At 38.4% G+C, this 55,643-nt stretch overlaps 5 protein-coding genes across 14 annotated transcripts; 4 read left to right on the forward strand and 1 right to left on the reverse strand.

The window, feature by feature from the left end:
- The first annotated feature begins 7,732 nt into the window (after positions 1-7,732).
- LOC126625834 (alpha-mannosidase At3g26720-like) lies at positions 7,733-24,017 on the forward strand. Of its 5 annotated transcripts, none has more exons than XM_050294934.1 (28): positions 14,926-15,242; positions 17,134-17,217; positions 18,208-18,296; positions 18,393-18,567; positions 18,693-18,824; positions 18,966-19,052; positions 19,138-19,209; positions 19,310-19,423; positions 19,510-19,610; positions 19,700-19,793; positions 19,894-20,061; positions 20,143-20,232; positions 20,363-20,428; positions 20,526-20,582; positions 20,729-20,948; positions 21,055-21,185; positions 21,286-21,351; positions 21,438-21,497; positions 21,571-21,645; positions 21,789-21,836; positions 21,946-22,065; positions 22,168-22,233; positions 22,359-22,471; positions 22,702-22,786; positions 22,887-23,093; positions 23,197-23,244; positions 23,325-23,393; positions 23,495-24,017. In XM_050294934.1, exons 1-28 carry the CDS (start codon positions 15,027-15,029, stop codon positions 23,687-23,689), a joined length of 3,048 nt encoding a protein of 1,015 aa, XP_050150891.1. In that variant the 5' UTR covers positions 14,926-15,026; the 3' UTR covers positions 23,690-24,017. The 5 variants fall into 5 exon arrangements, with proteins under 5 accessions (XP_050150890.1, XP_050150889.1, XP_050150891.1 ...); XM_050294935.1 differs by having other exon boundaries at positions 14,927-15,242; positions 18,693-18,812; XM_050294933.1 differs by lacking the exons at positions 14,926-15,242; positions 17,134-17,217; positions 18,208-18,296; ... (22 more) ...; positions 23,197-23,244; positions 23,325-23,393 and adding exons at positions 7,733-8,043; positions 8,137-8,309; positions 8,409-8,583; ... (21 more) ...; positions 13,154-13,201; positions 13,288-13,356.
- Positions 24,018-24,391: 374 nt separating this feature from the next.
- LOC126625836 (uncharacterized) lies at positions 24,392-29,963 on the forward strand. 4 transcript variants are annotated; one of them, XM_050294939.1, is made up of 14 exons: positions 24,392-24,566; positions 24,660-24,760; positions 24,851-24,917; positions 25,037-25,147; positions 25,330-25,525; positions 25,707-25,792; positions 26,110-26,305; positions 26,417-26,528; positions 27,292-27,419; positions 27,552-27,758; positions 27,884-27,993; positions 28,566-28,695; positions 28,968-29,120; positions 29,537-29,963. In XM_050294939.1, the coding sequence occupies exons 2-14, from the start codon at positions 24,670-24,672 to the stop codon at positions 29,756-29,758; spliced, it is 1,809 nt and encodes a 602-aa protein (XP_050150896.1). In that variant the 5' UTR covers positions 24,392-24,566; positions 24,660-24,669; the 3' UTR covers positions 29,759-29,963. The 4 variants fall into 4 exon arrangements, with proteins under 4 accessions (XP_050150896.1, XP_050150895.1, XP_050150898.1 ...); XM_050294938.1 differs by having other exon boundaries at positions 24,670-24,760; XM_050294941.1 differs by having other exon boundaries at positions 24,680-24,760.
- Positions 29,964-30,120: 157 nt separating this feature from the next.
- On the forward strand, positions 30,121-36,671 carry LOC126625835 (ADP-ribosylation factor GTPase-activating protein AGD3-like). The gene is made up of 20 exons (XM_050294937.1): positions 30,121-31,333; positions 31,875-31,951; positions 32,291-32,391; positions 32,468-32,538; positions 32,675-32,737; positions 32,908-32,952; positions 33,105-33,170; positions 33,290-33,337; positions 33,432-33,527; positions 33,604-33,645; positions 33,768-33,983; positions 34,073-34,204; positions 34,283-34,507; positions 34,613-34,699; positions 34,784-35,119; positions 35,197-35,342; positions 35,424-35,517; positions 35,617-35,782; positions 35,861-36,110; positions 36,219-36,671. The coding sequence occupies exons 1-20, from the start codon at positions 31,289-31,291 to the stop codon at positions 36,331-36,333; spliced, it is 2,421 nt and encodes an 806-aa protein (XP_050150894.1). The 5' UTR covers positions 30,121-31,288; the 3' UTR covers positions 36,334-36,671.
- A 457-nt stretch (positions 36,672-37,128) lies between these two features.
- LOC126626621 (pentatricopeptide repeat-containing protein At5g61990, mitochondrial-like) lies at positions 37,129-41,120 on the reverse strand. 2 transcript variants are annotated; one of them, XM_050295995.1, is made up of 2 exons: positions 37,698-41,120; positions 37,129-37,571 (listed from the first exon to the last, which is right to left on the reverse strand). In XM_050295995.1, the coding sequence occupies exon 1, from the start codon at positions 41,001-41,003 to the stop codon at positions 37,923-37,925; it is 3,081 nt and encodes a 1,026-aa protein (XP_050151952.1). In that variant the 5' UTR covers positions 41,004-41,120; the 3' UTR covers positions 37,129-37,571; positions 37,698-37,922. The 2 variants fall into 2 exon arrangements, with proteins under 2 accessions (XP_050151952.1, XP_050151953.1); XM_050295996.1 differs by having other exon boundaries at positions 37,689-41,120.
- A 103-nt stretch (positions 41,121-41,223) lies between these two features.
- Positions 41,224-43,728, forward strand: LOC126626623 (uncharacterized). 2 transcript variants are annotated; one of them, XM_050295997.1, is made up of 4 exons: positions 41,224-41,383; positions 41,592-41,878; positions 42,427-42,615; positions 43,495-43,728. In XM_050295997.1, exons 2-4 carry the CDS (start codon positions 41,615-41,617, stop codon positions 43,576-43,578), a joined length of 537 nt encoding a protein of 178 aa, XP_050151954.1. In that variant the 5' UTR covers positions 41,224-41,383; positions 41,592-41,614; the 3' UTR covers positions 43,579-43,728. The 2 variants fall into 2 exon arrangements, with proteins under 2 accessions (XP_050151954.1, XP_050151955.1); XM_050295998.1 differs by having other exon boundaries at positions 41,239-41,383; positions 41,564-41,878.
- Positions 43,729-55,643: the final 11,915 nt, after the last annotated feature.

Genomic DNA, 55,643 nt, shown 5'->3' on the forward strand with positions numbered 1-55,643 from the left:
ATAAACATGTTTCCTTCGTTTTTCTTCATCTTCACTTATTTTGTTCATACCTTAACCTTTAGACTTTATAAACCAATGGCAAGTGTGCTACTTTTCTATAAGCAGATAGGTCTACGTAGCTTATGCAGTCGTAAATGTTGGTGTAGAACTTTGCAAAGTTGTTAGTCATAGGGTTGGTAGCCAGATGCCTTACTTACAGAAGTAGACAAGTCCGCGTAACCAATAGGTTGTTAACCTTGGCTTTCTCCAATTCCGTAGGTTGCGTAGCAAGTATCACAACACTTTAGGACTTGGTGTAGGTTGTTTTGTGCTTAGCAGAGGTGAAGCTTATCGACTACGTAGCATGTCGGCAATGGATAATGATTCGTATATGCACACTAGCTTGTTTAACCTTTCACAAGAATGTGCAATTGCATAAGTTTAGCGTGGTTTTACTGCTCGAAGAGTAAGCCGTAAGCAGTCTTCCGGAAACCGTAGGCTACCTTAGTGCACTCAGTAGCAACTTTAGGGTTCCAGGGCAGCCATCTGTAGGGCGTACTGCATAATGTGCCCCCTCCGTCTCTAGAGCCTAGTTCCCCGCAGATTAGGCCAAGAGACCCAAAATCCTTTTGTTAGCTAAGCCTTGAAAAAGACCATTGTGGCTACTTTTAGGAATCGCGACACAAGCCATCGTGCATCTAGTTATACTAGAGTAGCCAAGCTCATCCACGTCTGGATATTCGGAGTGTAAAGTTTATCCTCTCGTCTTGGAGAGCTGACCCATGTGAGTGTTAGGGAATTGGTTTACCCTCTCGCACTGGAGAGCATGGTTGGTCCCTCGAGGGGTGTAATTCCTGCAATGAGTCCCTAAGAAGGGCGTAATCTTCTTTTGAAGTGTATGAGTGATCAGTTGTTGTAAGCATGCAGCCGATCTAAGTTGTGATTACTTCTGAATTCCTCATTGAAAAACGAGTGAAACAAACGAGAACTTAGTTGTAAGGTGGGAACTGCATAACAACCAGATAGTCATCGGCTTGTAAGGTAGTGCCCATCGAGCTGCTTGAGTCTTTGGGCTTTGATGTAGCTGGAGGTCACACATGGTACTTCATCAGATTGTAGGCGTTCCACTGCTTTTCGATCTTTTTGTCATTTCATGGTGGCGAGGGTGTAATTACTCTTCTGCCTACTCTGTTGATCTTGTACGGACCTTTTTAGATGGGATCCATCTTTTTGGAGCCTTCTCCGCGGGCAGTGATGAAGGCTTTTCTTAGGACAAGATCTCCGGGCTAAAACTGCAGGATCTTAGCCATTTTGTTGTAGCTGGAGATGAGTTGCTGCTGGTAGTCGGCTATAATGCGGGTGCTGGTCTGCTCACGCTTCTCCTCTGCCAGATCTAAGCTTGTGACCATCTCCTTATTGTTCTGCTCAATGCTTGGTAGTAGAGCGGTGATACTTGGCTTGATGACATTAGGATGAATGATTGCTTCCGAACCAAATGCCAAAGAGAAAGGAGTCTCACCGGTTGCCCGTCTTTTGGTGGTGCGATATGCCCATAAACATCTGGGGAGTTCGTCTAGCCATTTTTCCTTCTTGTTGGTAAGGGATTTCTTGAGGTAGTCGAGGATCATTTTATTGGATGCTTCGACCTGTCCATTGCTTTGAGGATATTTCGGCATGGACATGTGCTGCTTAATGCCATATTCTTGGAAGAACTTCTCCAAATCTCTGCCCATGAATTACGGGCCATTGTGGGTGACGATGGACTGAGGAGTGCCAAATCAGAAAATGATGTTCCTCCATATGAAGCGCTCTATGTCCATCTGAATCGTGATCATTATGGGCTCTGCTTTTACCCATTTGGTGAAATAGTTGGTTGCCAGGATCATTATACCTCTGCCCCCAGTAGCAGGCGGCATAGTTCTTACCAGGTTAATTACCCACTGCATGAACAGCCAATGACTCGTCTGCAGGTGTAGCTCGCTGGCAGGCAGTGCTGGTACCAGCTTGTAGCGTTAGCAGCGGTCGCACTTTATACTAACTCCTTAGCATTTTGGTGCATGGTAGACCAATAGTAGCCTGTATTAAAAGCCTTTTGTGCCAAAGATTGACCTTTAGAGTGATTTCCACAAATGCTTTCGTGGATTAAGCTTAGAACCTTCAAGTCATCAAGAGGCACTAAGGAACGGAGATGTGGTTCGGTGCAGGATCTTCGAATGAGAATGTCGTTCCACATGTAGTAGCGTGCCCCTTTGATTTGGAGTTTTCTAGACTCCAATCTTTCGGTGAAGAGTGTGCCGTTGACCAGGTAGTCTATAATAGAATTTTTTCAGTTGGGAGTTACACTAACCTGTGACACTGTAGCTGCCGGCTCCGTCTCTATGCTTGGCTTGTCTAGATATTCCACCGGAATAAAGCGTTTGAATTGGTGGTCGAGAGCGGAGTCCTAAGCTCGCTAACACATCTGCATGGACGTTGTCTGCCCGGGGAACTTGAGTGAGAGTGTAAGTCTGAAATGCCTCAAGCTGCTTGCGTACTTTTTCTAGGTATTGTGTTATCCTTGGATGTTTTGTTGTGTACTCCTTAGTAGCCTGGCTAGTGATTAGCTGGGAATCAGAATGAATTGCGAGCTTCTTCTCTGCCAAGTCTTTTGCCATTCGGAGGCTTGCTAGTAGGGCCTCGTACTCTGTTTCGTTATTAGATGCTTTAAAGCTTAGAGTGATCGCCTGCTCAAGCATTGAGCCGTCTGGGGTGACAAGAATCACGGCTGCTCGCGAGCCTTTGTAGTTGGATGTGCCGTCGACATGCAAATGCCAAAAATCTCCATTGAGGGAGCAGGTGCAGCTAAAGTGTGCTCGGCTGCCTTCGGGGCGTCGTTGGGCCGCTCTGTTGGGTTGTCAAGGCTAGGCGTGAAGGCACGGTAGGGAGCCGTGGAGCTGAGGCCATGTTACATGTAGCAGGAGATGCTCAACTGCTGGTATTGGGCCACTCTAGAGCTGAATAATGGAGAGCTAGAGTCGTGTGACACGCAGCAGGAGGTAATGCTCAACTGCCAGTACATGTTGCTCTTATGTAGAATCTTCTGGGGCGACGAGAACAAAACTTGCTTTTGAGTGTTCATTCCAGTGTTCATCTGCCTTTGGAGTGTCTTTTAGGACAAGTTGTTGAATTCGTTAGAAAACTTTGCATCCGCCAAGGTCTACGCCTTTATCGTCGCGCGTCTGGATTCGACGGAATAATGCGTCATGATGATGACTGTGTGCGTTTGAAGGTAAAACTTAAGCGTTTGAGTTACAACAACTATCGCCAAAGTTAGCTTTTGAATTTCTAATAGCATCGATGCGAGCTTTTAAACTGTAGTATACAGGTAGTTGGGCCCCCAGCTCTTCTCGTATGATAGTAGAGCTTATTGTTGGTTCAGATATTGTCAAACATGCGAATGAGTCCTCCGCTGCTTCCGATTTGGATAGTAGGGAAGTGATGTCGAGTACTTCTTCAAGTCCTTGAATATGCATTGGCGAGCCTCGTCCCAAAGTGCATGCTTCTTCAAGTCTTTCATGATCAATTTTTCGAATAGCGGGTAGTCTGCTGGAAGTCATTTTTGGAAGGCTGCTCTAGTTATCGAGTCGTTGCATCCGACTATCCTTGCCTTCTCTGCTTTGAACCTCCTCACATAGTCGCGAAACGACTCTTTTGGGTTCTTCTTAACGTCGAACAAATGGCCGGACTTCTTTTTGATCAAGCGACATGATGAATATTCTTTGGTGAAAACTAAAGAAAGTTGGTCGAAATTCCGGATGGATTGTGGCGGCAGGGTGTAGAACCAATCTTGCGCCTCGTCTTGTAGAGTGGTGGCGAATATCTTGCATATGAGATCATCGTTGTTTCGATAGAGGATCATTGCGCTTTGGTAGTGTTTTAAGTGTTTCTTCGGGTCTTCATCCCCTTTAAAAGATGTGAAATGTGGCATGCTAAACTCGCGTGGAGGCTTTGCTTGCTCGATCTCGTCCATGAAGGGTGACTTGCTTATGTTGGTCATGTTCCGTTGTAGTGCCTCGTCAGTAACCTCGTTGCGTTGGAAATTACGTAATCGCTTGGTCAAGAGTCTCTCTACTTCTTCCTGAATTTGTCTTTGTTGAGGTAATGGAGCTCTCGGCTGCCCCCAACCACGACTTACTGGCCTAAGCTGCTCTTTCATGTGTTTGGCTTGGCTCACTTATGCCGTGGATGCGGTGCATGTAGCGTGTTCCTAGCAGGCGAGCGAGTTTTTCACAGGCTGCCGGTTAAACTTAAGCCGAATTGAGTAACTGCTTTTCTCCGTCCGTCATGTTACCTACTCCGATGTGAGGTGGATGATACTCCTTGCGAGCTTAGCCGTGATTGAACACTTTGCTTGGAAAATTGCTCATGTTGACTATCGGAGTGTGACCCCAACCATGAATGTATGCTCGTCTGTGGGCCTAGTCGTGAGTACACGCTCATCCGTGCTCTAAGACGGAAGTATACGCTATCTCAGGGGCCCAATCGAGAGTGTACACTGACTGAACGCTCGATTCGTGGTTGGGCCTGGTCGAGTGGCTGCTTGCTGGAACGCTGTTGGAGAGGTTCTTTGTCTGCCCTTGTCCTACTTCGGGACACCTCGTCTGGGGCATATTGCATCTCGGTGCACTGCAAGAGCTGGTTCACCAAGGTCGTCTGCTGTGCGAAGGCGCTCATCAACTCTATGATTTGTCGAGACAAGTGTTGTTCTCTATTTGGGTTGGAATAACTTGGAAAGAATGCGTCTTCTTGAGCAATGGAAATGTCGTAGACTTCGGGCGTGAGATTTTAGTTGGGAAATGTCGAATCCGAAGAAAAATATGGTGAAAATGCTTCTGGTTTGATTGTCAGTCTGGAAATTTGGAGCCAGGATAGTTGAACTAATCTTGGATCGATTTAGGCTACTTGGAAAGCCACATGAGCAGACTGGGCCGCAGAGGCAAGTTGGGCCACAAGAGTGGGCTGCTTGGCTGGAGCAGGCTGGGCCACGAGAGTGGGTTGCTCGGCAGGAGAAGGCTGCTCAGAGTGTGATGCACATGGGTGCGAGGCTTGGGCTTGGTTTGGCAACGCATTAAGTTCACATTAAGTTCACGTTGGGCTTGGAGTGACATGGCCTGGGCCGTGGCCTTGGTGCCGTGAGCCTTGGATGGCATGGCTTGGGCCGTGGTGAATGCACCATGGACCTCGCCACGGGTGGCTATCGAGGTAGCCACTGTGGTGGTTCCTGTGGTGGAAACTCGTGGTGGAGGTGCAGCTCCACTTATTGTCGCATTTAGCCTCGTGGATCGATGTGGTCCCATTCCTTGGATATTGGAATTTTCACTCATGGAATTTTCTAAATTTCTAGCCATTGTATTATTCTTTTACGTTTTATCAAAGAATCTTTGCAAATAAAAAATTTTAATAATAAGAACGTACGAAAAAATACAAGTAGACTAGAAAATAGAGAAAAACCTTTTTTATGCGAGAGTCTTCTACAAGTGTGGATTTCTTCTCTCAATGAAAGCACCAATTTGTGGATGCAAATTTATTCCTCCTTGATCTTTGACAAAATTGCACCTACAAAACAACTAACATCTTTGGTTAAGGCCAAAAGCCTCACGCGCCCACGATGAATAGGGGGGCTTTGGCCGAAGAACCTCCAATGCCAAAGTTAGAATTTAGAAAGAAAAGTGTTTAGAGAGTTTTTGGGAGTTTTGCAAGAGTGTTGGAACTAGCTTTTTAGAGAAAATGGAGTCTTATTTATAGAGCATGACCGGCCCTCTTTGGAAGAAAGAGTGGCCGGCCCTTGGGTATTTTTGGGGGTGTAATGGATGATTTAATTGGTGATTAATGGATTAATTAGGAATTAATCCATTAATTAGCAATTAACCTCCATTAAATGGAATGTTATGTAGGTTATAAAATAATTACCTAAGATGAGGATGGATGATAATATCTTTGAATTTGTTACCTATTTTGGACACTTTTGACTTGATTGATGGATGATTGTCCGTTGCCCGTGCGTAAGAATCCTGGTATGCCTCAAGGGTATTTTTGTCCTCTTTTACCCAAAAATCTACGTGTCGCCTTGTGATTATTTTTGGCTCCACAACCACCTCTTCTACGACCGCGTTATGGCTTACGGAGAGAAATCTGTTACGCCAAATGAAAGTATCGTTCATTTGAACAATCTGAAAAGTCCATAACATCCATATTCGGGATATGACAGTATCAAATAATTTTTTAACCCCTGAATTATCAATTCTCCAATCACTTTTCTTACTTAAATGATGCTTCCTTTTTTTCACTCTCCCGCATCTAAAATAATACCAAAGCCGTCATTCGTCACATTTTCCTTCAAAAGAATCTTACATGCATCCAATGAAAATTTTCATCCGCGCCTCCTAGGCTTGTATTGGTGGAAAGTGAAAATTAAGAGGAGAGAGAAAAAAAAAAGAGAAGAAATCACAACACTCACTTGTTATTGGTATAAATACGTGAGAAATTTTCTCCTTGCATATTCACTCCATCATAGTATACTCGTATTTGACCATAATGCTTAGGGGTCTTCTTCTTGTGTGTGTGTTTTGATAGATGGTGACATGGTATGACTGGATTTAAGATTTTCTCGTTTAACTTTTTTCTATTATCGTGTTTGATTGACTTGAGATATTAACTCAATTTCTTCTGTTTAGGAGAATAAGTTTAATTATAGATGTCATTCTCATATTCCCTCCATGATCCTCATGTTAGTATTTATAAATGGATAGATAAACACTATCTTCCTTCGTGAGAATGTTAAATAAAAATGGATTACCATGTCCTCCGTCTTAGCTCTGGTTGTAATAAGGGAGGGATGAGTCTAAAATTATTATTATTTCAAAACGATTTGCACTAAAAGATCATTTCAACAGGGGTGCTCTCTAAAATAAACCGATGTAATCTTCATAAAATACAAAAAAGCAAAAAAATCAGATGTAATCTTCATAAAAAATATAAAATAACAAAAAAATCAGATGTAATCATCCAAATAGTTGAGTTCATTAGAAAAGTCAAAATTGTTACACAAACAAGCCCTTAGCCTTAAGAAACAGCCAGCACTCATAGGGCCACACTGATGACACCAATCCAATGGTCCAATCTCAATTCCCAAAACCCAAATTTATCTTGTCAATGGTCCCGGCGCCTGCACCGAAAACTAATTTTCAATATCTACACGCCACATTGTATTATTAGATCACGGGTCAGTTAATAACGACAGTAGATCTTATTTCATGCAAGTTAATTTTTGAATTGAATAATACTAAGGAGACCAAATTTTTTAAACTAAATTATAACTAACTTGATTCGTTGGTCCTAGTAGAGAAGAATTTACTGTTACTGAGAAATACTACTTCACATGCAGCAGCACCATACCAAAGGCTAACTGCCAGCAGCCAAAGACCAAAACTTGGTATATATTTTAGGGAACTTTAACGAAAAGTTCCTGATACTGTTTATTTTAATGAAAAACTATATTTTTACACTAAAAAGTCAATTATGGTTATTTTGTCTTTATCGTTAAAATTCAAAGTTTTCAAACATTTTTCTTTAGTTTTCCTTATATTTTAGCATTGTTGACAACGAAAACCAAACTACAAGACAAAAATCCATCCGATTTTGTTGATTTGCAACGTCTTCTTCCTTAATATTGTCGCCCCATCACAATATATATACATATATATAATATATTTATATATGAACACTTTTCTGGGGTCTCAGTGCATTCCGTCACCGACACCGACACCGACATCGTTAATTTGCCACGACATGGCGGCCGTTGAAGCTCGCTGCCGTGTCCCACGGCTTCTGTTGTTAGTAGTAGTAGTAGTACTAGTTGTGTTTGAGTTTATTCTGTATGCGGAGTCCAAGTACGTGCAGTACAATACGACGTCGGGGCTTGTCGCCGGGAAGCTGAACGTGCATTTGGTCCCTCACAGCCACGACGACGTGGGATGGTTGAAGACCATCGATCAGTACTACGTTGGCTCCAATAATTCCATTCAGGTATGATTAAATTATTATGTTCCTTCAAATTAATTTACGTTCAAATTAATTTATTATGATAAAAATAACAATAATGTTTATGAATATTTGCAGGGAGCTTGCGTTCAGAACGTGCTGGATTCTCTGGTTCCGGCATTGTTGGCCGATAAGAACCGCAAGTTCATATATGTTGAGCAGGCTTTTTTCCAACGTTGGTGGAGAGAGCAGAGCGAGGGGACTCAGAACATAGTGAAACAGCTAGTCAACGACGGTCAACTTGAACTCATGTACAAAATCTTGCAATGCCTTTCACGTTGTTTCGAATCATTTCGTTGGTGTTTCGCTACGTTGGGTTGTGAATTTGTTGATTAGGGTTTGTTTTGCAGAAATGGGGGGATGTGCATGCACGATGAGGCTGCTACTCATTACATTGACATGATTGATCAGACGACTCTCGGGCATCGGTTTATCAAACAAGAGTTCAATGTGACTCCGAGGATTGGATGGCAGATCGACCCGTTTGGACATTCTGCAGTGCAGGCTTACCTGTTGGGAGCTGAGGTCTGCGTTTCTCGAAACTTTTTGTTTTCGAAATTGCCAATTTATTTAGGGTTTTTCTATTCGTATCGTGCATCAGTGAGTTGTATTTGTGAAACCACCGATTGAACATCAGCAATATTGCTTGCATAGGTTGGATTCGACTCTCTTTTCTTTGCAAGAATCGACTACCAAGACAGAGCTAAACGGATGGTTGACAAAAGCCTCGAGGTTGTCTGGCGGGGTTCTAAGAGTCTCGGTTCATCTGCACAGGTGTGTGTAACACAAAGTTTATGTTCTTCTGATGTTGGACTAATCAAAATTATCAGTGTTGAATTTGGCCTTTCAGCTCCGAAACCGTGTTTTTGTTTTTTCTTAATTGCTTGAATTTGAAGATTGGAATTGTGTTATTAATCAATCCTTCGGGTGTGTAGATTTTCACAGGCGTATTTCCTAAGAATTATGAACCTCCTTCTGATAATTTCTACTTTGAAGTTGATGACCCTTCACCTATTGTACAAGTGAGTCCACTGTCAAATGAAGCTGGCACGATGTTCTATATGTGTGTGTGTATCGACTACGTTCCCTGTAGTTTTATAAATATTCAATCATTTCTGCTTTCGTTGTTTGAAGGATGATACGTTTCTGTTCGACTACAATGTGCTGGATCGCGTTAATGACTTTGTATCAGCTGCAATGTCACAAGTAAGATGATCAAATTTTCATCAGTTTAGGCTAATTACTTTTAAGTGTGAGAGTCTCTCGGCGCTTATATGAATTACTTGCTTCTCTTTTTCAGGCAAACATCACGCGTACGAATCATATCATGTGGACTATGGGAACGGACTTCAAGTATCAATACGCTAATACATGGTTCCGACAGATGGATAAGTTCATCCATTATGTGAATCAAGTTGGTCCATAGCTGAAAATATTGGTGTCATTTTGCATCTTCTGCCCCTTTTATGATTTCTGCGTTAATTGAAGTACTCATATGAATCCTTGTAGGATGGGCGTGTCAATGCGCTATATTCAACCCCGTCTATATACACTGATGCCAAGTATGCAGCAAATGAATCCTGGCCAATCAAGACCGATGACTTCTTTCCGTGAGTTCAAATTTAAGAAATTCAAATTCTCTTGCAGGTGCCGATTCCTTCTCCTGTCTCTTGACCTCTAAGGCTCTAACCATGCTTATTTATCAGATACGCTGACGTTGTGAATGCTTACTGGACTGGATATTTCACGAGCAGGCCAGCCATCAAAGGATATGTTAGAACACTGGGCGGCTACTATATGGTAAACTCTTACGATCATTTTAATTCTCGGTAAAGTATTACGTTTTATGCTCTTAGTAAATGTGAAGCCTGTTGAGGTAACTGTGCTTTAATTACAAACAGGCAGCAAGACAATTGGAGTTTTTCAAGGGGTTGAACAAGTCGGGGCCTAACACAGATTCGTTGGCTGATGCTTTAGCGATTGTTCAACATCATGATGCAGTTAGTGGCACAGAGAAGCAGCACGTGGCGTATGATTATGCAAAACGGCTCTCAATAGGTTACAAGGAGGTAAACTTGATCTCTCCTGATGCTCTCAGTAGTTAATTTCTTTAGTTTCGCTTCATGAAATGATTTCTGTTCAATTGTCTCATGCAGGCGGAGCAGGTTGTTGCGGAATCACTTGCGTGCTTGACAGAGTCAAAATCAGAAGCTGGTTGCAAGAGTTCATCAACTAAGTTTCAACAGGCAAATTATAACTACCCCTTATCGTACACTTTTGGGGCGCTTCGCTTAAAAACTAGACTAATAAGCTAACACTATTTCTATCCTTCTTTCAGTGTCCACTTCTAAATATTAGCTATTGTCCCCCATCAGAAGCTGATCTATCAAATGGGAAAACCCTGGTGAGAACAATTGGGCGACGACCTTTACTTCCATGTTTGTGTTTTGATTAAGAAGTAAGAATTATTTCGTGACACATTCTCTTTCGTAGGTTATTGTTGTCTACAACTCTCTAGGATGGAAGAGAGAGGACATCGTAAAGATTCCTGTAAGTAATTATTTCCGGTTCTATGTTCTAATCCTCACCTTTGATTTTTTATGGAAATCATTACTTCAAGTCCTGAACTGTTTTTGCCTTGGATTAAATTTAGCAATATGTTTTAGCTTCGCATACAATCTACTCAATGTAATCTTGTTTTGAATACTTGTTTTGTTTATTCGAGTGAACGATCTCATCTTACCGAACTGGTACAGGTTTTCAGTGCGAACGTCACTGTAAGGGATTATACAGGAAAAGAAGTCGAATCACAAATCTTACCGCTGCTTAATGCGTCAGTGGGTCTAAGAAACAATTATGTTAAGGCATATCTGGGTGTATCACCAAGTGTCACACCAAGTTACTGGCTTGCATTTTCAGCAACTGTACCACCTCTTGGTTTTAGCACTTACACCGTGTCAAGTGCCACACGAACAGGTTAGCGATGATAATTTTTACGCATACAATACTCATTCAACATACCGTACTACTTATGCATAGTGGCTCAAATTTTGTTTCTCATTCTTCCTTACTATTGCTGCAGCTACAACTTCAGAGAGACAAACTGCTTACAAGTCAGAAACGAGTCAGAATGATACCATAGAAGTCGGGCCAGGAAAATTGAAACTTGTTTATTCCGGAAATGATGGAAAACTTACTCAATACATCAACACCGGAAGCTTGGTAAGCAAATTTGCCAACTTGCTTCTGTGTTTCGATTCTTGAGGCTATTTCTCAATGCGTCTGATTTAACGTCTAGTTTACAACTGAAGGTCAACAAGTCGATACAACAAGCTTTTAGTTATTACCCTGGAGATGATGGACATCATGGAAGTGCGGATAAACAGGTAAAACAAAGATATATCGAAGTCTTCAGTTGTTGCTGTTGTTGTTACTTCCCTAACCTTGATATACATTTTAATTTCTGAAGGCCTCGGGAGCTTATATCTTCCGCCCTAATGGTACAGTCCCCATTAACTCCGAAGGGCAGGTACATACATAATATCTTCGATGAGTGTTTCAACTTTTATCAAATGCAATCTCAATAAGAAATAGCGAGTTACCGTTAGAAATTGCAGGTTTCTTTTACTGTGCTGAGGGGACCGTTGTTAGATGAAGTACATCAGAGGATCAACTCTTGGATATATCAGGTCTGTGGAAATGATATATGGGTTTTCTTTTTCATGGTGTGAAGATTCCGCTAACGATATTACCAATTGTTTATTTGCTGCAAATTTAAACAGGTCACTAGATTGTACAAGGAAAAGGAGCATGCTGAGATTGAATTTACGGTGAGTTACTGCATTGTGTTGCGTATTTCCATTGCACGTTTCATGTGGATATCAAAGAATTACCATGTGGAGAACTTTCTTTGACAACAGATTCTCATTTTGCAGGTTGGGCCTATACCAATCGATGATGGAATTGGCAAAGAAATCGTGACTAAGATTACAACTGGAATGGAAACCAACAAAAAGTTCTACACAGATTCTAACGCGCGCGATTTTATTGAAAGAGTATGTCGTATACTTGTTTCATTTGTAGTGCAAAAATATCCTCTACATAACATGTATGAAGCATCTGCAACTCGAAAGAAACAAGTGAATGTAAGGTGCAGCTATACATTGTCTTAGCAAAAATTACTATTTTGCAGATTCGAGACTATAGAAAGGATTGGAACTTGGAAGTGAATCAACCCGTCGCAGGAAATTATTATCCGGTATGTAGGATAAAGCAGGACAAAGAAAAAGTGGCCAAGAATTTCCCAAATTAATCATTCAAACTGTTGTAAAATATGAAGTGCTTAGGTTCTTTAATCACATGACAAAGTCTGGTTTTCTGTCATTTTAGATTAATCTCGGACTCTACACGAAAGACAACAACACAGAGTTTTCAGTATTAGTAGATAGATCTGTGGGTGGATCCAGCATTGTGGATGGGCAATTGGAACTCATGGTTCATAGGTTTGTTCTCTCCGCTACTTCGAATTTTCATGTTTAACTACGCCTAATTACGTCGATTTATATTTGAGTAAATTTCATGGTTATTGATGTTGCAACCATCTGTCTATTAGGAGGTTGACCCATGATGATGACAGAGGCGTTGGAGAAGCTCTAAACGAGACTGTGTGCATTCAAGATGGTTGCAAAGGATTAACAGTAAGATCATAAGAACCAGCCTTATGGTTCTTCGTGTTCACAAATTCCAGATTTTTTTGCATCTAATGTGATTGATTTGAATACTGACAGATCATCGGAAAGTACTACCTCAGACTCGATCCATTGGGAGAGGGTGCTAAATGGCGCCGATCTTTTGGTCAGGAGATATATTCTCCATTTCTTTTAGCCTTCACAGAACAAGATGAAGATAGCTGGAAAAGCTCTCATGTCACAACCTTTTCGGGAATGGATCCTTCCTACACTTTAACTGATAATGTCGCGATAATAACCCTCCAGGTTCGTATCTCTCCTCGATAACACGGAAGCAGCATCCTATGAAAGATGAAAAATTCCTCTATCAGATTAACATTGTTAATCCTATTTTCCAAACTCTGTAGGAGCTGGAAGATGGAAAACTTCTGTTCCGCCTTGCACATTTATACGAGGTTTTTTATTCTTCCTTATTCTTACTTAACGTTTTCAGCAACGAATTCTAATAAGATTGATATTTTTATGGTTTATCAAATGCTAGATTGACGAGGACAAGGATCTTTCGGTTATGGCAAGTGTAGAGCTCAAAAAAGTGTTTGCAGATAAGAAGGTACGTAACATAAACATCTGCCCATGAAGATAAAAACTGATCCGAAAAACAAACCATCTAAATACTTCTGGTAACACATGTTTCATTCCAATGAAACTCAGATTAGAAAAGTAACGGAAATGAGTTTATCTGCAAACCAAGAAAGAGCGGAAATGGAGAAGAAGCGACTAGTGTGGAAAGCAGAAGGCTCCTCCGAAGGAGAAGCCAAAGTGTTGAGGGGAGGACCTGTTGATCCAACAAAGCTGGTGGTTGAACTTGCTCCAATGGAAATCCGAACGCTTATCATCGACTTCTAGTCCAAATATCCGACGGCTGAAATGTAAGAATGTGCGACGTAGAGTCTTAGAGACATTGCTTTCGCTCGATACTAAGCTCGAACACCCAAGGGTGCTCGGATAACTTGGATTCAGAAGGCACTGAATCAACATGAGGAAGCAATGTAGGATGAAGTTCAGAGTCCTTTATGATTGTTATACATTATTGCTTGTGTTATAAGATAATGTCATGTGGATCACTAGCCTGGCTCTAATTCTCAGAAGTTTTTATGACGACTGATTCATAATATAAAAACGTTTTCAAACAACCACAAACGCTTATAGCAAATGAAAACGCACAACTGTGCTAGGATTGATTTTAGGGAACTTTAACGAAAAGCACCTGGTACTGTTCACTTTAACGAAAAACCATATTTTTACACTAAAAAGTCAATCCTGTTACTATTCACTTTACTCCTTATTTTGTCCTTATCATTAAAACTCAAAGTTTTCAAGCCATTTTCATTAGTTTTCCTTTGATTTTATAGCATTTTTTGGTGTAGGATCACATCACATGTATGTACTTTATTCATAAAGCACTTAAAATTCTTTGAAATATTACTTAAAAAGGATATATTAAAATCCTATGAAATCCAAGCAAAGTGAACCCCTTCCGGGTCTTGGTCGGAAAGATGCGGATGCAACGCTAATAGCCTGATATTAGCTTCTATGGAATAAGCTTTAAAGAAGAGAGCTATCATACACCCCCCCTTAGAAAGTGCTAAATATTTCGTTAAATCACAATCATTGTGCTACTAAAATAAACATCTATTAGGATTCGTTTGGTGGGCTGGATGAAATTTGGTCTCAAGGGGATAGGATTAGATTGGCATTGATTTGTAAAACATAACTTGTAACCCATGTATAAAGATATGACCTATTTTATTGTGGACTCATAACCCATCATATTCAGTTAATTATCATCTCACATTTAACACAACAAACAACAAATCAGACTCAAGTTCATTTTAATTGATCACAACCTATCTCATCCAACCCGTCAAACCCCCAGTGCTACGCTAGCATATAACTGGTTACACATCAAACAACACGTTACATCTGCTCCGGTCAAAGTGATGTAGTTTGCAGATTTTACCCAATAAAAAGGAGAAAAGAAAAATGGGTTCTGCCGACTACCTCCATAACACATCCTTAATCACAGACAGGCCCAATGCCAACCACAAAATACCAAGACAAGTTTATTTTCCACAACGACCAAGACTTTGGTATTACGACGTCTTAAATAAGTTCATGAGCTTTCTCATCACCTTAATATATTTTCTTTCTTTTGTTTTTCAAGACTTGAAACGTCAGGTGCAAGCGTGAATGCTATTAAACAACTGAGCTCCGAGTCCGATGGCGGTTGAATCTAATTGCTTGCGGCTTCTTTTGGTTATGGTACTGCTAGTTCAAGTGTTTCTGCGTGGGGAGTCCAAGTACATGGTTTACAATACGACGTCGCGCCTTGTTCCCGGGAAGCTCAACGTTCATTTAGTCCCTCACACCCACGACGACGTCGGATGGAAGAAGACCGTTGATCAGTACTATACTGGCTCCAACAATTCCCTTCAGGTGGGGTTCCCATCCCTTTCTTTAATTTGATCATTTTACTTTTAATTAATAATTCGATAATGCTCGTATTTCTCATGGGAAACCTACTTATGACATGACCTCCCACTTATGATTAACGTGTTTTTACTCTACGAAAATCATAATCATGGCCATTCATTCTCTTTCTCATCATCTGAAGATTATATATGTAAAAAATTATTTGATCTGGATATCATTTAACGTTCCATAAGTGTCAAACCAATCAACCGTTTTGACCACAATGGAAATGCTCTTATGATGAAACGTCCATTTTTTGGTGCATAAGAATGGCTAAAAGATCTCTACACTGAATGATTTTTTTTCATATATGATCTTTAAATGATAATAAAGTAAACGAATGGTTCCGATTATGATGTTCGTAGGATGAGGACGGGTAGGGGACAAGTAGGTTCCCGTGAGGGTACACAAGCATTATTCATATTAATTTACTTGTGCTTTTCAGTTAATTGTATTGCTTTCATTATAGGAAATTATATTAAGAAAAAATCCCGTATGAACATTTTTTCTTGGGTAAATATCAGTTTACTACCCTCATATTTCATGGTTTTCAACATTTAGTACATCAAGTTTTTTTCGTCTCAGAGTCATATCTAAAGTGTAAATTTTGGGACAGTCTCATACATCTATTAGTCAAACTGTTAAGTCTTCCGTTAACTGATGATGTGACACCCACGTGGACAATGACTGGGCACCACGTGTCAATAAGGGTCCCAAGTGGATATTAAAAAAAATTAAAAATTACAAAATTACATAAAAAAAAGGCTGTTCTTCCTTAACCTCGACTATCCCTCCCTTCTCGGCCTCCACCCATATGTGCAAATCCAACCCCTTCCCTCCCTTAACCCATGACCTCAAACCCTAACCTTCTCCCTCCCTCAACCCCCGACCCTCTCCCTCCCTTCTCTCCTCCGCACACTTTTGAATTCAATTTTATTTTTTTCTCACCTTTGGGCTTAATTTATGTTTGGCTACAAAGAAAATGGCGTTGAGCATGACGCACCAGATCAGCGCGCTTTCCAGGACTCCGATTAGGACGACCAAAGGCAGCTCATCATCCGTAGAATTGGTCATCGTGTCGCCAATGTGGAAGTCTTTGGCGGCGGGTCTAACTTGCAAAATTCAAAAGCTGGAAGGGTTTGACGGGCTGTCGCTGCCGTTGAGTCCGTGCAGATCGCTGGTTCTGAGGTCTAGCCAGCCGGATTTGTCCATGGCATGCAGGGCGTTCGCGACTGAGGCAAAATCGCCGGTGCTAGAGCACCAAGTGAGGGGTACGCACGATAAGGGGATGGGAGTGCCGGTTTACGTGATGATGCCGTTGGACGGTGTGACAATGCACAACTTGGTGAATCGGAAGAAGGCGATGAACGCGAGTCTGCAGGCGCTGAAGAACGCTGGGGTGGAGGGTGTGATGATGGACGTGTAGTGGGGGTTGGGAGGGAGAATGAGGGAGGGAGTGAGGGGTTGATCGCCCATAAATATTTTTTTATTTTTTATTTTTTAATATTCATGTGGGCCTTATATTGACATGTGGTGCCCAATCATTGTCCACGCGGGCGCCACATCATCAGTTAACGAAAGACTTAACAGTTTGACTAATGGATGTATAAGACTGTCCCAAAATTTACACTTTAGGTATGACTCTGGGACGAAAAAAACTTGATGTACCAAATGTTGAAAACCACGAAACTTGAGGGTAGTAAACTGAGATTTACCCTTTTTTCTTCATTCACTTTTAAATTTTTAATTTATCTTCCGGTTCTTAATTTGAAATTTGGATGCTTAATTGCTAATGAACACTCGATCTTTTATGATATAATAATCTACTAATAATAATTAAAACTACTGCTTTCAGGTAGCTTGTGTTCGGATGGTGCTGGATTCGTTGGTTCCCGCTTTGTTGGCCGATAAGAACCGCAAATTCATATATGTTGAACAGGCAATCAATATCGTTAATATTAGTTGAAAATATGTGACGTATGATTCAAAATTGTGTGAAAATAACGGGTTTTAAACGTAAAAAGTATATATGTACATGTATAATACGTGTATTGTATGTTAGAAAATACGTACGCACAGATACACAATATTTACTTACCAAGGTCTTGAGAGGTGGCAACAAGCACCATTTGAAAGTGGGTGAAGAAGAATTGATGAATTGGAGCGGTGTGGTATCCAAAATTGTTATCATCATTATATAGAGGTGGGATTGGTAGTGATGAGGATATAAGGTGAATCAAACTAAATATGTCTTAATGGGTATCCATTAACAACTCAATGCGTTGATTTGCCATCTCTACCGCATACAATAGTAGAGCACACAGGTTCTTCTGTAGGGTATCCGGCCATTTGGATTAGAGGTGGTGCGAGAGGGAGGTGGGACCAAAATTTGGGGTATGGTTATGGGTCCCACTGTCAAGGGTTGGGTTTAGTGGAAAAGGATCCTCGCCGGATCCTCTTTGTGGGGATTTAGGGGATCAAGCAATAACTGTCGTTCATCGTATATCGTGTGGTCAGTTTTCGTTAGATACTATTTATATCTAATTTAAAATGATCTCTAACCGCACGATATCCAATAAACGGCTGTGATTGCTTGATTCCCGGATCCCCACAAAAAGGATCCGGCGAGGATCCTTTTCCGGGTTTAGTGGCTATTTTATGTGCTAATTTTATATGTCTAAATAATAGTATGTGTTTTTATATAACAAGCCAAATGGGTTCGAACTCAAGTGGGGAGAGAGGGGATGTTACTTAAAACCAATCTAATCTAATGTTTAGGAGGGGGATTTAAGCTCAAGTGTCTACGGAGAGCATATCCGCTCTAGCCAATTTAATTACATTAGCGTCTGATTGTTGATGTGTTTTTTTTTTTAAGAAAAACGAAAATGGAATCAGAAATGTAAATGGATTAGTTGATTAACTAATGCAGGTTTTTTTCCAACGTTGGTGGAGAGACCAAACGGAGGCGACCCAAAACACGGTCAAGCAACTAGTTAGCTCCGGTCAACTGGAACTCATGTACAAAATCTGCAATGCCTTGCAGTCCAAGTTTCAATTTTTATCGTTTTATTTAAAATGTCTTGCTGTTGTTTACGATCTGGGTTTGTTTTGCAGAAATGGGGGGATGTGCATGCATGATGAGGCTGCTGCTCATTACATCGATATGATTGATCAGACGACTCTCGGGCATCGGTTCATCAAACAAGAGTTCAATGTGACTCCCAGAATTGGCTGGCAGATCGATCCATTCGGACATTCTGCAGTGCAGGCCTACCTGTTGGGAGCTGAGGTCCGCGTTTCTTGAAACTCCTAGGGCCCGTTTTATAACCATTTCGTTACTCTATTCGTAACATGCATTTAGTGAATGATATTTGTGAAACCATTTGTTGAACATCAGTTATACTGTTGGCATAGGTTGGATTTGACTCTCTTTTCTTTGCTCGAATTGACTACCAAGACAGAGCTAAACGGAAGAATGAGAAAAGCCTCGAGGTTGTCTGGCGAGGTTCTAAGAGTCTCGGATCATCTGCACAGGTGCGTGTGCATGTGTGCGCCACAAAGTTGTGTTGTTAGTTCTGGATGGATTGGTGTTTCAGCTTTGAAACCATGTTTTTTTCTTTCTTTCAGTTGAACTTTTTGAAGATTGGAAATGTACCATTAATCAACCTCTTTTCTTTGTGTTTGTAGATTTTCGCCGGTGCATTCCCTGAGAATTATGGACCTCCGACAAATGATTTTTACTTTGAAGTTGATGACTTATCCCCTATTGTTCAGGTGAGTCCACAGTCTAATGCCTATGTAGTCCGTAGTAACGTAATGACACATTTATCTATTTTCTTTTGGCTTTCCTTGTTTGAAGGATGATACTGATCTGTCTGACTACAATGTGCTCGAGCGTGTAAATGATTTCGTATCTGCTGCAATCTCACAAGTAAGATGTATCCTATTAGATTGTCTGCCAGCCTAAGTTTTACTTTCAGAAAAGAGTTGAGATCTGTCGGGGCTTATGCAAACCACTCGTTGGTTTTCAGGCAAACATAACTCGTACGAATCATATCATGTGGACAATGGGATCCGATTTCAAATATCAGTACGCGCATTCATGGTTTCTGCAGATGGATAAGTTCATTCATTACGTGAATCAAGTTAGTCCATGGCTGTAAAGTGTAACATTGTTGTCGTTTCACATTTTCTGCCCTCTTAATGGAAGACTTCGCATTAATGTTCGTAGGATGGGCGTGTGAATGCGCTGTACTCAACTCCGTCAATATACACTGATGCCAAACATGCAACAAATGAACCCTGGCCAATCAAGACTGGAGACTTCTTTCCGTGAGTTCAAACTTTTGAAATTCATCGTCATTTACAGGTACCCTGGTCCTTTTCCAGCTTGTTAACTTATAACAACGCGTATCCATCAGATACGCTGACAAAGAAAATATTTACTGGACCGGATATTTTACAAGCAGGCCAGCCATCAAAGGCTATGTTAGAATGATGAGCGGCTACTATTTGGTATATTCTTCTGAACATTTTAGCCTGCGTTGGTAATAATTATATTTTGAGTAAGATTTCAAAGAGTATAAGGTAGTTGTGTTCTTCTATCTATGATCAGGCAGCGAGGCAACTCGAATTTTTTAAGGGAATGAGTAAATCAGGGTCTAAGACAGATTCTCTGGCTGACGCCTTAGCAATCGCTCAACATCACGATGCAGTTAGTGGCACGGAGAGGCAGCATGTGGCGGATGATTATGCAAAACGACTTTCAATAGGCTACAATGAGGTAGATAAAACTTATACCATTCCTGATATTCTCAGTAGTTTCTTTACTTTTGCATAACGAAATGGTTTCGATTTCTCGCAGGCTGAGAAGGTTATTGCAGAATCGCTTTCTTGCATGACAGAACCCAAATCAAGAGCTGGTTGCGAGAATCTGTTAACTAAGTTTCAACAGGCAAATTAAACTACCGTTTGTCCTACATTTTTCGGCTGTTTCACTTTACCACTGGATTAACAACAGATTCTTATTTCCTATCACTTTACAATTTTTGTTCATATTCTTCCAGTTATATTTTTTTTTTCAGTGTCCACTTCTGAACATTAGCTATTGCCCCCCGTCAGAGGCTGATCTGTCAACTGGGAAATCCCTGGTGAGGATAGTTTAACGATGACATTTACCATCTGCCATGCTTATGTTTCAATCAAGAAGTACGAATTCTTTCGTGATTATGCATTTCTCTTTTGTAGGTTATTGTTGTCTATAATTCTCTGGGATGGAAAAGAAAGGATGTCATAAAGATTCCTGTGAGTAGTTATTTCCTCTTCCATGTTGAAATCCTTACTGTGTTTTAAGATTTTTAATATTTCTCACGCGTACGTGTGCATATCTCTACGTAAGTAAGTATATGTTCTTCCTGTTTTTTTTCTTTCTGGATACTCGTTTTCTACAGGTTATCAATGCGAACGTCGCTGTGAGAGATTCTACAGGAAAAGAAATTGAGTCACAGCTCATACCTCTGCTTAATGCGTCCGCGACCATAAGAAATTACCATGTCAAGGCATATCTTGGTAAATCGCTGGGAGAAACTCCATATTATTGGCTTGCATTTTCGGCAACTGTACCCCCTCTTGGTTTTAGCACTTACTTCATCTCAAGTGCCACACGAAAAGGTTGACTATGTGAACTTTTTACCGTATGATACTGAAGAAACATATCAGAACCAGATTTAACTTTTAATGACGGCTCAGATATTGTGTTTCCACCTTACAAATGCAGCTACTACTTCAGAAGTGTACAGGTCAGAAGCAGGTCGAAATGATACAATAGAAGTCGGGCGAGGCAACTTGAGACTTATTTATTCTGGGAATGAAGGACAACTTACTAAATATATGAACAGCAGAAGCTTGGTATGTAACTTCTGCACTCAAACAGTACTTGTTTTCTGCAAAAATATTCGCTAAATTGATTTTCTCCGTGCTTATAATTTGATATGTACTAAAAATATAGGTCAAAAAGCGGATAAAACAATCATTTAGCTACTACACTGGAGATAATGGATATGTCGATTTACAGGTAATGAAGTAATACACATTTTAAATGTAATTAAACGTGATTATATGTGACGAAGATTGAAAAGGGAATGCTTCTATTTTCTGAAGGCCGAGGGAGCGTATGTCTTCCGCCCTAATGGTTCATATCCCATTAAATCAGGAGGGAAGGTAGGTAAATGAACGTCATTTTACCATATGCAATCACAGTAAGAAATAGCAAATTCACCATTAGGAATTGCAGGTTGATCATTTTACTGTTTTGAGAGGACCATTGCTCGATGAAGTACATCATAGGATAAACTCTTGGATTTACCAGGTGGTTAGAGAATCTTAATAAAAATATGGGATCATATGTTTATATGTGTGTGTGTGTGTGTGTGTGTATAAGTTTTCTTTCGTGGTGTGAAGATTTTGTGATCGATACTAACAACAGTTTATTTGTTGCATATGCTTAAACAGGTCACTAGAGTGTACAAGGAAAAAGAGCATGCTGAGATTGAATTTATTGTGAGTTAACTGCACTGTACTGTGTGTTTCCACTGGATAAGACAATTGAAGATCCAAGAACTAAAAGTTTCGAGAATTTTCCTTTTACAACAATGTTCTGATTTTTCAGATTGGCCCTATACCAATCGATAACGGTGTTGGCAAAGACATTGTAAGCAAGATTACAACCGGCATGAAAACGAACAAACGATTCTACACAGACTCTAATGGGCGCGATTTTATCGAAAGAGTATGTTGTGTGTTTGATCTCATTTGTCTTTCCGGTTTTTGACCAGCCTTGTTCAATGTCTGCAACTTGCTAGAAATTTTAACAGAAATTATTGTTTCGCAGATTCGAGACTATAGAAAAGACTGGGATCTTGAAGTGAATCAACCTGTTGCAGGAAATTATTATCCAGTATGTGTAATTACTACATCGATCAATGTGTCTCGTTGTCTCATGTTCGAATTTTCTGGAAAATTACCTTTTACGACAAGTATGTATCTTCAGCCAAGACATGACAAAGTTCTCTGTCATTACAGATTAATCTCGGAATCTACACGAAAGATAACAACACAGAGCTGTCAGTATTAGTAGATAGATCTGTGGGTGGATCCAGCATTGTGGATGGACAATTGGAACTCATGCTCCATAGGTTTTCTTCCCTTTACTCTGGATCTACATTTCTTTTTTCGATCTATCTTCGTTGTTTAGTTAATAACGCGGTTAGTGAGAACGCTATAATCTATCTTGAATGTATATGCGTCGCCATTAGCCTCCCACTATTTGTTTTGGAAACGAATCAATTTCCTAACTCTTATTCTGAAATGCTGGAATACCAACGAATTCGTTAATATCTTCTTGATTACACTCCACTTTTATTAGGAGGTTGCTCAGTGACGATGACAAAGGTATATTTGAAGCCCTAAACGAAACTGTGTGCATTCGAGATGATTGTGAAGGACTCATTGTATGATCCTAAAAACTCACCCTAGCTAGCTAGGGTTCTTAGTGTTCATAAAGACCATAACTCCCCCATATGATATGCTAACTTTTAAATACATTGACAGATCATCGGAAAGTACTACCTCAGACTCGATCCATTGGGAGAGGGCGCTAAATGGCGTCGATCATTTGGTCAGGAGATATACTCTCCATTTCTTTTGGCCTTCACAGAACAAGATGAAGATAGCTGGACAAGCTCTCATGTCACAACCTTTTCGGGAATGGATCCTTCCTACACTTTACCTGATAATGTCGCGATAATAACCCTCCAGGTTCGTATCTCTCCTCGAGAACATGGAAGCAGCATCCTACTGGAAAATAAAAAAATTCCTCTCATCAGATTAACATTGTTAATCCTGTTTTAAAACTCTGTAGGAGCTGGAAGATGAAAAACTTCTGTTCCGCCTTGCACATTTATACGAGGTTTTAGTTTCTTCCTTACTCCACATTTTCAGCAACAAGTTCTAATAAGACTGATGTTTATATGGTGTATCGAATGCTAGATTGATGAGGACAAGGATCTTTCGGTTATGGCAAGTGTAGAGCTCAAAAAAGTGTTTGCAGATAAGAAGGTACGTAACATAAACATCGGTCCACGAAGATAAACACTGATCCGAAAAACTAACCATCTAAATACTTCTGGTAACACATTTTTCGTTCCAATGAAACTCAGATTAGAAAAGTAACGGAAATGAGTTTATCTGCAAACCAAGAAAGAGCGGAAATGGAGAAGAAGAGACTAGTGTGGAAAGCAGAAGGCTCCTCCGACGAAGAAGCCAAAGTGTTAAGGGGAGGACCTGTTGATCCAACAAAGCTGGTGGTTGATCTTGCTCCAACGGAAATTCGAACGCTTATCATCGACTTGTAGCCCAGATATTCGACCGCTGAAAAGTAAGAATGTGCGATGTTGAGGAGTTCGTTTGTCAAGGGCGCTCTGAATTGACATGTCTCGTTGGACATGGAGAAGATGAGGAACCAAATGAATAAGTAATATGGGAGAATCGGCTCGTACATCGATCCATTTGTAGATTACTTATTTATTTTTGGGTTTTTGTTCTAATTTTTTTTTTCACGACACTGAATTATCGTCTTTATATTCTTTAAAATGTAGTATTTGGTGCGAGACCTCTTATCATTGAGCTTTAAACGCTCTAAAAATAATGATATAAAACTTAAAACTAAAGAATTTTGAGCAATACTTGTAGAATTGGGAAATTTTGACTCGTACTTAAAAAAATGACTTAAATGAAACATGTTCACTATTATCGTAGCATTTTTGTCCAATGCAATGCATTATTAAATCGAGACGTCATGTGATGATAAATCATATCCACGACTATTAACACAATTTGGCACATAAGCATAAATTGCTCATTCAAAACACAAAATTAAAAACATTTGCACACGTATCAAACTCATAGACAATAATATTTGCTAAGTTACGTGCATTTACCTAATACATTCACCATCTAAAATTCTTCCATACTACATAAGTACATAGCATTAAATACTACAAATATTGGATGGTCTGGATTGATTTGAATTATTGTTTATATTGTGGTATCGTGAATTCAAGCCGCATTGTCCATTCACGTGAAGGGCACGTGCTGTAGCAGCGCCAAGGAGACCATCCACAAAAGTAGTACGAGCCACAGAGAGAGATACCGAGAGCACTGCGACTGCGAGGCCGCCGCCGCCGGAGCAATCCATCGAATTACATTACCCGAGACATCACCTTATCCCAGGTAGGTATTTTCCGGCAACCAAACGCCTCCGTTTCTCTGTGAAATGCTTCTACTTATCAATTGATTTATCTGTGTTTTTTTTCTCAATGAGAGAATTTTTCAGATGAGGAAAGAGAGCCAGGCGTCCGCCATGGAAATCGAGGATCCAAAGCCCAACAGTTCCGATCAGATCTCCCCTAAATTCTCCATTAACGGTTCGTTCTCCAATCCCTTCGTTTCTGAAATCATTATCTCCGTCGTCGGTTTTTTTCGTCTGGATTTTGATTTAATTTCGATTTTCACAGTGCTGCTGCTCTTGAAATCTGCTCAGATGCAGCACGGATTGCGCCACGGAGATTACACTCGTTATCGGTACATATTCATTGTCATTTGGTTTAATTTTGTGTTTTATTGTTGTTCATGGTGTGTGTTTGTGTGCATTGTGAGTAGAAATTGATATGTTTTGTTGCTGGAATTGAATTTTTTCGCAGGCGGTATTGCACTGCAAGGTTGAGGAGGTTGTATAAGTCGTTGAAGTTCACTCATGGCCGCGGTAAATACAACCGCCGGGCCATTACTGAATCTACTGTCACCGAAGTGAGGTGGGTCTTATTTTCTCATGAATTTTGTTTTTGGAATTGAATTATATGTTGGTCATCTATTTTTATTGCTGGACTAGCGAAAATGTACGAATTTTGGAGTATGTAGGAACTAGGAACAATATTTTTTAGTTCATTGAGTTATTTTCATGCTTTAACATTTTAATTTTCTGGATTTGTGATAGGTATCTTCATGTGGTTCTTTATACGGCGGAGAGAGCGTGGAGCCATGCCATGGAAAAGAGACAGGTTCTGGATGGTCCAAATGCTCGTCAGCGAATCTATCTAATTGGTAGGCTGAGGAAGGCAGTAAAATGGGCCACACTTTTTGCACAGTTGTGTGCAATCAAGGGAGATTCCAGAACTTCTTTAGAAGCCGAGGTGCTTAATTTTTTCTTGTTTCAGTTGCATGTGCATATCCTGTCCCAAATTCATAATATTTTTGGGTCATAATATCATATGGTATGATTAACATGTGATTTTCATTGATTTAATAGAGCTTTTGTTTCAAGTGGCATGGCTTATTTTCTTCTCACCTTGCAACTTTTAATTTAATATGTAGGCTTATGCCTCCTTTATGAAGGGGAGCTTGTTGTTTGAGCAAGATCAAAATTGGGACACCGCATTGATGAATTTCAAAAGTGCCAGGTTCAATCTTGTCTCAAATTATATACATTAATTAATGCTGCTTTTATGTTAGAAATGCATGGGTAATTTGATGCCTTCATTTTGTGTTTGCCCCAAAAGTCTAAATTATCAATGTTCAAAAGCACTAACCGATTAAAATACATGCTGCAAAACGGAATATAATTTCTCTAGTTGCTTTTTGCTACAAGTTAAGCTTTCCATTAATACAATTCTAATGGAACAGATACAGCATTTGAATTAGACGGTTATGCATGTAGGAGTCAAGTATTTTTGGTTCGATGAATAGTGTACGTATAACTTTGTGTTAATATGTTTAGGGCTGTTTATGAGGAACTTGCTAAATATGGAGACCTGGAGAATCAAGTTTTGTGCCGTGAGCGTGTTGAGGAATTAGAACCTAGTATTCGATACTGCCTACACAAGGTTGGAGAGTCAAATCTACAAGCCTCCGAACTTCTACAGATTGGTGAGATGGAAGGACCTGCGCTGGACCTCTTCAAGGCTAAATTGGAGGTAGGGTTGGTTACATTTAAAGTAAACCATACATTTGATGCTTTTCCTCCCTTTATCCCTCAGAGGCTTCTTTTTATTTTACTGATGACTTGAAGAAACTTGGAAATATAGGCTGTTATGGCCGAGGCAAGATCTCAACAGGCTGCCTCCATGACAGAGTTTCATTGGCTTGGTCATAGATTTCCAATATCAAATCCAAAAACTCGAGTTTCCATTTTAAAAGGTCAGTAATTTGTTTAGTTTGTTTACTATTTTAAGTCATGGCACCAATATAAAGAATTTTGTTTTTCTTGTCCTCATAAAAAAATAAAAAATAAAAAATCCTACTGGTTTTAGGTTTTTGTTAATTGGTAGAGGACATTGCATAGCAGATCATATCTCTTGTTGTTCATGCTCCGTGTGTGTGAGAGTGTAAATGTATGTGCCAGTAAGGTCTCATGAGAGTGATTTGTTTGTATGATGAGAACCTTTAGCTGAAGATGGAGATTTGTTTTTCACTGAAAAAATGATGGTATGTCTAAAAGGATCTGAGAATTACAAAACTGAACTACTCTTTGGAATTTGAAAATGTGCACCATTCATTAGGACTGTGTGGGGTGGGCTCTTTGTAATCTTCAGAATGGGAAAAAAACTAGACAAGGTTTTTGATGCATATTTCTGGGAACTGTTACGAGAGAGATATCCTTTTAATTTTGACTTAGAAAAGTTATAGGTAGGGAAAGTCCTAGCCAGAACCAGATACTTGTCATATGTCATTGCAATTGAGAGATATGCAGCCTTTATCCTCCTTAGATTTCACAAATTACAGATTCTATGAATTTTTTGTGCAAATTTGGTGTGATTCATCATGTCATGTTTCTTTCTTTATTTTTGCACATTTATAATTCCAATAAAGTGCTATCTTTTGTTTTATTTGTCTCTTTCTTTTTGCATACTTTAATTCCACTAACTGCTATTCTTTGTTTTGATGTGACAAAATTGTTCAGCTCAAGAATTGGAGAAAGATTTGCTTGGTTCATCAACTAATTCACTCCCACCAGAGAAAAAACTAGGCATTTTTGACAAAATTTTTACTGCATACCATGAGGCAAGGGGTTCCATTCGCAGTGACTTGGTATGGAAGTTTCTCAATATAAGATGTTTTCATTTCCTTTTCTGATGCCCCCAGGGATTCGTCTTTTTGTAATGTGCTTCATCATTATTTTGTATTTTTTTTCATGCTGCTGTTCTGATGCACTGTATATAGGCCAGTGCAGGTAATTCTGAAAATGTGAAGGATGACCTGAATGGCCTTGATAAAGCTGTTAGTGCTGTATTGGGAGAGCGAACCATTGAGCGCAACCAAATGTTGGTTACCATTGCGAAGAGTAAACTTACCAAAAGACGTGATGACAAAAACGAGAAAGCTACTAAGCCTGAAGAGCTTGTTCGGTTGTATGATCTACTATTACAGGTTAGTTGCCTCTGTTTTGAATTGTTTCCTACTTGCCTTTCATCATGTGTAAATGCTTTACTTTTACTATATGCTGATATCTCAGGTTATAAATAGAATACCATGTGTGTTGTGATATTTGGCAGAATACATCTGATCTATCAGATTTAGTCAGCTCAGGAAGAGACAAAAAACCAGAAGAAGTGGCTTTTGCTGACGAATGTGAACTAAAAAGTTTAGCCTTCCGGGCAGAGAGGTTTTTTTTCAGCAGAGCTATCTTTTTAATTTATTTATATATATATATATATATATATATATATATATATGTATATATATATATGTATATATTGTTTTATGAACTCTGGCATACTTCTCTTCATCAACGCTATGTTCTTGGGATTGCTTCTGTGCTTGTTTTTTCAGATGACGCCTATGCCTCATTAAATCTTGAATTCAGGACATCCCTATCTTCTACAAAATCAGTGGCCCTAAAATACCAAGTTTACATGTATCATGATAACTTTTCTTGCCATTGTAGGAACTCTTACGTAAAAGTTAATATCACAAAGTGGTTTTCTTGTACTTAGGTTGACTTTTAAATTTTCTGCAGTTACCAAATTACGTGTTTTTTGTCTTCTTCACCCCTTTAGAAAAAACTAAGGCACATGATATCGAGGATTCACTATATCTTGTTTACGGTTTCATGCTTGTTATATTGCTCTGCTTGAACAAACAACCAAGGTTCTACTCTTATCAATAGATTTGGTATATAGGTGTCAAGGGATATTGTCTATTCTATAAATTTATCAGTATTCCAACTTTTCGCAGGTGTTTCTTTCTGGGCAAATCATACAGCTTGGCCGGTAAGAGGGTAGAAGCTTATGTGTTGTACTGCCATGCTCGCTCCCTTGCAGAGAATGCCCTAGCGAAATTCCAATCTGTGAATAACGGTGATGAGGTGCGTATTAGTGTAGGCTTTTTATTTTTTGAAATATGTTTGCATAAACATTGACCTCTGTACTTTAAATTAATACTCTTTTGTCAGATGCATCTTGGGTTACATTACATTAGGTTTCTGTTTAGTATATCGCCTTTGGTTCCCATGCAACTGGGGAGTCCAATCTTTTTTATTTAAAACTTTCAATTAGTTGACCTCTTGTCATACCAAATACCAATTTTCATGAATGAGCTCTAAGATGAATACAAGTTTGATCGGTTCTATATTTATAGCAGGCGATCATCAAGGAGTTGAAGACATTGTGTGATGAGTGCAGATCCAACAGTTGCATCGAACATGCCACGGGGATCATGGAAGAGCTTAAGGCTCCTGAAAACCTTTCAAAGAAGATATCTAGTATCAACTTAAGTGGCATTGACAAGAAGGTACCACTTAAATCATTTCCTCTTCTTTAAAAAAAAACCAGAATTGTGCAAAAATTTCTGGTAATCATATCAGTGTGTTTCTGGTTAGTGTGTAATGTGTTGGGCAAGATAGTGAGGCCAAAAGTGAAGAGGTCTACTTAATCTGGACCATTTAAGGCCGTCTCTGGGTTGTCTAGGCTTGCCCAGACATTGGACCATCCAGATTCAAGAACTGGCCCTTTCCTTATGTACTACTTAGGCTTCTATAGATGTTCAAGCTGTTATGTATTATCTAGGTTGTGAGAAACCGGGACTCCTAACCCGTGATGCTAACCTTCTTTTGGATGAGTTTCTCTGAAATTTTGTGTACTAATCTCTGTGATTCTGCTCTTAATATTATCACTTTATGTGATACGCTGATTTGGATATTTTTTCAGGTGGAATTCCTCCTTGAGAAACTCAACGTCTACGAGTCTGCAGTTGGCGATGCAAACGTGAAAAGTGCTCCGCGTATTGAAGCCTTCCCTCCTCCCTTTCAATCAATTCCTCGCAACCCCATTGTGCTCGACCTTGCCTACAATCACATCGACTTCCCGTCACTTCAACATCGGCTGAGGAAAGACAAAAGCGGCGGCTTCCTTAAAAGGTTTTGGGGATGAGTTCTCTGAGTTTTTCTATTCGATAGGTTCATTACATACTCGGAAGAATCTGAGGATTTCTGTTAATTGTACTGTCCTCGGCGGCGGCCTTGGAGACACAAGTTTTGAAATTAGCCAGCAGGGAATATGGATATGCAGCTTCTACTTTTGTTGTCGAATGATGGAAAAATTATATAATCACAACATGAAATTTTTAGAGGGGAAAGTGATGGTTATTATTCCTAGGCGTTTTAGCTAAAATGGTCCCTGAGATTGGCATAAATCCTCACTTGGGTGCGTAAGATTTAAAATCGAGAGAAGTAGTTCATGAGTTTGTTCAGCGTCAGTTATTTTGTTCCTTCTGTGAAATTGAAGGTATTTCTATCATTTTATTTTTATTTAATAGAGATTTTTCACGGAATGACCAAAATGATTGATGGTGGGCAAACTCAGGGACCGTTTATATCGATTTCAAATCTCAATGACCAAAATGAAGAGTTATGTCAATTTCAGAGAAAAAGTCTTGTGTTTTTTTATGGGTTTTAGTTGAAAATGCGATTGTGGCCTTCTCTGTGGGTCTGCCCAAACCCGCCGTGTGCGGGGCGGGGGTCGGATTTGTCGGGGAAATATCCATCTCTAGAGAAACTTGGTTATCAGATATCACAGCATGACTACTTAATACCGGCAAGTGGCAAAAGAGACTGGTGTCACCGACAATGAGGTTTCTATCAATGTCATCAATTGCTGGAAAAAAGTAGTTGGCTTTGGCCAACGTAACATTATTATTACCTTCATTATATTAACAACTTGGATTTTAAGTACAATTAGGTACCCTGAATTTCATGCATGACAAATCTTGCGGGGTGTGAGAGGCCGGTCCACCGGTTGTATTTCGTTGATCGACCGGCCATTCATATCTCGAATTATCCTACTAAATTTATATTGATTGTAAAATAAGTGTTTTTAATCATTTTGGGATAAGATCCTATAACTTATGCCTCTTTTAACATTGAGAGATTTACCCTAGAATCCGAGTAGAAAATAGCATTTATTCCTGCAGCCGATGTTCTATGTTAGACTTCCCTCCTCTAATACTGCATTGTATAGGTTCAAACAAATATGTTGTATCTTGTTTAATATCCTAGTGTATAGCGTGTTGAGTTTTCACCTGTGCATTCTGAGTTTGAACCTCCCTAACCTAAACTATTGTAATAGTTTCGAATAATAGTAATAAATTTTATAAAAAAAAAAAGAAAAAAAAAGAGAGAAAGAGAGAGAGTAAAAAGGAAAAAGGCGGGTGAGATTTGGTGACATGTAATTTAAGTTTTAGTAACGGCCATGAAAAATCGCAGACACCTTCGTCCTCCAACTGCACAAACCTCCCTTCACTTTCGATCCCTCCCTCTCAAACAAAAACCAAAAACAGCAACACAAGAAGAAGGTTTTTTTTTTTTTTTCTGACTAATAAAGAAGGAAGCTTTTGGCACCCCCCTCCTCCTCTCTCTCTGTGCAGAAATTCAAGACGAAGGCCATCTCTGTATCCTTCCAAACATGCATTTCGCAAAGCTCGATGATTCGCCTATGTTCCGCCAACAGGTTTCTTTTTTCTTTTTTTTCTTTTTTTTTTTGGTCAAACGATAAATTTTGTTAGATTAGATATTAAATTAGCACCGATAAGTTTCTTCATTTTCTATATTTTTATATTTATTGTAATTACTTTTGTGTGTTAAATTATGCCAAAAAAAACTCGAATCAAATTGTTTGTTTTGGTAGCTGATTTTATCGTTATAATTTACAAATTTCACCTCCTTTTTTTTCTTCTGAATTTATGGATTATGGTTAACAATGGTGTGACATTTTTTTGCTTGTATCAGAGTTTGCCAGTTTGGTTGATGTTCTTCATAAATAAACGCATATAGTGAAACATTTTCTGCATAATATAGATAGCTAACGCAGCAACCTTGATGTTCTAATCATATTCGAAACCCTGTCGTTAAAATTCCTTGCACCGAAAAAGAAATTACGTGGGATGAAGAAAGTTATGCATTTGTTGTTTATTCGATATTCGTTACTCTGCACAATCTGGACTCTTGAAGTTTTGATGTTTGCTTACTGATGTTTGCTACTTTGGAAACAGATACAAGGCTTGGAGGAAAGTGCAGAGTCACTGAGGGGAAGATGTTATAAGTTCTACAAAGGATGCCGAAAGTACACGTATGATGAGAAGTCTCTCTATCTCCTAATGCTTTCGAGCTGAATAATGAGACCACTTCCTCGTTGAACAGTTTTCTTTCGCAGTCGTGTCTTTGTTGTGACGTCGAAACATCAAATCTTAGGAATTTTAGTATCCATGAATGCACAGAGGAAAACTATACCCTCTTCATATGAAGAAGTTAAACCAAAACTTCCCCCACAATCTCCCCCCGTTCAAACCACGGAGTTTTTTACTTCTTAAGAAAAGTAGATGGAATTGCGGAGGTTGTTTTTGTAGTTGTATAATTATTAGCAACTGTTATATGAATCTTATAATTTGTATCCAATTTAATTTTTCAGAGAAGGACTTGGAGAAGCGTATGATGGTGAAATCGCTTTTATAACTGCCCTCGAAAGTTTTGGGGGAGGCCACAATGATCCTATTTTTTCAGCTTTAGGAGGTTTGTCTGTGTATGGTTGTGTTTATGTCTGCCCGTTTTCTGTCAGTACTTATAAATTCCACATTAATTTTCTCAGGCCAGGTTATGTCCAGATTCACAATTGCATTAAGAGAAATCGCGACGTACAAGGAAGTTTTGCGTTCACAGGTAGTAATTTGTTCTGGTTTCCTCAACAAAATCATAATCTGAACAATATATGTCGATAGCGATCATATTTTTTCAACCTTAACCTTCTCGATGCTTATATATGATTGATGTGTTGAAATCTCATGTTTGTTCTCAGATAGAGCACATGGTAAATGATAGGCTGGTGAACATTGTCCATGTTGACCTCCATGAAGTCAAGGTACAAGGCGAACGGTTAAGTAGGCTTGTTTACATATGCACTATATTTACAGCAGTTGCTTCTACATGGCATTGCTTTCGATATAATGAACTGTGATGTGTTGTACTGCCTTTCATCCCTCTAATTGTCTAACAAATTCCCTTTTTCGCTAAAGTATCTTATTGATGCAGGAATCCCGAAAGCGTTTTGACAAGACTTCACTTGTATATGATCAGGTGGTCTTCTGTTCTGAAAATTTCATACATACGTGTTACTTGTTGAAGTTTGTAGAACACAATATTTTTCTTCAATCAAAATATGGTTTCTTGTGCAGCAAGCATATGTGTTTTTGTCAGACTTACAAGGGTAATGTGTATTCTATGCACAGGCACGCGAGAAGTTTCTGTCATTGAGGAAGAGCACGAGGATGGATATAGCTGCTAGTATAGAGGAGGTATATCCGCAATGGTTTACCTCCGAATTCCAGTATTATTTAGTCTGTTGTATAGGTTGAATTAAGATAGTTTTCCATGGGTGACCATTTAAATCTAATTTGGTAGAGAGACATTCCAGGAACTGCAGAATGCAAGATCCTCGTTTGAGCAAGCCCGCTTCAGCCTGGTAAGATAAGTTTCACAACGACATTTTGTGTTGAAGAAAGATACAATGCAGAAAGCAGATAGGCTTTCAACATATAGTCCACTTATGTATCCAGGTTGCTGTTCTTTCTGATATCGAGGCCAAAAAGAGGTTTGAGTTTCTGGAAGCTGTTAGCGGGGTGATGGACGCTCATCTTCGTTACTTCAAACAGGTATAGGACACAACCCTAGCGTAATTTGCAATCCAACATATACACTGCTTATGATATTGTCCCCCTCCGTTTGCAGAGTTATGAGTTACTGCATGCAATGGAACCCTACATTCATCAGGTTTGCAATTACAAACTTTCTTCATCACTTGGTATTTTTCGTGAAGAGGCTCGGTCCCGTCACATGGCAAAGTTCTCTGTTAATTGTTGATTGTAAGAGTTTTTGCTGTTTTTTCGGTGTAGGTTTTGGCTTACGCGCAACAGACACGAGAAAGTTGCAACCAGGAACAGATGTGTCTCAACGAAAGGATACAAGAGTACAAAAAGCAGATTGATAGGGAAAGTACACAGTCCTTGAGCGGTATCCATGGTTCTAGCAAAGGAGATGGTCCGCAACCTTTCTCTAGGAAATCACATAAAGTGATCGAGGAAGTGATGCAATCTGCTGCAAAGGGGAAGGTACTTGCAGTTGCAGATATTTTTTGGATATCTTTTAGTTTCGATATACTTTCAAGTTGCATCCCTATAGATATGAATATCCTCTTCAGGTACAAACCATTCGGCAAGGATATCTATCAAAGCGTTCCTCCAATTTGAGAGGTGACTGGAAAAGAAGGTATTTCATTCTTGATAGTCGAGGGATGCTGTACTACTATCGCAAACCATGGAGTTGGCCATCTGTAAGTCATTTGGATACGTTATGTAAACCTTGTTTTGTGCCTCCCACTGCTTACTTGATGTTAATCATACCGTTTCAGTATGGTAGTCCATCTTCTCCACAGAAGAATAATTCCTCTGAAAATGGCTCCGGGCTTTTGAGTCGATGGCTTTCATCTCATTACCATGGCGGTGTACATGATGAGAAATCCGTTGCTAGCCACACTGTGAACTTGCTGACATCAACGATAAAGGTTGATGCAGACCAGACGGACTTAAGGTTCTGCTTCAGAATTATATCACCTGCTAAAATCTACACTTTACAGGTATTTCTTTTCCAAAAATTTCTCAGAGGGGTAATGCAAGATGCATAGTGAATTTAACACGTTAAACATATGACGGTAGGTTCTCAAATTTTTTCGGTGATGCAGGCAGAGAATGCACTTGACCAAATGGATTGGATTGAGAAAATAACTGGAGTAATAGCTTCATTGTTGAGTTTCCAGACACCTGAGAGGGTAATTTTACAGAATGTGCATTCTTTCGGACATGCAATCTTTGAATCTATAGTTGTTGAAATGGTTATAACAATTGTTTTGCAGCGTCTCTCAACTAGCCCTACAGGAAGCGACGATCAATTCTCTGGAAACGAGGGCAACTTATTAGAAAGCGCTCCTGATGCTGAGCAGACAGCTATCCAGGAACTCTCACCTAAGATCACAGCTTACAATTATCTACGAATCTCTAAAAGTATGCAGCCGCACAAGCTCAAAGAGAAAAGTGAGAAACCAATTGACATACTGAGAAGAGTGTGCGGTAATGACAAATGTGCTGATTGTGGTGCACCTGAACCAGATTGGGCATCTTTGAACCTTGGAATTCTTATTTGCATTGAATGCTCTGGTGTTCATCGTAATCTTGGTGTACATGTATCAAAGGCAAGTTATCTAGGTTAAGATGTTTTCTGTGAAATGGTTATGGATGTCTCGGTTTGTTTAATACTGCTTTGATGCAGGTTCGATCACTAACACTTGATGTGAAAGTATGGGAACCTTCTGTCTTAACCTTGTTTCAATCACTGGGAAATGCTTTTGCAAACTCGATTTGGGAGGAGATGTTGTATTCAAGAAGTAGTTTGCAGGCTGATAACATGCCTATAGGGTAATTAAGGATTCCTTAAATCTATATGATTAAAACTAATATTTTTAGTGTGCTAATAACTCGTCAGTTCGTGCAATGTAGTTTCTCCAAGGCTGATAGGAATGAGCCGTTTCTTATGATAAAGCCATGTAATGACGATCTTAATTCGACAAAGGAGAGGTATATTCAAGCAAAGGTATTCTTCTAAATAGTCTGCTCACTCCTTTTTGTTTCAACTGCATAATTTCAATATGATGTGTTGTTCGGAACCTCTGAGATTTCCTTCTAAATGCAGTATGCAGAAAAACTTTTTGTTCGTCGTACAAAAAACAATCACAAACTTCATGTCATGGGGCAACAGTTGTGCAAAAGCGTCCGTGCTAATGACAAGAAAGCAGTTTACCGCTATATCATTGGTTATGAAGCAGATGTTAATTCCAGATCTGTGCAAGCATTAGATGGTATGCTCTTATAATCTACAAAATGCAATGTGATTGGTTGAACAGAAAATAATTGATACCAATTTGGTCGCTTTGCAGATATTTCTGGAGACAAGCCCTCCTCGAGTAACTTAAATTCCGTCACTCAAACTGAAATTCAGCCTGCAGAAGACACTGCTGAAGGCTGTTCCCTGCTTCACCTAGCCTGCCAAAGTGCCGATATTGGCATGGTAGAGCTCCTTTTACAGTACGGTGCCAACGTAAAAGCTACTGATTCAAAAGGTCAAACACCACTACATTATTCCGTTATAAGAGGGAATATTGCTATTGCAAAGTTGCTTCTAACAAGGTAAGCCTTTGTGCATTTGGGACTGCTTCTGTACGAAGCACTTCTGCTCGTAACTGGTTCTTCTAGAAGTGCTTTTATTAAATGATCCGCTTGTTTAATTCATTGCAGGGGAGCTGATCCAAAAGCCACTGACAGAGAAGGTAAAACACCAAGTGAGCTTGTATCAGACTCAGCCTCCAAGGACAATGGGATGCTGGCTCTTTTAACAAACTCCGGCAGATGATGTTTTAAAACCGAAACTTTTTCACATACTTAACACGAGAACTGATCGAAAACGTGAGAACGTTTTACCTCTTCGAAATGTAGGATCAGTCTAGTTTTGTGGGTTGAGGCAAATAGAGGCAGTTTGATTTGGTTTGTATCTGTTTATGTACTATTTTGTTCTCTATAATTTGGTTGTGTATAGAAAAGGAATGCTAGGAGGTTTTGGCAAAGTTGTTTTGTTGTTGTACTTGTATGTAGATGATCAGTTTAGTTTAGGCAATTTCATTTGCTTTTGTATCAATGAGGTAACTGTTTGTTTCTTGTTTTTTTTTTTAAGAATTGCCGATTTTTTGGGAAGTGATTTCTGCGCGACCTTTTCTTTCTTATGTATTTTTGTTTATTTCTAGTTTTTGGATTTTAAAAAAAAATAAAAGAGAATCAAGAATCAATAATAAACCTATGCAAAAAGAGAAAAATGAGTGCATGAAAATAAATTTTTAATTTAATATTGGAAGGAATTAAGCATTTTAGCTATCTTTTTTTTGTTGCAAAATCAATTTACCTATCTTAATTTTAACTAATTACCGTCCATGAGTAGTGATGGCCTTTTTGTATGAATAGATAAGAAAGGAAAACATGGTTTATAAATCAAATGATCTGCTACGATAAACATCAAGCATAAAAGCAATTTAGAAAGAGTGTTGAATTCAATCTGTCCAGAAACACCAGCAGCTTCAGACAGCTCTATCATCTGCAAATTTGCATAACGGTAATTAAGATTTAATACGCCAACAGCTGAGATGCATCATGAGTATTGAGTAAGACGCAATTTAGTCGTTCATCAAATCTGACTGTTGAGATACAAGAAAGTAGAATGTTCAAAACAGATCCTCTTTACATTGACTCGAAATGATTTTCTTTCGTATCTAATCTGCATTCATTCTGTACAATACAAGGGCACTTGCTACGTAATATCAGACGTTATTAAGGGGAGGAACAATGAAGTTCTAAACAAATGAGCACGAAGAAGCAGAAATCTTCCAGCATGAAAATATCAGCCAACTAAGTTGCTTCTTTCACAAGCAAAATTGCAAGGTCTGTTACCTGTACAACCACCTCATGACATTGTTACCTGATCTTGCTTTTATCACCCATCTTCGTATCATCTGAATTAACCCACAACACTGACCTTCGAGTGTACTGACTACTTTGTATCCTCCCATTGCTGTCCCTTCCCCATCCTCTTTACATCAACATCTGTTTCAAACCAAAAAAGAAAGTTGCACCAAGTATTCACGAGGTTAAAATTAAATCAACCGAAACATTCCAAACCATTATGCAGTAAACTATTAAGTTGCACAGGTAAAAGGTTACCTGTCTAACCATTGAATCCACAACTTTGCTTTATCCCTTAGGGAGAACACAATCACTGGTCCAGAATGAGGAAGCTGCGCATTGGCAAAAGCAGACCTTTTCCACCACCACAACTTGCTAAGTCCACCCTCGAGCCAGCATTTGAATTTGGTTCATGAAGCAATGAATAGGAAGAGAACCAGAAATTCTGTCACAATCAACTAGACTTGTGCCTGATCGCCACCTTTTCTTGCTTCAGCATATTCCAGAGCTAGCCTCACTTTGGTCCTCATGAATTAAGTCATCTAAACTGGTGGACTGTGAAACCCATCCAAACCTAAGCATGCTCTCAAAAATCCTTGCTGCTTTCTCCCCATTCCCTAATTTGTAAAATCCGTGAACTAATGTGCTGCATGTAGCAAGACTGAGCACAAATCCTTGTTCTCCCATTTCATCAAGTGCCTTCATTGTCTCAGAAAATTCTTCCCCTTGGAATAGTGTACCTGTCAGTGCATCAACCACTACACTGTTCGAGATTGCACCATTGACCAAAGTTTCATCCACCAACCTTAAACATTTTACCAAATCACCTTCTTTGCAATAAGCATCAACCATCATACAATATGTAACTTCATTAGGCTTGAGTCCCCTCGTCACCATGTCCTCAAAGAGAGCAAACATCTTAAATCTGCTTCCCGTGCTATTGTATCCGTGTAAAAGTGAAGCATACATTAAAACATCTGGCGTCATATTCCTTTTCTGCATTTCCAGAAAGAGCTGTTCTGATTCTCTCATCAATCCCTCTTTGCAGAGGGAAACAATCAGAATCGTGTACGTGACTTGATCTGGTGTCACATACTTATCCACCATATCTTCCAACAACTGTTTAGCTTCCATCACCCTCCCCAATTTGCAGAAGCCATCAATCAATGCATTGAAAGGAGAAGTGGCAGCAATGCCCTTCCCCACCATACCCCGAAATAAAGACAGGGCCTTCTCCAGGTCACCTGCCTTGCAGCACCCATCAATGAGGATGCAGTAGATGAAGCTATCTGTAGGGATCCCACGTAGAAGCATCTCATCTAATAACTGAAATGCCTCGGTTATATTTCCGGATTTGCTATATCCGTCCATCATTGTAGCATAAGTCACAGCATTAGGAGACAAACCCTTTCTGGAGATTCCATCAAACAGTTCTCTGGCACTATCAGTGTCACCTGACTTACACAATCCATTAATCAAGGCGTTATAAGTAACAATGTTTGGATCAACGCCTCTCTGGCACATCTGTTCAAGAAGATCGAAAGCCTTATCCACATTTCCCTGCTTACAAAGGCCAGATACGAGAGAGCTGTAAGTAAAAACATCTGGAACCAGATCCTTGCCAAGGAGCTCGGAGAAAATCCCCATTGCTTCTTGAATTTTTCCATTCTTTGAGAGACCATGAATAATGACACTATAAGTTTTGATATCTGGGAGCACCCCTCGTCCAAGCATACACCTAAATGTAGAATATACTTCCGTTAAGTTACCCTCTTTGCAGTGCCCTTCAATCAGGGCTGTATAGATAACATCATTAGGAGCTATACCGCAACTCAACATCTCCTGGAAATACGTATTCGCAAGTTGCATTTTCCCCTCCTTACAGTACCCATGAATAAAAGCCCCGTAAGTATACACATTAGGCTTTAATCCTCTCTCAACCATTTCCACGAAGTAAGTCCTGGCTTCGTCCATTTTCCTGGCTTTACAGAGGCCAATTATAAGAGAATTGTAGCAAAAGGCATCAGGCATGACCCCCTTTTCCGTCATTCCTTTTAGTACTTTGATTGCCTCTCCAAATTTTCCCTCCTGGACGTGACCTCTAATTACAGTTGTGTAGACAACAGCACCTGGCTTCAAACCTCTGCTAGTCATTTCCTTCAAAAGTTGATTAGCCCCTTGCATATCTCCACACCGGCTTAGGCCATTGATTATAGCTCCATAAGTGTACACATTGGGTGCAAAGTTCCTCTTCTTCATCTCGTTAAGTAACTCACAAGCCTTGACCATATTTTGCTCTCGACAATACCCGTCAATTAAGAACTTGTATGTCTGGGCATTAGGTCTAGTGCCCATAACATTCATCTCATTCAAGAGAGCTTCTGCCTTCTCCATCTTACCAATTTTAGACATCCCAGAAAAAATTGCATTACATGTGGAATCGCACAACTTAAAGCCACGATCAATTGTCTCATCTTTGATCCTCAGAGCCTCTTCCAAGTAACCTTCTTTCATCAACCCATCAATCAAGGCAGCGTAGCAGGTGTTGTCAGGACTCAAACCTTCATCATACATGTATTTCAACATCAATTTTGCTTCTGTTGATCTCTTCTGTCTGCATAACCCTTCAACAAGTGCCGAATAAGTATACCTATCCGGGACCAATCCCTTCTCAACCATAGACTTCTTTACCGCTAAGGCTTCATCGACATCCCCAGCTCTACACAAACCACCAATCACCACATTATAGGTACTTAAATCTGGATTACCACCCTTCTCCTCCATCTCAAATAGAAACCTCTTTCCCTGCCCGGCATTCCCTGCCCTACAATGGGCATGGATCACATTGTAATAAGTGTAAAAATCGGGTTTCATTTTCGCCCCTAACATCCCATCATACACCTTCCAAAACAACTCCATTTTATTACACTTCAACAAATCATTCAACAGAAAATTGCAGCAATCCAATCTTGGCAAAATCCCAACTTTCCTAAGTCCCAGAAAAACATCAGCAGCCTCATTCAACCGCCCCGCCGCCATAAAAGCTCTAATCAGAATCTCAAAAACAATCTTATCAGATCCATCACACTCACCATCTCTAAAACAACTAACAACAGAATCCAAAACTTCAAAAACCGGTTTTCGGGTCTTAACCATTCTATCTAACACAGCATTAGCCTGCTCTAACATCTTGGAATTGCACAGAACAACAGCAAGAATCGAAAAGGAATGCAAATTTTGGGGAAGACCCAGATGGGTATCGGTCCATAGGAAGAAACTGAGGAGGCGCTTTGGGTCACCAACCTGGTGGTTCTGCTGCAGAACGGCTCGGACCACATGTGGGTTCAGCTTCCTGGGGAGGTGCGAGGAGTTGAGAACCAAGTGCCAATCGCTGTGGTTTCTGAGGATGGTGGAGATTTCTCTCACTGTCTCGTCATCGTCCTGTTTGAACGTCTCTGATTGCTGCGAGGTGGTGGTGCAGTATTTGATATGAATCGCAAGTCTTACTTTTGCAATACCAATTCGATTGCTCAGATGAAATGCAAAGAGATTTCCATGAGAAAATAACCCCATTTTTTCCTGATAACCCAACTTGTGAGCCACTCAGCTATGGCAATGGAGGCATGAGAGCAACACAAAGTCATCTGACCAGGGTGAAATGAGTAAGGGAGAGAAAGAAGAGAGATTGTGATTGGGCTGGACTATTTTGTAAAGTTTTGAACTTTGAAGCCCAATTCGAAAACCCAAATGAACCCAAATGGCCATGTACTTTCTTCAGCTCCAAATTCTCATCTGCGGTTGGTCGCAGCTGGGTTCCCTCCTTCTTCTTCTTTCTCCTCAAAGCTTCTTGAACTCGTAACCTCCATTAATGCACTGCAAACAACATACCCTCCTTTGAATTCTGCAGAAAAATCCATGGATGCTCTGTAATTTTCCTATCTAATCAGCATCAGGTACATTCTTGCTCAATCTGTTTTTTCAAAGTGTTTGATGGGTTATGCAATTTTGGATCGTATATTTAATGGCTAATTTTCTTTCATTTATTTTGTTCAATGGACTTTTGTCTCCTTTTCGATTCATGAAGTGGGTATTATACAATTTGTTCAATAAGAAATGTGAAATTTACTTTGAAGCTTTGGTCTTTGAACTATTGCTGCATAGGAAAGTGATAGAAGCCAGCGGGTATGAACTGGGTGAGGCAGAGAGTGCTGTGGTCAGTTGGGAGGCAGGGGCAGAGGCGTTTGCTGCATACTTACGACGCGCCGAGCGAAAGCTTGAAGATGAAGATTGCAGAGTTGGGGAAAATGAGGAGGAGGAGAAGCTCAAAGAAAGATAAACATTCGGTGTTCGTCGAGGTTCCGGAGTCCATGACCTACCTCGACACAGCCACAATGCCCCAGATTCTCACTGCAGTTGGCATTGCCCTCTTCGCCAAGCTCCTCATGATGGTAAGAAAAATTAACCACATTTTTCTATCAATGTTTCCACAACCCCATTTGTTTATTTGCTTTCTGTTTCCTAAATTTTGTTGCTTTATTGTAATCTCCGAATAGAAATCGCATCTCGTGGAAATTTTGATTTTGATGATATTCATAGCTGTCTTTTTTACACTGCATTGTTCTGCCATTGTTAGTGCTGCTTGTTTATTCCAAGAAAAGAATGGTTTCCTACTTGTTTGCACGTTATAAATGCTTGAGAATTTTAGTTTCTCGTACCAATAAAAAGGATTAGATCAAGGCTGAAAATCAGATAAAAAAATTAGATCTTGGAAGTTATAATCTTGTCTTCTTACCTGTCACTGGGCATGTTTGATTCAAAGGAAGATGAAATACGTAAATGAATTATACCTTGTTGAAGTGTAGAGCTTTTTTGTAAAGGTTTTATTTTCCGGACAATAGAGGGAATGGCTTACCTTGTTTGATGTAGGTAATGTTTTGGATTTCGTTGGTTTTAAGTCTATATAGTGACTTATGTAACGGCCTCTCATCGCTGGCAGTACGATGACTCAAGGTCCCAAGAATTGATTGAACGCAAAATAAAGAATGCTCCTGCTGAGCAAGGCACTGTTAGGATGCTTTCCCGAGAGGAATGGGAAGAAATTCGTGAAGTAAGACCGAGGACTCCATTTGAATCCAAACTTGCTCGTCCAAATGCACGCTTAAGAACTGGAGAACCATTACGCATGGTGAGGCATAAGTTATTTTTTACTCTTAACCAGTGCTACATATTTGTAACATTGTTTTTGCAGTCTTGGTCTTGCTGATCGTTGGATAATAGGCTAGGATCAGTCTTGTTTTCCTACATCAAATTGCAGTGTCGTTTTGGTATATATGCAATGAAAAATGGTATAGCATCTCAAGTTTTATAACTAATGGCACCAGCTGATGTTCTCCCCCAAGCTGCCATTTACAGAATTTGAGTCTAGTTTTAGCGGGTCTGCTTATGCACATGAATGTTAGGTTACTGCTGGTTTTTCTACTGCACATTAATGTTAGATTGCCGCTGGTTTTTCTAATGTACATGAACGTTACGTTACTACTGGTTTTCCTAACATACGTGAGTGCTTTAGCAACCACGTATTTTTATTTTTCGTTTTCAATTGGCCATTTAGCACTTGGATATTTGCGTACCTAGACTTGCACTGGTGACAAATTTGCTGACATTTTCACAAGTTCTGAACCATATATTTGCCTCTTGATCTGAGGAGTTTAAGTTGTATCATGTTTCTCACCCTTAATAGCTTCCAACCGGCGTAAAATTTTCTGTTGCGACCTTGCTATGCTTAACTGCTTTAGAAAGTATCATCTCTGTGATATTTTACTTCGGTGCTTTTTGTTTCATAATTTGGTTCATTGCCGACGGGAAGGGTCTTACACTGCACTAGAATGTAGAAAACCATAGATCTTAAATATTTTGATTTTAATGGATTTCTCTGAAAGAGCATAAGTAGGAAATGTACATTCCATTGTCCCGAATGAAAACGGTTTGATGCTTTGTACATCTGCTACCCTTTATGTTTTACTTCCGAGCAGGAAATAAATGTTTGTTCATACGTTTCTCGCAGGAGGATGTGAAGGATTGGACGATAGATGTGCTGACAGATGCATTTGCTCGGGTTGAAGAAAGCGTTAGACACACTTCCAAGTGACTTGTTCCCCATCTTTTGACCAGAGCCGGCCCTGAGATTTCAGGGGCCTGTACAAAAATGAATTGGAGGCCCTAAAAAGTATTAAGAATTTTATTTTTTTATTTTTTTGTTCAAAATAATAACTTTAGTTTTCAATTGAGCTTCTATAAATTCTAATAGCACAAACAAATTTAACAAATCAACAAGTGGAAAGGTGGCGCATTGTTTTTCCTTAACTATTTAGAGGGTCAGGGTTTGAATTTTCATGTTATTGTGTGGAATTTTTATATTATTTTGTTGAAGCTTATGCATTTAATAAAAATATAAACTGAAAAAATGATGAAGATGAGTTTCAAACCCATCCCCTAAGCCAATGTAAAGAAGCAACAATTCCACTTGCACTAAAATTGAAGTTTGTAAGATTCTACACATACTACTATATATACGTAAATGCATGCAAAATTGAAAAATAGGGGGTTCTTCCGATTTGGGGCCCTGTGCAGTAGCACCACTTGCACCCTCTCAGCGCCGGCCCTGCTTTCGACTATGTAACATAGTGAATATCGAATTTTTTTAATCAAGAGTCATACACATAGCCTACATTGGACCAATTCTACGTACTTACGAGCCTCCAGAAGATAGCATCTATGAGTTGCTTCTGAAAGGATATCTTGCAGTCATGTGGATTCGATTTCTGGTATAATTTTGTGATGCTTTAATGCAGAAAATATACTTCAAAGAACCACCACAAAGCAATGGTTGCAAAGGCAGGTGGTAAAGGATGCAGTCTGCTTGCACGTTCCATGTGATGGTAGCCAGAGCTTGCAGAGGCAAGTGTACGATTTTGTTCAATTTGTTGGGCCTACTTGCTCTGTTATGTTTGCTTTCTAAAGGCAAACTCTGATATCTTGGGCCGCAGCTGATCAAATATTATCTCATTTTCCTATCTTCATAGGAAAAAGCAAAACCTTTGGTACCACCTGAGATGTGACTGTGTTAGTATTTCAAGTCAATCACGCAATATCATGATTTTTAACTTACTCAAGCAATGCGTGATTAACTTGTGGTACAGCCACAGTTTTGTATGGAAGTCTTATATTTGATTAAGAGTGGCGACCCCTGCACACGATGTCTTATATTTGATTCACCACCCTTCTCTTCTGATATTAAGTGATTAAGAGCACTTATCTTACGCATGGGTTTTTTTTTTTTTTGGTGAAACAACTAATTCTATTAAAGACAAAACACACTAATACAAAGTGAGGCAAGTTCGAAGACAATCCACAACACTGAAGTAAAAGTGCAACCCATTACAAAAGTAAAGTAAAAAAACAAGCTCCAAAAGCGAGTCCAAAACAATGCCCTAATTGAAACCCTAGATTTGGAAACGAGAGTCAGCCTCCTCCACCAAAGTACCAACACCACCATCGCTAAGCCGCCGCCATTGGTAAGAAAACCCAATGAAGCGAAAGGATGAACAGAAAATGGGGTTGCGCAAGCCACTTGCGCTAAAAGCCTCCCATAATCCTACCAAGTAGTGTGAATTGCACTTTAGCAGCCACAGAAATCCAAAGCACTCCTTCAACCGAAGTCCATGGAGGAAGAACTCAAGGAGCCGAATAGCCGAACCTAGTGCAAATATTCGACTCTCCCTTCCTTAGTATTGTTTTATCAAAAAGTAAAACGTTCAACCCTCGGTTGCCAATTACGCCAAATTTTTATCATTACAAATGATATTACTATTCTAAACTACCAAAGAGAAGAAAAAGATTATCAAAACAATCCACGACTTGCTCGGTGAGTACCAATTATGCCAATTGAGTCGTAAAGAATCGGAAAGCCAAGAATGTCAGTCTGCAACATCTTTCACTGGGTTTTTGTGTTTGCCACTACCCTTTCAAATAGAACTCAATTTTTGCCCTTTCAAAAAGTGCAAGTCGATATGTGTGTTCCAACTCGTTACAGGAAAAAAGAGATTTTATTCAATTTTTAGCATTTGGAGTGCACTTTTTAGTACAAGAACTAGAACTTGCTCCTCAAAGGCCACTCGTTTCTCAATTGAGATTGTGGGGGCAGTGATGCAATTTACACTATGCTATTCCTGACCACATATATTCCACCCTCACTAAAAGGTTTATTCATCTATTGAAAATATGGCCCATGCTAGAGCCTAGAGGTGGTTAAAATTTTAAAATTTAGTTTTTCAATGCGGTAACGTGAGAATCACTAAATTTGCTAATCAAATGTCGTATACATGTCAGCACATTATGGTTTGTGGCCTAGTTTTTGGATAAATCGAATCGGAATAAAGGAGTTTCAAATCCAATCAAAAGAATTTCGAACGAGCATTGCCTTCCAATATTATTTAAAAATAAATAAAAATAAAAAATTGGAATTTCAACATCCATTATAATTTCAAAAAATTCAGAATTTATTGGAATCTTTCGAAGCAACATATTTCATTATGAGTAATGTTACACTTACCACATTTGTATCACTACTCTACTAGAGGTAGGGTCACCAATACACGCAAGTCCCACTTTTATTAGAGCATTATTATGAATATGTGTGAAAAATATAATAAGAGTAGCATTTTTGTTTCATAATTCTTTTATTACTTACTCAAAATTTTGAGTATGTCCTACAATTTGAAAGATCAAAATTGAAAACTGAGTGAAACCCCGAAGAAACTACACAGGAGCTACAAAGTCGCATTTTGCAAGAAGAAATATAATTAGTGGAGTGTTACTTTTGAAAAAAAAATTATTTCAAATTTGGAATTTCAACATTCATGCTATGGTATGTACTGACTACTAGTTTGTCATTCTAAATAGTTCAAACTTGAATAACACAATATATTTTGAAACTTTCAAGATTTTAAGATATATTCCTATTCCAATTCCAATTCTAATTTTAAGATACAACTAGAGGAGAGACTTTCTAGTGTGTCCAGAACACCGGGCGAAACAATATGTGTCATTATACAATTGGAAGGACTCTTGAAAAGAAAAAAAAAACAATTCATCCAATTGCATAATAATATGTGGTGTTTCGCCCTGTGTTTTAGGCATATAGAAAAATTTCTCCAACTAGAGGTGTCCAAAATTGCAAAGTTATGACTTCAAGTACGGTGACATTATGTTTACTAAATTTTATAATCAAAATACGTACTGGTAACCTGTACACATGTCAGTATCTTATATGTTAGAAATATACGCACATACACACATGCCCTTTATGCAAGGGGATCTCTATTTTTTTCAAAAAATGGGGATTAGGTGTGAGGCTCACTCCACATCGAACTTCAACGATTCGAACCGTCTATTTTGTAAGTCTTGATTCATAGATCATCCTTGCAAAAATTCAATTTAATTCGAAACCATTTGCTTATTTAATTATTAAGATAAATTTTCATTGTTTCTTATATAACAAAGTATTTGTTAATTTCTTTGAATCCAAATAGATATCTTAAACATTTCCGATTTGGCTAATATTTTGCATGGATGATTTATGAGGTGCAACTTGAAAAATAGACGGTTCGGATCGTTAAAGTTTATGTAGTGTGGACCCCACAACTAATTTCCATATTTATAAAAAAAATGGGGATCCCTTCCTTAAAGATTTCCTATATATATAGAGGTATTTGTTGATTTCCCCCTGAACTTGTATGGAGTTGCCAATTTCCCTCTTGAACTTTAATTTTAGCTAATTACCCCCCTTAACTTTTATGATTAGCCAACTCCCCCCTTGGTGTTAGAATTTAAAATTTTTCATTCAATTTTTCATCCATCCATTTTTTTCCTTTTTTTGCCCTCATAGTTGTTTCAGTGATCCAAATATATGGAAAATTAGATGAATTTTTTTAAAATCTAACGCCAAGAGAGAAATTATCTATTTATAAAAGTTCAAGGGATAATCGGCTAAAATTAAATTTCAATGGGGAAATTGGCTAATTATAAAAGTTCAAGGGGGTAATCCGCTAAAATTAAAGTTTAATGAGAAAAATGACAACTTCATACAAGTTTAGGAGACAAATCAACAAATATGCCATATATAAAACCTAGAATCCGCCCAAAGTTGAATCAATGAAATGTTTTCACATTACATTGCCAACCAAATTTGGTAAATAAATTGGTGAGCTTGACCGTACTAATGTCATTTCGCCTGCCGATAGTGGCGGTGGGAAGAGTGGGTTAAGGGGGGAGGTGAAGGCGGCACCAACCTCCATTTTTAATGTGTTACTGATTCTGACATGCACATAAACTCCTTAAAGAAGGTCGGGTTTAAGTTAAAGCCACAACACATGAGTATCATGCACGCTTAAGGTATATAGACCAGTAATTCCGTTTAGGTTAGTAACCCGCTCACATTAAGATTTGGTCGGGACATGTCAATGACAAACTACTAGTCAATACCAATTTCGTCTTTAATTTAAGGATGACTTTGGATGCAGTCCCTATTCATCAACGTTTTTTTATTGAAACTTTGTTGATTTTCGGTTTTTTACTGAAGTTCCTGAAATTAATGCAATAATGCATTTCTATGTATGTTATTATAATTTTTAAATTAAAATTTGATATTTGTAGTTATTTATATTAATGAGATTTTAAATAAAATCCATAATTTTTTGAAATTATTAAAAATATATATACTTAAATAAAGCCCATGATTTGTCATTACTTATATTAATGATATTTTACATACAGAAAATTGGTAATTTTTATACGCTACATTTTACATACAAAAAAGTTGGTAAATTTTATATAAAAAATGTGATACATTTTATATGACACACCCCGATCCAGAGGATCAAGGCGTGCTGGCCGTCACGAGAGCGTGACGTAACCAAAAGTGCAACGCGGAAGCAAGATATAACAAAACATGAAGGAATTTAAACCAATCTCTAGCAGAACAACCTACTAGAATAAAAGGATGAGTTATAAGGTAACCACATAAATTCAGAGCATAGGTTTAAGTGTAGTCAAGTAGGACCAAAATAAAATACATCACCCGCAGGTGAGTCCTACATGCAGAACGTCTGTCAGAATGCCAAAAAAAAAGACCTCGAGAGCCACCAACCGCTAACTAGAACCTGGAGGGGCGCAAAACAAAGATAAGTGGGTCAGTAAAATCAAAGATTTTCCAAAACATTTCATTTAAAACATTTCTAACCCCTCACCGTAAAACCTGTATACTTTCCCAGAAAAATAGTATATACGCATATCATCAAAACTCAGCTCATATCCATCAACATAACATCTCAGAAATAATATGCCACGCCATGCCAAATATAACCAGAAATGCATCAATATCAATCAGGTGATATAATAAATCAACCGAAGACCCTACAATGGTCCTGTACGGCTGATTCTAAAGCTCAACATCCCACTCAGCCGGAGTCTCCACAGTGACCTATACGGCCCTGCCGGAGTCACCAACTGTGGCATGTACGGCCCTATACTGCACATCACTCGGAACTACGTATAATAGTCTATAATATGAAATGTGTATAAATACGCTCTAGTGCTTCTCTCATCAATCATCAGCGCGCATAACTAAGGTCACCCACTAGTCGGAATCACATCTAATGATCTATACGACTAGCATGTCGGAACCCTCACATGGTCTGTACGACATCCACCTACTTGGATCCAAGGTGAGCGTGCGGTGTGGTGAATAATATAAGCACTATCACCTAGGGTGCAGGTTATGAGCTTTCAATGCAATTCTCATAAAATAACTCATCTGTATAATATAAAAACTCACATGTGCGTCCACCGCGTCAATTAACATATATATGCATCAATTATCAAACTAAATATCTCAACATTTGCATGCATGGAAATTTAAATCATAATTTTCATATAAACGCATTTTCTGGGAAAAACAGTTGTATATAGGTAATACGAAAAAAAAACTGCCCACTCACTGATAAGTCGATGGGTCGTAACCCCCGTGACGTCCCTGGATGCGCTCGTCCTCAGGATAAGTGTCACATATATGCGAAACAACTATAAAAACGTTAATTTAAACACATAACCAACAATTCGAAATAAATTCTCATACGATGCTCAATTTGGGTATATGAATATACCACATCGACCTACTCGACGTCACGGACGTCGAGAAATTTTTAAATAAATTTTTGGAGGCCGCACGCGCCCCCACGCGCCAAGACAGGCACGGGGACACGCGCCCCCACGCGCATCATCCCCAACCTTGGTTCGCCGGACTGGTTTTTCCGGCCAAACTTTAAACGCCTTGTTCTCTTTCGTTTCTCAACCATTTTCTTCGTATTTTATACCAAAATGAAGCCCCAAACATGTAGAATCACGATACACTATTTTTAAGCTCCAAAAACAACTAAATCTCATCGGAAAAATCCAAGCAAAACCGGCCAAACTCAACCCTCGTGATCCCGACGTCCAAATCCTTCAAACGAAGCACTCCGAGCTTCATTGGGACCTCACTAAGCTCACTATAAGCTTAGAATTCCCTGAAACACAACATTTCACGTGTGCATGAACAGTGACCAAAAATGGGGGGTTCGGGTTCACGTGAAATCGAAGGTTCCACGTCCTAAAACTAGCACCAATCAACTCAAAACATCACAAGGATGAAGATTCATACCTTGTTTACTTCGATCCACTGAGTTTTGGGGGGTTTTGGGTGTGGCCGTACAATATGGGTGTGAGAGAGAGAGTGTCGAGATGGAGGAGAGAGAGAGAGAGCTACGGGATAGAGAGAGGGTAAGGGTTTAGATGGTCCCTTTCAATCCACACCATCCATCATCTAAATCCCTAACCAAAATTAACAACAACCAAATTTAATAATCCAATTCATCTTATTTATTTTCTTCCAAAACATATCTAAGGTTAAACCAAATAATGTCACACACATACCTTAATACCCGCTAAGGGTAAATCTGTCATTTCACGTCCTTAATAAGAAAATCCCGGGACGGGCTGTGACATTATATATAAAAAAAAATGGGTACATTTTACATATAACAAAGTGATATATTTTAAAAGACAAATGGGTACATTATTAATAAATTATGGGTACTGATAAATGATAAAAAAAAATATGAGTACAAATAAAAGTTTGAAAAATATGGACACAAAAATAGATTAATATATGGGTACAAACTAAAATTGAAAAGAAAATTGGCACAATTTAAAAAGAGGGTTGCAAATTAGAATGGGTACAAACTAAAAAATAAAAATATAAGATACAAAATTTAGCCATAAATATAAATATATCAAATGTAACGTTTTTAACACTAAATGCATATATTTAGAAATAAAATTTAATTATCTTGATATGTAAAATATTTTATTATGAAATAATTAATGATGTTTATTAAAACCAAGGGATCTTGATTAAAAATTTAAAAAGAATAAGGTTTCAGTCAATTGAGTTGAAAAAAAAAAGGATGAGAACCTAGTTTCTCCTTAGTTTAATCACTTAATTAGCATACTCCAACAGAATAAGGTTTCAGTCAATTGAGTTGAAAGAAAAAGGATGAGAACCTAATTTCTCCTTAATTTAATCACTTAATTAGCATACTCCAACAGGTGCCAAAATTGCTCGAATGAGCTCTACCAAGTAGTTCTTTTTTGAGGTCAGCGGTGGACTATGATGTTATGTGAGAGAGGTTGGGACACAAATGAGACTGATAAATATGAAAAAAAAAAAAAAAACAGGAGATGAAGTAGGGTGGTTTTATTTGTGTCTGGAGCCGTATGAATTACATGATCCGCCACATCTGACCATAAAATTTCTCCTTTACAAGTGGGTGGAAAATAAGCAAATTAATCACAAAATTTTAGACACCTAGATGCAGTATTTTTTTTATTGTTAAGTAAAAAGAAAAAAAGGATTGTACTCCAATAGTATTTTAGGTTATCCCCTTCCAAAAATATTAATATTATTTTAGGTTATCCCCTCCCAAAAATATTGATATCTTGCCCATGATTCCCTGGATGGATATATCTGATTTTTTTTGGTCTTTTGTGTATACTACAAGGAACCATGACCAAGTTTTATTTTGTTTTCTTATTATATGCACTTTATTTTTCCTCTTCATTACTCAACATTCAAATGTAAGATATTCATTCAAATATTCAGCCAAGAAATTAACATTCGAGTGGAAAAATATATATAAAAAGATAAACACAAGAAACATATGACAAGTTGATAATTTAAACACATCACTTTACTAAATTAGAGTGTAAAAAGACACATAGACTGCTTTAATAACAAGAACGACTACTAACGTTAAAACTAGATATCAACCTATATTAACCATTATGTTAAAAATTAATACCATTATTATTAGAACCCGACGTGATGTGGTAGACGTACCAAAGCATGCAAATTATCTTGATTAGGGTTTTGTATTCGGGTAAATTAAGATGGATTAACTCGCCTAGGATACATTCAACGTCGGGCATGCACGTCGGTTTTATCACTTTAAATATGAACAAACAAAAAGCCCGCAAATTTACGCTTTCTTTGACCAGGCCCTCCCTCCATTTTCAAAACCATGAAGGTCGTAAATGTGAAGAAAAATCCATGTATAATTTCAACCCTTTATATACCCTGTATTCCATGTTTGAAAATATTAAACAAAGTTACTTTTGCTCGTTAGGGTTTTTCTTTTACTTTTCTTGCTAAGATTTTCCAAGCATATATATTTCAATAATTGCATGTAGCTCCCATGCAAGCACATAGAAATGTCAAAAATAAGATTTCTGAGATCATCATAACTCCTTACTTTGGTCTCTGAGATTTAAAATCGATGGAAGTAGTTTCTGAGATTGTCCACAATCAATTATTTTGGTCACTGCGTGAAAAATTTATGTTAAATTGCAAGTATCTTTATCAAGTCAAACTCTCCCCTTGAATTGATGATTTTCTTCAATTTAGTGGAGATTTTCAATTTATTATTTTAATAAACTTTATGTAGTGATTTTCACGTAATTTTTTTGTTTCTTACGCGTTCCTGTTAATCATGACAATTGATTTTATTTAATTTTATTCAAAGTCTCACGTTGATTAAGAATCAGGTACTTTGAACTTGGTTTATGCGACACTATTGTTACAACGAATTTGTAAGTTAGGATAAGACGTGCTACGACTATAAGTGTAATGTTCAATTTTAACTGCGACACTCACTAATATGACATCAAGGTAACAAAATAATAATAATAACTATCACGAATATTAATTTTTTTTTCTCAATTTATCTCTTTCAGAGTAAATATATTGTTATATAAAAATGAATAAAAGAAAAGAAGCGAAATAATTTTGTGGGAGATGAACATCAAACAACTAGTGTAATCAAGCCATTACGGTGACTCGTTGGTTGGGACGAATTTCCAAGTTCGAATTTCACACAAGACGTAGTTCGATGGTGTCGGTAAATCACAAGATTGTGACTATGGGAGGGCCTCTATGAGTTTTCCGGTCCCCAAAAAGATAAACTCAATGGCAGGCCACCAACTAGTACATTTTAGAGAATAAAAAAGAACAACTAGTATAATCAGTTGCATAATTCAACAAAATTGATAGGAGTTTCAAAATTAGTGATATAATAATATGAATAATGGAGACAGTACCCAACGAAAATATTAGACATCTTAAGTTCATTAATCAATTTTTTAAGTGTGATTAGAAGGAGATAAACATTAACAACAATAATTAGAAAAGAAATGAAACCTGATGCATGCATATCCTTTCTTTTCGTCGTGGGTGGCCTAGTGGGGAAAGGACTATGTCACATAGATTTGGGAAATTTTTATGGCATGGACCCTACATGCATGCCCTTCCTTGTTCTTGTGAGATTTAATTATTTTTTGCCATGTTGTGTGGATTTAGCAAAGAATCTGTATTTTCATGTAAAAGCATGAAGAGAGCGGTGGAAGTGTATTTAGCAATGTCAAAAGTGCTTTCAAATAACCAACAAAAACTTTGAATTTTTTTTTTCTTAATTGGGGTTTCCTAGATTAAGCATGTGGAGCGTCTTCAATCAAAGTTTTTGACCAAATACATAGAAAATAATTCGACTTTTAAGTACCTATGTGCTTCTAATAAAAACATTTTATACGCTCCATTGTTTAAATACAACGATGGATTCAAAATTTTCATAGAATGACAAATGATTGACGTTGGACAATCTCATAAACCACTTAGATCGATTTAAATTTCTGAGACCAAAATGAGTTATGAAATTCTCAAAGACCATTTTGGCTATAAAGCTTCAAATTAATTTTGATATTCTTTTTTGTTATCCTCTTTAAAATTAATTTGATTAATTATTCTTTGGACTTGACTTCAAATTATTTTTGAACTATACTTGGAAACAGCTATATACTATATATAGAGTAAAATGGGTGTATACGGCTATACGTCTTCTGTTTTTTAACTACTTATAATGTGTTGCTTGTATGGTAGACTAATCTGAGAAGAAAGCGTAATAAGAACTAAAAAGTCTTAAGAAATTATACCCAAAATTTGAATAAATTAAGAAGTCTTTGAAGAACTTAAGTTTGAATTGTTTCAGACGTACGTGCAAGCAAGAAATATGAGAATATGGATGCTTAATTAACAACTATTTACACCAAAAACGTGCCACTTCAAGGATCATTGAACCTCTTGCTAGTTATTTTTATATTCATTAATTTCTAATTAATCTAATAATCTCAAGTTGACTGTTCAAATCTCTATCTGCATATTATTTTATGAGCAAAAATTAATAAACAAGTTTTTTATGCACGAAAGACAACAATTTATAAACTAACCGCCCTCGCTTAAACATTGAAAATTGAGGGACATTGTAACTTTTAAGATTAAAAATACCAAATCACACATCTGATGAATATTTTAAACAATTATTTGCTTCAAATTTAGTACTCAACAATGATGGTATCTTACCAGCACATCTTGTGGCTGTCGAGTGTATAATTTTTGTTTTTTTTATCTTATTGTTAATGTGTATTTAATTAGTTGGAGTATTGTGTCACTGACTTCTGATTATATATAATTAATCACAGACCACTCATATAATAATGGGATTTGAAGGTTAATGATAACAAAAAATATGCCTACAAAACCATCAACCCTAGTTTCTTCCATGGTAGGAGGAGGAGACGCCTCCCTAGCTGACTGCTTTCATGGCCGGTTATTTTTGTAACAACAATGCATGACTACTCAAACATGAGTAAGAACTCTGTTTCAACATTATTCGTGTTCGAATCACAGAGTTTTATGCTTATGATCAGAATCGTTCATATTATCAATCACACTGTAAATATCACCTATGTAAGAAAAGAGAATTAAAACTAAAATCATTTAGTCAATCTATTTTAGCAAATACATAGAAGGTTCACAATATTTTTACCAATTATGTTCATTTGTTTTTATACAATATCGATGATTAAATGAACTTAATTTTAATTGATCTTTTACAAATAAAATCTTTATAGAGTGATTTATAATATAAACAGTTCTGATTATAAAAACAAAATTCTATAAATGGACAACGAAAATTTTTGAGTTGGAACTTGTACTCCTCATTTGAGTAGCCAAGTATTTATTCTTTTTGTATTGGCTTTTGTCAAAAGTATTTTTTTTCTTCTCTTTTTATATGGAAAGGGATCATTTCCGGATCCCTTCCTCCTAATTCACAAAATTAGAAAATCTGTGCCGTTGAAAATTGATCAAACGGTTGAAATTATTATAACTTTTAAAGTGTGCCCCTGTTTGTAGCCGTTTGATCAATTTTCAATGGTACAAATTCTCTTATTTGATGGATTAGGAGGAAGAAATCCATAAAGGATCCCTTCCCCTTTTATATATCTCCAAATTTCCACATGTGTAAAATTTTTCTCACTTTTATGTTCAGACAACCAGAAGGGCTGAATGACTTGATCATATTTGGAATCTATATTTCGGCCATTGACCTTTAGACGCTCCAACATGACATCAAAGGTGGAATATGAACCGCGTAAGAGTCGGTGTATCTGAATGAGGTGCGTGCGATAGTGGGTGTATGTCGGTCGTTGATACATTGTGAAACATGT

Source organism: Malus sylvestris, chromosome 6, assembly GCF_916048215.2.
Source record: "Malus sylvestris chromosome 6, drMalSylv7.2, whole genome shotgun sequence".
NCBI classification, from domain to species: domain Eukaryota; kingdom Viridiplantae; phylum Streptophyta; class Magnoliopsida; order Rosales; family Rosaceae; genus Malus; species Malus sylvestris.

Coding starts and splice junctions, on each gene's coding strand:
- LOC126625835 (XM_050294937.1), top strand. CDS start 31,289: ATGCATTTCGCAAAGCTCGATGATTCGCCTATGTTCCGCCAACAG. Junction 32,953..33,104: donor CTTCACTTGTATATGATCAG/GTGGTCTTCTGT, acceptor TTCTATGCACAG/GCACGCGAGAAGTTTCTGTC. Junction 34,508..34,612: donor CTAAAATCTACACTTTACAG/GTATTTCTTTTC, acceptor TCGGTGATGCAG/GCAGAGAATGCACTTGACCA.
- LOC126625836 (XM_050294939.1), top strand. CDS start 24,670: ATGAGGAAAGAGAGCCAGGCGTCCGCCATGGAAATCGAGGATCCAAAG. Junction 24,918..25,036: donor GGAGATTACACTCGTTATCG/GTACATATTCAT, acceptor ATTTTTTCGCAG/GCGGTATTGCACTGCAAGGT. Junction 27,420..27,551: donor GTTCCATTCGCAGTGACTTG/GTATGGAAGTTT, acceptor CACTGTATATAG/GCCAGTGCAGGTAATTCTGA.
- LOC126626623 (XM_050295997.1), top strand. CDS start 41,615: ATGAACTGGGTGAGGCAGAGAGTGCTGTGGTCAGTTGGGAGGCAGGGG. Junction 41,879..42,426: donor TCGCCAAGCTCCTCATGATG/GTAAGAAAAATT, acceptor CATCGCTGGCAG/TACGATGACTCAAGGTCCCA. Junction 42,616..43,494: donor CTGGAGAACCATTACGCATG/GTGAGGCATAAG, acceptor CGTTTCTCGCAG/GAGGATGTGAAGGATTGGAC.
- LOC126626621 (XM_050295995.1), bottom strand. CDS start 41,003: ATGGGGTTATTTTCTCATGGAAATCTCTTTGCATTTCATCTGAGCAAT.
- LOC126625834 (XM_050294933.1), top strand. CDS start 7,735: ATGAACACTTTTCTGGGGTCTCAGTGCATTCCGTCACCGACACCGACA. Junction 9,859..9,959: donor CACTGGGCGGCTACTATATG/GTAAACTCTTAC, acceptor AATTACAAACAG/GCAGCAAGACAATTGGAGTT. Junction 12,561..12,670: donor TTGGAACTCATGGTTCATAG/GTTTGTTCTCTC, acceptor TCTGTCTATTAG/GAGGTTGACCCATGATGATG.